Source organism: Lycium ferocissimum, chromosome 6 (genome assembly GCF_029784015.1).
Source record: "Lycium ferocissimum isolate CSIRO_LF1 chromosome 6, AGI_CSIRO_Lferr_CH_V1, whole genome shotgun sequence".
NCBI lineage: Eukaryota > Viridiplantae > Streptophyta > Magnoliopsida > Solanales > Solanaceae > Lycium > Lycium ferocissimum.
The window spans coordinates 15,517,078-15,589,166 of NC_081347.1; the positions used below are offsets into that span (position 1 = coordinate 15,517,078).

Sequence of the window (72,089 nt, forward strand, 5' to 3'; positions counted from 1 at the left end):
ATCCTAATTCTCACGGAGGGGTTATTTCAAGTTAGTTCTTAAATCTTTATCTTATTTCTTTCCATCCTAATTCTCACGGAGGGACAGTCTCAAATAAATTTATTGATTTGAGGGATCTCTATCTTATTTCTTTCAATTCTAATTCTCGCGGAGGGATTGTTTCAAATAAGTTTATTGATTTAAGGACTAATCGCAAGAGGTCTTTATTCCTCATAACACAATTCAAGTCTAGGAACTATTTCTCTCTTTTTTTGTGGAATTTACTAAAAAAAAAAAAAGGTTTTATTGTCATATATACACTAAGTGGATTCAACGACTCCCAACTCTTTCTTTTAAGATAATTTGTTGAAAGTTGTTTCTTTTGTTAAAGTAATTTACAAATTTAAGTCACTACTCTCCTTTCATCAATCTGATTCTCTCAAATAGCAGCAAAAAAATACTACAAGTCTGTAGCATAGATTTTTCAATCTCTGTGGGACGATATCTTAAACTATATTAGAATTTGACAGAGTACGAGCGAAATTTCCTATGCACTTTGGCCTCGTCGAGAAGACATAGACCAAATTGCTCATCTTGATGATGGGGGTTGGACTCTCGTAACTCGTCGCAAGCGCCGCAAAACAGGTTCACGAAAGGAGTCAATGAAACGACAAACTAAGGGAAAGATAGTGAGTAAATCCAAAACAAAAAATCCAGTTGAGCACTCAAAGAAGGAGAAAATAGAGGGGCGCTACTACCAAGAACCACGTCAGCCAATAACATTAGGAGAATACTTGCCAAGTTGGTTTCTCACCAAATTTGTCATTGATGATGTAAAAGCTTCATGTTGTACCGTTGATGAGAAGGAAGCAAAAAACGTGACCTCGTCATGTCCATCATCAGAAAACTCTGCAAAGTCATCTCCTGAAGTCGTAGATGCGTGCATGGCCAAAATCACATTCACCAATGATGACCTTCTACTCGGCGACACACCTCATAATCGCCCTTTATTAATGATTGGGTTTGCACGTGAGCAAAAGGTGAATAGAATTCTAATCGATGGTGGATCTGGAGTTAACATCCTTCCTATTCACACAATGAAGGAGCTTGGAATCGCAATGGAGGATCTTTCCGCAAGTCGTTTGATGATCCAAGGATTCAACCAAGGGGGACAAAGAGCTATAGGAGCTGTCAAAGTAGACCTCACTATCGGCGAGCTGCAATCCAGCGCGTGGTTACATGTGTTCGATGCAAGGACTTCGTAAATCATCTTGCTCGGTAGGCCTTGGGTACATGAGAACAAGGTGATCCACAGTGTTTGAAGTATTATGAGGACGGAGTTGAAAAGATTAGTCTTTTCAACTAATCATATACATACCCTAGCTCTCCCAGTCTTTTCAAATTTGTAACGATTGTAAGAATTAGTCTACTCTTTGTCCAAAGCCAAGAAAGCAAATTCAGATTTTGTGGCTGATTAAAAAAAAAAAAACCTGAGCGAATATAGAAGCAATTTGATTGTGGTTTTGTATATGACGTAGCTCTATGTGTCTTCTTTCCGACGCCACAAACCGTTCGTGATTGCAATGTTCCTAAGCCAAGATATAAGATTTTTCGTCAGGACGCGCAAAACTAATAAACCAGCGAACCAGAACTCAAAGTCTGATTCTCGATCAATATCTGAGCAAATATAGAAGCAATTTGGTCGTGGATTCTGCGTATGACGTAGCTCTACAATTCTAGTTTCCGAAACATCAAGCAGATCATGATTTCGACGTTCCTACATCGAGATATGAATTTTCTACCACAGACATGTAGAGCTGTGAAGAAAGTGACGAAAATTCATATTGTAGAAGAGAATTACCTGATAACGATGGGATCGAACCAGCCCGACAATGCAACAAATTGATGCCTAGCCACCATGAGAAGGCGGGATATTTATAGATGTCAAACACAAAGAAATCCTTGTTCTAGTTGGAACCAAATTATGGAAAGTTTAAGTTTATACATGGAAAGTTTAAACTTATGGAAAGTTCATATTTTCTCCTAATAAATCACAAAGAAATACCATGCAAATATGGAAAGTATAGGAGGGTCATAGATGTTGGTAATATGATTTGCTCGGGATTAAAAGCGTCTTCCTGATTGACGACGCCAAGTGAAAGAGAAGCATATCTCTATTCTTAAAGGTCTGAAAGGTGGCTATATAGCTAAAGTTGGAATGGACGGTGATTAACATTGTCCAAAATCAACTGGGTGTTCTGATTCCTTTAGGAGGAAAAAAACGCATCAGCTTTGGAAGTCTCCTAATCATATACAACTAGGAGGAACCATACACAAGTCGGGAAAATATATTACCAAGGGGTTAGTACATTGGCGTACAAGGAAAAGTCAAACCCCATTTGAAAAGTATGATTTAATATAGTATGGACTAAAATTTTCACGTGAACATTTAATTCAAAGTCCATCATGTCCTTACTTGGTGTGGCATAACATTGCAATTAGAGCATTAAGTTAATACTTCAAGCCTAGTCTACAAAAGTTTGGACACTCCGACAAGTCTTGAAGCAGGAGGCATTTGTAGATGACGAAATTTTATTAAAAGTAAATTCACAAGAAATTCGAAGTATATCAAATCCAAGATATATTAGTCCAAACAAATATTATAGGCTAATATAATTGGATTAATTGCTTAAGTCCAACTGGTATGGATTTAATTGAAAGACCAATTCAATTGGGCTAGCTAGTCTATCTTGTCGGACTTCACATGATGAGCCCACTCTATTAGCCCAAGGTCCATGCCACGTATCAAATGACGTGGAGCGCTAATTCAAGTCAAGAACCAATAAAATCATATCACTTGTATAAGTGATGCAGCATGCCAAGACAATAGAAGAACCAATCAAATGTCGCCAAGTTTTCAAATGACAAGGTTCAACCAATCATATACAAACCCTAGCTCTCCCCCAACTATAAATAGGTCTTCACAAAGCCAAAAGGATGAAGAAAAATACAGAGAAGCTCTCACCGCAAGTCTTCCGCATACTAAGAAGTCTTCGCTCAAGTGGTGAGCCGCAAGTTTCCATACCTCTACGTTTGTGATTAAAGATAGGCTCCGCATTCGTAGTGAAGTCTCAACAACAAAGTAATCCGTCCATTCAAGAACAAGCAAAGCCCTTGATTGGCGGCCGTATCGTGAGGAGAAGAATCAGAGGATTACATCTTTTTATTTAAGATTTCATAAAGATTGTAACCCCTACACAAATTCCTGAAATCAAATATTACTCTTTGTCGTTGTTTTTCTTGTCTTGATTATTATTTTCAAGAACGAAAGATTAGTCGTTACAGAATCTGATTTTGCTTTCTTGGCTTTGGACATGCTCTACGAAACGTACCTGTCCCTTTTTAATTTCTTTTCCAGGTTTTCGGGCGCATCTATACGGCTTTAACTTCCCACAAAGATGATGCACTTTCGTGACCGCAATACACCACGTCCTCATCTAGAGATAGTGAGCGACAAATGAAATTCGAACGCCAAAGTCCTTGCCTTGGAGGTTCAACCTACAATGATCGATGCCTTGTCACTTGACGGAGAGCTTTCTGCGCTTCATCTTGCTGAATGGTCTAAAAAGGAGACCAAAGACTTCATGAGAAACTTCTAGGGCAAGGCCAGTCACGTTATGGACGTCCCTCCGTTGAAGTCCGCACATCGAGAAATTGTGCCACCGAATCTTCTCATCCCAATGGATGTTTCAAAGAATTGGAGTGTCCCGCCTTTCGGTTTCGGCAAAGTTTGCTACACACGCCGCCGGACCGGGGAGTGGGTGAAAGATGTGTTTTCTCGCTATAAGGAAGTCTTGGAGCGTGTCAAAGTTTACGATGCCATCTACACTTATTTGTTTACATATGATTATGATGACAACGTACTACATGCTTTTTGTGAGCTTTGGCGTCCATCTACCAATACGCTTTCCACTTTCGTCGGGGAGATGTCTATCTCACTTTAGGACTTACGAACAATTGCAGGACTTCCTATTCACGGATCTTTTTATGATGAAGTTGTTCCTTCGGCGAAAGAATTGACGCAAATGGACAATCAGGGGAAATCGTGGCTCCCCAAAAGCTGCCTATACTTGTTTTCGGCCTTCTACAAACTTGCCGAAGGTGGCCTTCATGAGGTGTCCATCCATGATTGGGTGAAATTTTGGTTTAGAGGACCAAGCAGGTACGCGGAGCCTCCACAAAAGGCGTCAAAGGGCCGTGCAACAAAGCCAAGATTGAATCACAATCCTTCCGGGCATATTGACATGAATTACTTACCACGAACTGATGAGGAGCATGCCCCCTTCGTCGAGCTAGGAGTGGAAGAGTCACTAAGAGATGATACAAATTTTTCGACTTTCCTGACATGTTGGCTCTGCAAGTTTGTTCTTCCCCACAAGAAAATTGACTACGTGTGTGCTAGCCTTCTTAAAGTGGCTAGCTTGATGGCTCATGGAGAGAAATTCTCTTTGGCGGTTCCAGTCCTTGCGAGCATATATTGTGGCTTGAGAGAGATCTCTACTTCTCCAGACTTGAGGTAGGGGAATATATTTTTCCCCATACACTATGTATATGGATGGCTAGGAGAATATTTTAAGACCCATCATCGTGCCAATCACTCACATCGGAGTATACCTTTATGCAAGATTTCTGGCGAGAAGATGGCCAAATACTTCAATTTTTCTGACGCCCGAAAGTTATTTCAACAAGATGATGCCCGCCACCTCCATCATTTGGCGTTGCTACAAGGTAGGAATTATACTTCACCGATATCGGCGATCTCTCGTTCATGGAACGTTACTATCATAAGCCTTCGTTCGAGCTATGTTACACTTAGGCATGATGCAAATCTCATCGTGGAGTCCTATAGTCCTTATAGGTTTAGCAGACAATTTGGTTTATGTCAAGACATCCCTGGAGTCATGGAGCGACCATACGATGGCACATTGCTAACACTAGCGCAACTTTGGAATTCATCGATTCTCCTTGGAACCTCTTCAAAAGTCATAATTCTGGTGTGCCCATTAGAAGGTATTCACCTTTAATGACTCGCGAGTACATGGAATGGTGGCTAGCCAATCGAACAAATCCATCAGAAATGAGTCCTCAAATTATTTCACAAAAATCAAAGCAAGATCATACACCTATGTTGTCCAAAAGAGGTCCGACTCGAATGAAAGAAAAATCGCATCCTTCTTCCAAGTCCGAGGTGCAACTTAATGATACTCCGCAAGCTCTTGAAACTTCTTCTAAGTCCAAAACCTTGAAGGATGTTGAAATCCCTATGGACAAAGGAGTTAAACTCATTCGACTAGTCTCCAAGACAAGTGCTACGGCTCCTAATTAAGGTGACCAACAATACTTCCAAAAGAAAGGAGCCTTCGAGTTCATTGGACAAGGGCGCCAAAGAAACATCAAGTCTCGCACCACCTTGCAATAAAAAGTCTCGCCCTTCCACTCTGCCTATTGATGTTGGAAATACAATCACAGCCTCTAGTTCGAAGGAGAGTAATACAAGTGGAGATCGACATTGGAATCGTTTAGAAAGGAAGTCGAAGGAGTCCGACGATCACCATAACGAATTTGCTGATTTGGACACTATTAGCATTGGATCTGATATCCATCTGGATGGGGATCCAAACTCAATGATGGGCTTGGAAGAAGTAGCAGAACAAGTAATATTTCTTCTCTCCATATTTTCTGCATTTACACTTTTTTTTTAAAAAAAATCTGATGGTTTTTTTGTTTTGTTTTGTAGTTGGGTTTCCAGAAACTAGACGTGACAAATGCGGCTGAAGTTGTCGCTGATCAGATTACACATCCGAAGACGTTCAGACCTTCCTCACAGCCATTGCAACCTAGCGCTTCGAGCTTTGATCCACAAGGGACTATTTTCCGCTTCAAATCAACCTTCGTCTCTGAGATGTGGGGTGCATTGTGCGGATGGATTACACAATTTTCTTTAGGTTCCTTAGACAGCTTTACGGTGTTGGAGGCAAGTATTGCTTCGACTCTTGAGGAAGTTAGGAAAATCAATATTATCGATGTTTCTGCTTTGGAGGGTCTTGTCGAGAACTTCTTCAAGGCGTATGCGGAGTATGACTCTTTGAAATCGTCGAAGATGACTAAATAATTACACCAAGAATCACTTTTAGATGCACAACGGCACCTCCATGATGCTAAACAAGAACATGGAAAGCTAGATGAGTCCGTGGAGGAGCTTCAAGCAAATCTTGCGAATGTGGAGAAAGACTTAGCAGCCTTGAACTCTAAGAAGGAGAAAATTATCGCATTCCTTGATAAATACCAAGAGGAGTTGTCCAAAAATCAAGAGAAAATCACCATTACAGAGGGCGAGATTTATACTATTGAAGCTAATCATATGTTGTCTGATGAAGAAGCAGAGAGACTATCCAAACTTGAAGAGGCGGTCGAGAAGAGTCGTCAACAAATCCTATGCTTCAAGCCTTTTCCGTGACTTAGATTCTTGCTTAGGATTTTTACTTTTTAATTGCTTATTATGATGTAGTGACATTCCTTTCTTGGAGCAATAAAAGTAGTCGCCTTTATTTCAATATGAATCATTTCGTCTTGAGATTTGGATTAATTTTCTCTCCCCTTTTTTTTTGAAGATAACTGAAGAAATATTTTTTTTTTCTTGAAATTTAGCTCGAATTCTGCCTTGCTCAACTCTTCAGATTTGCGCTTCGGTGGCAGAAAATCATAACTCGAAGTAGGAGTGTTGAAATGACGAGATTCCAATTCCATTGGAAAGGAACTCATTCAACTACAATCTATATAAAAATCATGGCCAAATTCCTTCTAGATTTGTACGTATAATTCTCCAAAGTTAGCTTAGATTCTCTCTTGTTAGACTTTTCAGCTTTGCGCTTTAAGAGAAAATTCATAACTCGGAGTACGAGCGTTGGAATCACAAGATTCCATCTATGGAAAGAGGACTCATTGATATACAATATATATATAAAAATCATGGCCGAATTAGATTCTTTCTCCAAATTTAGCTGTATGTATAGATATTTTCATCCTTTCTTTCGGTGGGAGAAAATCATTGAGTACGTTGGAATCACAAGAGTCCAATTTCTATGGAAAGAGTACTCATTGATATACAATATATATATATATATATATATATATAATCTCACTTATTTGTACAGATAATTCTCCAAATTTAGCTCGATTTGCCTTGTTTATTCTTTAGCTTTGCGCTTTCCGGGAGAAAATTCATAACTCCACGAGTCCCGAAATGACGAGATTCTAGTTTTTTTGGAAAGAAGACTCATATACAATCTTATATATATATATATACTTTATACATCTGTACGTAATTCTCCAAGTTCGGGGCCGTAGAACTGAACTCTTCAATACTTTGCTATTTGTGGTAAAAAAAATCTCAACTCATCATAGGAGCGACATTCTAGCTTTGGCGGCATCTTGAAGCATCCATCAGATTTTTTAGTGGCATCATTCTTTGAAGAAATAACGCCAACTTGAAAAGGCGTTTAAAAAACCGCAATCATTTTTTAATAGCTTAGATTCTTTCTTATGTTAGGATGTTGTATGATATTTTCATCCTTTCTTTCGAATCATATGATGTATCATAATTCTTTCAAGCATGACCTAAAATATTCTCACTTGAATGAAGTCTTCCTACGTCTTGAAGAGAGGATCAAGTTTTCGTAGTCCAAAAAAATATAAAATATATATATATATATATGGTCCGAACTTAGAATTCCTAAGCGCCCTCTACGTACCTCGAAGAGGATTCAACTCATATCGTAGTTCAAAGAAAAAAAAAAGGATTTTTTTCGTCGAACTTAAATTTTAATCGCCTACGTAGATGATCAAGTCATTTCGTAGTTCGGTAAAAGAGTTTTTTTTTTTTTTTTTTTTTTTTGACCTAACTTTTTTTTTCGAGATTTTCAACCTGTAGGACTTTTTTGTTTGTCCTAAATTTTGCCTAGGCCGCCTTTTTGAGGTTTTCAACCTAGCGGACACTTTTTTTTTTTTTTTTTTGGCCGGCCACAAGCTTAAACTCTTACGCGGCCAGAGTATCATCTTGCTTCAAGGATAGTACATCTTCAAGAATTTCCGTTGATGGGACCGATCCGCGTTTCTATCCGCATCTATGAGCTTGCAAGCACCACTTGAATAGGCTTCTTGGACAACATATGGCCCATCCCACTTTGGCCGAACTTGCTTCTAGATTTATGAGATATATAATAGGTCTTCTACCGCCGTGACTTGATCACTAACCCGGAAGGACCTCGGGCGAACTTTTTTATTAAAAGCACGGGAAAGACGAGCTTGATAACATTTAAGGCTTTTCTTTGAGCTTCAACCTTTTCTCATCAAGGGCCTCTAACTCTTCAAGGCGTAGACGAGCATTTTCTTCTTCGGTGAGCCCTTCTTGTATAGCGAGCCGTAATAAAGGTATTTGGCGTTCAAGTGGAAGGACCGCTTCAGCTCCATAAACAAGAGAATAAGGAGTTGCTTGAGTCGGTGTGCGATGAGTCGTCTGGTATGCCCAAAGAGCTTCTTCCATTCTATCGTGCCAATCTCTTTTAGACTTGGAGACGACCTTCTTTAACAAGTTGCACAAGGTCTTGTTAAATGCTTCAGCTAGTCCATTTGCAGCAGCATAATACATAGACGAGTTTCGTTGCTTGAAGCCAAAAAGCTCGCAAATCTTAGTCATCAATTTGTTGGAGAACGGCTTGCCATTATCTGTTACGATATAACTAGGAATGCCAAAACGATAGATGATGTTTACTCGAATGAAGTTTGCCACATTCTGCTTTTTTTACTTCTTTTTGAGGGCGACAAATTTCAAATTTCATTTTGAGAAGTAATCCATTGCAGCTAAGATGTACAAGTGGCCACCAGAAGATTTCGGTAGCGGTCCAACCACGTCTAGCCCCCAAGCGTCAAATGGCCAAGATGCAACAGTTGGATGTAACACTTCAGGAGGTTGGTGTATAAAATTTGCATGAAATTGGCATGCTTTGCATCTTCGCGCATAGTCCAAACAATCTTTCACCATTGTTGGCCAATAATACCCCATCCTTTTTATATGAAAGTGCAGTTTTAGCCCGGATTGCTACAAACCCTAGAGTGTGCTTCTTGCATAGCTTGAGTTGCTTCTTCTTCCCCCAGATAACGCAAGAGAACTCCCTCGAACGATCTACGATACAAAGTATCTTTGTAGTAAAGGAAGCAAGGGGCACGACGACGACATTTTCGGTCTTTTCTTTTTGGATCTTCTCCGGAAGAATGCCATAACACAAGTAATCGATCATGGTTTGTCGCCAATCGATTTTCTCGAAATTTTCTCGTAAAACCGCCACAAGACACTCGAGTTTGCTTTCTTCATCCTCATCGTCCTCACGCGTACTATCCATTTTTGGCAGATAGTGATTTGCGCTTGGTCAGGCAAAGTCAATGTTGAAGCCAAAGTAGCTAAAGCATCAGCCTTATTATTTTCCTTCCTTGGCACGTGCTGGAGAGTTAGGTTGCCGAGCCACCCAATCAATTTTTGTGCATAGTCATGATATGGGCGCAATTCTGGCTTTTTGACCTCGTAGGTACCCAACAATTGATTGATCACCAATTCAGAATCTCCAAAGACTTGTAATTGTAACTGCTTCATATCAATAACCATTTCAAGCTCAAGTATGAGTGCTTGATACTCTGCAATATTGTTGGAGCAACATTGTGTTAAGGTGAAGGAACACTGTAAGACCTCCTCTTGAGAAGTGACGAATATCACACCAGTGCCAGCTCCTTCGCGATGTGCAAAAGACCATCAAAATACATCTTCCAAGGCGGTTGAATTTCAATGACCATTGCATCCTCATCGGGTTGTTCATCATTAACTCCCTGTATCATCGGTATAGGATGAATCTACGCAAGAAATCCGCCAATGCTTGCCCTTTCACAACTTTTGAGGAACGTACACAATCTCAAATTGTTGAAATTGGAGATACCACCTGCTAGTCGGTCACTAAGGACAATGTGTTTCGACATCACAAATTTGATGGGGTTTGCTTTGGAAATAAGACGAACAACATGAGCTTGAAAGTAGTGTTTCATCTTCTGAATTGAGAAGACTAAGGCCAAACACAACTTTTCAATCGGCGAATACTTCAACTCATTTGGTGTCATCATCCTACTCAAGTAGTAAAGGGCATTTTCCTTCCCTTCGCTATACTATCTAATTTCCATTAATTCCCTTGGTTGTCTTTACATTATAGGCATCTAAATAGTACTATCATGTCATCAATAACTATTTTTTTAGTTACCCATGATATACATATCACATATATATGTTATTTTCTTAATAATAAATAAATAAATATATCTTCTTATTCTATACTATACATATTATTCTTATATAAAATAAATGTCATACATATTTTTCTCACGCATATATTGGCGTTAACTATGCATTTACTCACATAGTTATAATTACTTTAAAACCCCCTCATTGTACAAATAGTCTTGAGAGAGTAATTTCTTTTATGCAATTCTTTGAATAGGTAATAATAAATAATTAAATAATCCCCCTTTAGTGTTAATTAAGCTAAGTTTAAAGATTGTCTTCGGATAGACTCTGAGGGATGCTTAACACCTTCGGGTAAATAAAACCCTTACCAATCTCACAGTTTCAAAGACTAAAAGTGGAGTTTTACATTTTTACAAATGGTTTCCTAATATTTCCTAAAATTAGGTGGCGACTGATGTTTTGTGAACTAGTTTTAATCAAAATTTGGCAAACACTAATAGGAAACATAGTCATAAGTTGTGAACTAGTTTTAATCCGTTAAAAATAGGGCATAACACTAATCACTAATAATTATACAGTTGCTTCCAAACAAGCCCTTAATGAAATCTTAATCTTCATTATTCATATCTCAGTCATTAAATTTGTTTATTTTTAGGTCAAAATTTTAATCATGCAAATCTTAATTAATAAGTGCGTTGTTTTTATTATTTTAAAATCATTCCATGGGTCTAGATAGATCTAAAATGAATTTTTAATACTGCTAAGGTGTCTTGTTCAAGGATTCTACAAATATGATTGTTCACCACTACTTCATTCACGTTCACCGTTAACCGCCGTCGGCGCAACCACCGCCTTCAACCAACACCGCCCTCAATCGGCATCTACAATCACCACCGCCCTCAATCGGCATTTACAATCACCTTCGCTTCATCACCGCCACTAATCGAGATACAATTTTAATTTTTTTTATTGATATAAAATTAGATTAATTTTGTATTTTATTTAAGTTTAATATTTATTAATTTAAAAAAAAAAAGACAAGAGAAAACAAAAAATCTAAATTATTTAGTATTCAGATCTTAATATAACATCGTAATATTCAGATGTGTATTCATATTGAGATATCTAAATCTTAATTAATACACATCTTAATATTCAAATATCTATTCAGATTTATGCATCTCAATCTTAATAAAAACAAATATAAAATTTAAGGCTCCATGATTTAATTAAAGGTTAAATATAAGAAGTCAAATAGTATTAGGTTCAAAAATTGAAAGTAGGCAATAATACAGGAATGAAACTGCTATTTCTCCAAAGAAAAAACTCTCTCAATTGATACTAGGATAAATAATTCTCGAATTATATTTGAAATGAATTTATCTCACATTAGGTTAGAATATAATGACGGTATAATTAATTTCTAGATTAGTTATACTGTGATTGTAATATTAGTTTACGTGTGTCGGAGGGTGGAATGTTTAGATATAACTAATATAAGTTGTCTCCAACCAAACGACTTAAGTCGCTAAAACGGGTCATAGGCGGTTAACCCGTATGTGTTGTATAAGTGGTGTTTGGCGATAACAAATCAATAAACTTCATCCAAACCTTTCTCCCCTTTCCAGAAACCCAACAAAAAAAGGGCAAAGGATTTTCCGTTATTTGTATAACTCTTCTTCAATATTGGGCTACAGGCAGACTCACGTTTTACTCTACTCCTATTGTGTATCTGAAAAAAGGTCTGGCCTTTTACTCTTCTTTTTTCAAAATCTTTTTCATGTTTTTTGTTTTTTTTTGTTGGATTTTCCTTTTATCTGCTTGTGAATTATCATTTGGGTTTACTTTTTTTTTTTTTTGTTTGAAAAGATTGGATATTGACATTGATATAGATGAAGTTTTCGGGGTTTTAATGGTATTGGTGTGTCTTACTTGTGTTGGGAGTAATTGCAACCTTAATTAGAGTTATTTAAGGAGGAAATTAGTTAAAAAGGCTCTTTACAATAATGAATAGAGGTATATGACCCCTCATATGAACATGGGCGATTATGATATAACACAGAGGCGATCTGTTCAATTTTGTAGAGGGTTATCTAATCAATATACCCTTATGTAAAGTATGTTTTAGTAATCTAAATAGAAAAAAAGGTGCAGTATATTGTAGTTTAGAGATCCTTGAAGGGCTTCTACTAATTTTTTTTCTTCGTTTTTGGGGTTTTTTTCTTTTTTATTATCAGTTGGTTTACTTTATTTTGTGTAAAGGTTGGATATTTCCAGTTATATAGGTGAAGTTTGTTGGTTGTTAATGGTATTGGTGTGTCTTGCTTTTGTTGGGGAAATAATTTAATTTTGTTTCGCGGAGAAATTATGTTAAGGTATGGTTTTTGTTAGTTTAAATTGGAATAGATGTAGCATGATGTAGCTTAGAGTTTTTTGGAGGACATGTATTATGGTAGTGCCTATGCCTTTGCAGGAAGTAATGATGGCATGTATAGTTACTTGATTTGTTCTGCTATATAAGGAGTGTTCTATGGTAGATGATGGAGCTTGTTCTCGACATACTATGGTTGTGAAATTTTTGGTGGTTTTATGGTATTGGTGTGTTTCTTACTTTTGTTGGGGGAAGATCTGAACTTTATTTAGCGGAGAAATTATATTAAGGTGTGTTTTTGTTATTTAAATTGGAAAAAGGGGTAGCATGATGTAGCTTACAATTTATTTGAGGACATGGTTTTTGGCGGTGCCTATGCCCTTGCAGGAAGTAATGATGATTGTGCGTTTTGAACACCCTTTTGTTGGCATGTATTGGTACTTGCTTTGTTCTGCTATTTTAGGAGTGTTCTAAGGTAAAAGATTGAGGTTGTTCTTGACATACTAGGGGGTGAAACCCTAGGGATATTTTAGCACAAACTAGAGTTTTATGGGGTGCTAAACCTATATACATGGATTTTGGTATGGCTATGTATCGATAGGGGTTTTAGTTAGTATTTGGTATGAGTACATTCAGTTTTAGCATGTTTTTACTGTATATATGTGTTTGTAAATATACAACATACCCAGTGAAATCCCACAAAGTGGGGTCTGAGAGGATAGATTATACGCAGACCTTACCCCCCTACCTTTATGGGGTAGAGCCAGTATATGTGTGTTTATAAATATATATTTTTAACAATATCATGTGTATTTACAATAAGCTGTCACCGCTTGGAAATAATACAAGGTAAATATCGATTTGAAACAGAAAGTAAAACCTGTAAAACCTACAAACCCTTAGACTCAAATTTACTTACAAGCGCGAATTATAGACACTGCTTATGTAAAATCCTGTATAAGCTGTTAATGTCTAAATTAGTTAACATAGTGCACTCTATGCTCAAATAGGAGCCATTGTGACCCTCCTTTTAAGAAGGAATACTTGGCTGGTTTCTATTTGGTTATGCGACAGAATAGATGTGACATCTGATCTAAGAGACGGTTGAATTTACAGTTTTATAAGATTATTATATAAAACTTGCAATTAAGTTTCTTATAAAAAAAACTTGCAATTAAGTTTGTTATTTTACTTTGACTTTAGTAGTACTATGTTTGACGATGACCTTGAAATACATAACTATTTCCTCCAGAGTTGGAGGCTTGGAGCTATAGAGCCCGCTAATGTCTGTATAGTAGTGTGTCTCATTGGAATGCACATCTCTCCTTGAGATTAACCCTTTCATGAATAGAAGGGATCTTCTATCTCAGGCTTTCAATTAGAACCTGATTTGTTTCCACACGAAGTTTAGAATTTAGGTTCAATTGTGGTTGTTTTTTTGGCCTAAGTTAGAGAAGGCCTAAAAAAGACAAGAAGTTTGCTAATTTTTCCCCTCATGCATATAGTTCTGCCTTGACGACTTTCTTGTAATGCCCAAGTTGAGATTTTTAATGTCTTATTGAGAGAGTGGGATGGATAGAGAAAGGAAAAGGTGAGAAACTGCGGTTTGTTGCCGTCAGCTGAGATGGAGTTGGCCCTCTATGTTCATTCCCTAATTTAGTGGTATTTTTTTTTTCCTTTGGAAAGAAAATGTGGAAATTGGTAATGGAGAAATTAGTTTCCTCGCTGAGCAGTAACTGTACCTTTCAAGAATAGCCGTTTGCCGTAAAAATATTGGCTGATTCTGTGTATATGCATAAGCTTCACTGAATTTTAAACACTCATGACTCACATAACTGAATGAAGTCATAGTCTGATAGTGGACACTACCATCCTTTCATTGGTTTCCATTTTGCCAATTGCAAACACTTATAATATGCCAAAGGTGAGGAAGGTTTTCCATTTCCGTAAAAGAGCAATTTCTTTCATGCTATTGTCTTGCATGTGCAATTATTATCCTGTATGAATTGCAAGTTGATTTATCTTCCTTTCAATTTCAGGATTCTAATAAGAGTTCAATCTCAGGGAGACTCAGAATTATTGCTAAGAGATGTCGTTGACCTCCAGCACCACCATGAGTGCAGCTACTTTGCCAATAGGTATGTGGGAGTGTAGCCCTGATTGGTTCCTTTTAATTGGTACCTCTGCATGTCTTCTGAAGGAAGGGTAGAATTACTGTTTTGAATTGGTAAGATGAAAAACGCCTTTTGTAATTGTAAATATTGGATACCGGTAGCAATTTGGTGGTGATGAATATACATGTTACCTTTCTGAAAAAAGAGGGATCTTAGAATTGCTGTTTTCCATGCTATTACAATCAGATGGTGAAAACTATCATATTCTTGATCCTGCTAAAATTTTAATAAATCAGTATCTGTTGCTGTTACCTCACTTATAAGCTTTTGCCACATTAGATTTTAGAGCATCTGGATTGCTGGGTAAGTGCTGTAGCCTGTAGGAGTTAAGACAGTCACATTAAGTTATGATCCTCTTGTTATATAGTAGTTGCTGTTCTGCATATACTAATTAGACTCTTTTAGTTTGCCTATGAAAATACCAATTGGCATTCACCCACTCACAGTCAAATATATACCTTACACCACAAAAACTACAACAACAACTATGCATTAAACCCAAACAAGTTGGGGTCAAGCGATCAGCTATTTGAATCCTCATTGCCATGTTGCTCCATTGAAGCTCATGTCAAATATATAAAACCTTCATGCTGCAGATCGGTAGAAGTGATAATATTGATTTATGATCTATCATCTGGCTTGCTTGAGTTTGGTGCTATTTTAACTCCTTGGGAAAAAATAAAAAGCTCTTCTCTTTGATTTTCTAGTTAACTTGATATGACAGTGTTTAGTTTTGAAGTAATCTAATTGAATATTTACATTTTTTAAAATCTAATGGAACCTTTACATTTAAGGTGTGACAACAATGTTCAAGACATTTGATAATTGATACTTTAATATCCAATGTTGGCAAATTCCTTTTGAAGATTTGCTGCTCATCGTGTAGCTCGTGTTATCTTAGTTGTTAATTATTGGAAATTGTTGTCATAGTGAGCGCAGGGGATCAATGCTGGAAGCAATTCAAGCCAATAGCAGCGGTTCCTGCTGGCTTACATCCGCTTGGCATGCAGTCTAAACTCATTAGCAATAGAAGTCACTTGATATGTCCTGTTCAACAAAAACGGGCTTCAATAATATGTTCTGCTGCTCTGGTATCATTCTCTAGAGTACTTTTCTTTTTATAATTGCTGCCAGTGCCTTGTTTAGCTAATTACATGCCTCTAGCGAACTTAGTGGGTGAATAGTACTTGTCTTGTCTTTTATATTAATCTTGGGCAATTTTGCTGTGAGAAGCTTCAGAGTTTCAGAATGCTACTGTAAGTAGCTGGTTATGGCATAAGTTATCACATTGGACTATGTCTTTGTATATGTAGTTCCCCATGCCAAGAAGGTTCTGCAGTCAGCATATCGAAATCAGCTGCATTTACTAAAACAAGTACCCCGAAATCAAGTCAATCAGCGTCTCTATTAACTAGTTAGTGTTTATGGATATAGGAATCTATGACATTTAGAGATTTTTTTTTTATTTTTTATTTAATGAGAAGGTAACATGTTTTTTTTTTTTTTTTTTAATGAGAAGGTAACATGTGGAGATATATGTTTATTTATTACTTGAAAGTGGTTAGACCTCCTAATATAAGACCCAATCCTGCAAAGGCTAAAAGAAAATCATGGATTTATCAATCATGTATTGTTCAGATAAATCCATTTTTATAAAAAAATAAAAACAAAGAATTCTAGATAAAGGATAATAAATAAACATGGTCTCTTTTTTTTTTTTTTTTGGAGGTAGGGGTAAGGTTTGCGTGCACCCTAGCCCTCCCCAAACCTTACCTGTAGGATTACACTGGGGATGTTGTTGGTTGCTTTTAGTTCTTTTATTTTAAACTTCTTGTGATCTTTAAATATAATTACCGGGAGTAAGCCCTATGAAATCCCCGTAGATGGTATTTTCCGTCGAAATAGCATTACAATACAGTCCGAAGTAAGGAACTGATTACTAATATGTTTGTTGTTGTTCTTGATGCTATTGCTACTACTACTACTTGCAATCGTGCATTCAGTATTTGGTTCTCTGTTTTCTGCATCATTCAAGTAAACTATATTGCTATCAGCCATTTCTGTTTGACTTTGTTCTTGCGTCAATGCAGAATGCTAGATGTGCTGAAGGCCAGACACAGACGGTTACGCGGGAATCATCAACCATTACAGTTGCACCAGTTCAAGGTAATCTTTTCTTGCTCTTTATACCAGCTGGTAGAACAATGAATGGAAATAAAACAATTTGTATTTAGCAACTTATTTGTTTTCACTGTTATACTTCTGGTTAGTATAGCATCTGCACCATCCTGCCGCTGTAAAAAGATCAGAGAATAAATCTAGCTCTAGTTAACCAATGATGTTCAGTAAGGTTAAACAACAAAAAATCAACAGCTATTTTTGTGCTTTGTAAAGATCCAATGTGAAGTATCATCTGAATGCTGATATGTCGGGGCTGAATGCAGGAAAGGAGAAATCTCCTGACCTAGATGATGGTGGGAGTGGGTTTCCCCCTCGTGATGATGATGGAGGCGGAGGTGGAGGTGGTGGTGGTGGAGGCAATTGGAAAGGTGGCTTCTTCTTTTTCGGGTTTCTTGCTTTCCTAGGCTTCTTGAAGGACCAGGAGGAGGAAGGACCCTATCGGGACCAACGAAGAAGATGAAGAAAACCAGAACACTGATGCATAGAAATCAAAAAATTTGGAAGTTTGGGATTTGTAACTGGTCTACCCTTGTTATTCTCCAGTGATGGCTTCGAGCCCCCCTGTAGTAGGACGATATTCTTCTATATGTATTCGGGTGTAGCATTACTTATAGCTCATAATGTTTCACAATAAAATACTCTATGCACTTAGAAATGGTCATTCTTTTCAACTCTTCCTATACCCTAGATGGTTGGATAAGTTGCTATCATAGCTTTAATTTGTTGTGTAATGTCTATTTTTCGTTCTGTTTTTTTTCTGTTTCTTTGGGGTGGAGAGCTTAGAATGTTGTGGAATGCAGTTATCAGGTAACATCTCCTCCAAAAAAAAAATCATTGTGAAAAAGATTTAAGAGAAATATAATTTTCAGAAATAATTATTGTAAGGGTAGGGGGTAAAGTTTGCGTTCATCCTATCCTGCCTAGACATCACTTGTGGGATTACTGGGTATATTGTTGTTGTAATTAGCGTGTTTATAGTGTATATTACTACTATATGAGGGACAATCAAAGGATTTTTGTCCTCACAAAAGTTTTCAAATTAATGTCAAACTTTTCAATTAATAACTTTTAGGTCCTTTTTATTTTATAAGATAATTTTTTAAGAATGTAATTTTATCCTAATAAAAAAGTTATGGACAATTTTATACGTCGTCTTTGAAATATCTATGATTTATTATAAATACAGAAAGTAAATTTTTTTAAATGATGCCATATAGTGTTGAAAATGAAGACAATGTCATCCATTGAGATCGGGTTATTTTTAAAATCTCTTGTTTGGTTAACTAAATTTAATTTTTTTTGAGTATAGAGAATACATGAAGAATTAAATTTTATTGAATTTTGTCTGAAATTAAGGTGAAAAATCACATTTAACTAGTATAAACTCTTGACGCAAGATAATGAATGAAAATTTAATAAATGTCAAAACAAATCGATTTTTGTCTATGAATAAAATCACACGCTCACAAATTCACAAAATGACGAAAATATTTTTTGATTTATCAGCTTTGCAAGTTGTAATTATCATACTTTATCATAATCAATGTTAGTATAAGATATCGAGTCATTGTGTCCCTTTGAGATTTGCTAATTTTTCTACTTAACTTTCTTTCTCATAAATAAAATTTTCATTAAAAATCATCTAATTGTGTGATGAAGAAACTTTAATAATTATAAAACTTATCAATAAGATATCATTAACCTGCAAATACATTAAATTAATTATGCGTTAGAAAATGTGTCACGTTATACGTATTTAATAAGAATTTCTATTTTTATATTTTGAGTTTGGAGCAATGGCCTTCCGTAACTAGTAGAGTTAGAAAAATAAGAACAAAATAGAGGTTCTTTTAAATATTGGGTGTTTGCACTCGAAGTTCTTGCCTAGCAGTCAACAAAGATTGAAGTCGGTGATGGCTTGAAAACAAGACAGTACGGAAAAAGGGTCTTCCATCTATAGGCCTTTGAGAATAGAATATAGATAAGAGGGCAATTTGCAGGATTGCCCTTCGCTGGGGATGGTCTTTAATTTTTATCCCTCAAAATGGTGATTTTTAGCTTTTGGCCTTCAGGCAAAATTTGTAGTGAAATTTTGTCTTACAATTTTTTTTTTTTAATTGAGTGAGGTTCGAACTCACAACCTCGATGTATTAAGTGAAGGGCACAACTTAACGACCATCAATTTGAAGGGAAAAAATTAAAGACCACCCCAAATGAAGGACAATCCGTGCAAAAAAAAAAAAAAGTAGATAAGATGGTTGTGATTGACAAGGCATTCGCGACTGTATTGCCATGTTTGGGGTGGTCTTTAAATTTTGCCCTCATATTTGAAATCTTTAAATTTTGCCCTTGGCGTAAACCCCGTAGGTTCCGGAGTTCGAACATGCGCAAAATTCTAAAAAAAAAAATTCGCAAAGCCGAGTTTAAATTTATTTATCTGCACTTTGGCGTACACTTGTGAAGGAATTACCAAATTATCTTACCGGCATACTTATGTCTTATGGGGCGGACTTGGCATAAGTATCTTACGTCCGCATAACTTTGATAATTCATTCAAAAGTTTATGCGGATCCCAGATAAAAGTTTACCGATTGAAGTATCACCCAAGCGTAACTTTGTGAAGAATTACCAAAGTTATGCGGGACCCTAAGATACTTATGCCTTATAGCGTGCGAACTTAGCATCAAATATCTTACGGTCCGCATAACTTTGATAATTCCTTCACAAAGTTATCTTGGCCAAGATAAAAGTTTGCCCATTAAAAGTATGCATACCGGCGTATAACTTTGTGAAGGAATTATCAAAGTTATCTTGGTCTCAATATTCACGAAACCCATATTTATTTCCTATTGAATTATGTTTTCTGCCAAAGATTTAGTTTCTAAGGGGTTTGTTTGTATCTTAAATGTGCATGTGCATTTAAGATTAAAAAAATTGATGTCTCGGGTTATTTCAAAGCAGGAGATATGGAGTTGCTCAGCTACTGTTTAATAAGATAAGAAGCTGGTTTCATGAACGATTATGACATTACAACAAGAAGGGCTATGTTTTGGTATTTGCTGCCTTCCCTGCTTGATGGCTGATGATTGCTAGTGAACTATTTGCAATCTTTATTTCTCCTGAAGTCTTCAAGTACTGAAAATTTCAGTCAGCCAATTCTGAATTACTATTTCTCCTTCAGTTAAGGGATATGTAGAGGATTCTTGCTTACCTATATCTTTGAGCACCCAGCATAACATTTACTTTATGTGACTCTGAATGTTCCAAGATTCTTATTAAATAGTATCTTGGATCCCGGACAATTTTCATGAAGGAATTATCGAAGTTATGCGGGCCGGCATACTTATGCCAAGTCTGCCCACAAGGCATAAGTATCGGTCCCATAAATAGCTTTTGGTAATTCCTTCACAAGTGTATGCGTTGGCGGCATAGCGAAATTTAAGCTGCCATGCAATTTTTTTTTTAAAATTTCGTTATAGCGCGTGGGTTGAACCTGGGACTTTATGGGTGTTAGCGAAGAGGGAATTAAAACATTTTAAATATGAGCGAAATTTAAAAATTTAAAACGAAAAAGAAGGGCACTCCGCTCAAAAAAATGGGCAGGGGAGGTGAGTCGTGTTTCCTTTCCCTTTGTATTATTTGGAGAGTGGTGACCCGAAAATACATATATGAATGCTAAATTGGATTTGTACAATGCAACCCTTCATCAATTTGAATCCATGACTTCATAATGAGGACTTATGCCTTAACATGATGTCACTCTACCGAATTAAAAGGAGATCTTTTATTTAATTCCGAGAGATCAAGAATTTAAATTCCAACGAGACAAAATGTCAACGGATTTCTTTTATTCTGCTTAGATTTTGGTGAATTAAAGTTATTTGATGCATATGGTAGTAACAAATATCTGGTAAAACAATTAAAGTAAAGGCAAGTGAAGTCGAGATTACCGCTATTGATATTGTAAATAAGTATTAGGGTTTAACATCAATTGAGACTGGAAATGGGAGTATTACTATGGGACCCAACTTTGGAATTCTTCATAATCAATGGTCAACAACATCATTCAACTTCAACGAAGCTAAGAAGCAAACCTCAACAACCACCAAAAATGTCACCTACCCATTATGTCAACTGTGAAGTTGCCAGTTGGTAAGGAAAATGGCACTGCAAATTTAATAGAAACATCGGGAAAAAAGCAAGTGGAATTGATTATTTTAAGTTAAGCCGATAGTACTCTTGTGTATAGAAATATTAGGGGTTTGCTAATTAAGAACTACAATAGCTGAAAAACAAAAAGAAGAAAATACAACTCCAATTTTTTTTTTTTTTTTTTTTTTTTTTAAAGAGAGGATACCCCTCTTACATGTAAAAAGGGAGTCATGGCGTAGCCCTCCTCTCATGTATATTTTGATAAGTCTATTAACAAGGTAGGGGTCAATGCCAAACCCCCCAATGACCACAGACAATGCAGTCTGTGGAATTGGTTTAATTAAAAAAAAAAAAAACGGAGAAGGGCCAAAAATACCTCAACTATTGAAAATGGTGCGAAAATACGCATAATCCACCTTTCACTTTCAAACAATTCACCATTAACCTATCGGCCTAAATACCCTTATTCCTAACGAATATTCTCATTAGACACGTGGCATTTTTCTATTGGTTGGCTTATAAAATTAATTAAACTAATTGACCGTAACCCAAGTGCTCCCCTTTGACACCGACCTCCCCCCGCCTCCCACCCCGCGTGAATTTTTTTTTTTTTTTGAAAAAAAGTTGACTTGTTTTTGCACCCCTCCACTTGCGCACCCTACCCTCCCTTTCCCCCCCCGTCGCAAAAAAAAATTAATATTTTTGAAAAAAAAGTTTGACGTTTTTTGGGTTTTTTTTTAAATTTTTATAGGGAGGGGAGGGGAGAGGGGCGCGTAGGGTGCGGGGGTTGGGGGGGGGAGGGGAGGGTGCGGGGAAAAAAAAAAGTCAACTTTTTTTTTTTCGGTGGGAGGGAAAGGCGTGGTGCGGGGGTTTGAGGGGGTGCAAAACCCCAAAAAAACGTCAAAACTTTTTTTTTTCAAAAATATTAATTTTTTTTTACGTCGGGGGAGGGGGTAGGGGTGCGGGGAGGTGTAGGGTGCGGGTGGGGGTGTTAAAAAATTGTAGTCTACACTTGTGCCTTTTAGATTTTTGGTTGAAAATATACCATGTTTTTTAGGTGAGATATATTTTTTTTTTTGTAACTCAATTACATTATACATTTTAATTTATCAAGACATTTTACGATTTGTCCTTTTTACTAGGAAGTTGAGAAGCGTAACAATATTTTTTTTGCACCCCACCCCGCACCCCACACCTCCCCCCACCCCCGACGCAAAAAAAATTAATATTTTTGAAAAACAAAGTTTTGACGTTTTTTTTGGGTTTTTTGCACCCCCCCCGTCAAAACCCCACACCCACGCCCCCTCCCCGCTCCACCGAAAAAAAAAAAAGTTGACTTTTTTTCCACCCCGCACCCTACGCCCCCCGTCCCCTCCCACGAAAAAAAAAACCCAAAAAAAAAACGTCAAAACTTTTTTTTTTTTTTTTTTTTCAAAATATTTTTTTTGCATTGGGGGGGGAGGGGGTAGGGGTGTGGGGGATGGGTAGGTGCGTGGTGCAAAAAAAGTCAACTTTTTTTTCAAAAAAAATATTTTTTTCACGGGGGGGGGGGGTGGGGGCACTATCACAATCAATATTGCAAAAATTAATTAGTTTAATTAATTTTATAAGCCAACCAATAGAAAAATGACACGTGTTTAATGAAAAGATTCTCGTTAGTGATAAGGGTATTTTAGACCCAATAGGTGGTGATAAGGGTATTTTAGACCCAATAGGTGGATGATAAGGGTATTTGGGGGTAAAGGTGGATGGAGGGTATTTTTGCACCATTTTCAATAGTTTGAGGGTATTTTTGGCCCTTTTCCGAAAAAAAAAAAAAAAAAAAGTTGGAGTTACCTAATATGCATTGGGTATTTGAAAGTTCAAAACTCCTTGATGTTAAACAATATGTTGGTTCCACTTGAAACACATATCTCAAAAGATTTCTATTTTGGTCTTCAGTCATTCTTATTTATGTGTTATTGATACATATATTATTATTTCATATTTCAAACCTCATAAAATAATATATATATCTTCTCATAACTTATGCATGTACTAGTAATGCGAAACATAATGAGCCAACCGAACGTTTCATTAAGTTATACAATGATAACTTTTTTTATACGACGAACCAAACATTGTAAAATTTATGCGAAATTATTAAATTGTTAATACAGTAAGCTAGACAACCATGTATATAATCTTCCTAAATTCTTTGGCTCAATGCTTAAAAAGATGTAGCCAAACACACCTATAACCTACAAGACTTCTCTGTTATTACAGTATCTTTCTCGCTTGCTGTTAAGGGTACTAAATATTTTGCTTTTATTAATTATAATTGAATCCGAAAACTATTTTATAATTTGACTCTTACCTACCAATTCGAGTTGACATGGTAAATTTCATGCAAATGCTCAAATGCAACAACCAAATTATAGTTAAATTTAACCAAAAGAGAAAATGCCAAATCCAAATCAATGATATTTTATTAAACAAAGCTTAATTCTTCTTTTCTCCTCGTGCTAAATACTCCATCTGTCTCAATTTATGTGATACATTTTTTTTTTTAGTCTATCTAAAAAAAAAAAATGATGCATTTCTATTTTTAAAAATAACTTAACTTAAAAATTCTGCTTTTACCCTTAATGAAATGATATACGGCCACACGAATATCTATGACTTTTTTTATACCACAAGTTTTAAAAGTCTTGATTTCTTTCTTAAACTCCCTACCTAATATATCACATAAATTGGGACATAAAGAGTATTATGTCTTTAATGAAATCTAAAGTTTTGTTCCTTTTTAGTGATATACTCCCTCCGTCTCAATTTAAGTGTCTTACTTTCCTTTTTTGTCTATAAAAAAAAGTGTTTCTTTTTATATTTAATAAGTTTTGACAAGTTTTAGACCACAAGATGTACACTCATTTAATAAGTTTTGGCAAGTTTTTAGACCACAAGATTTAAAGTACTACACTCATCTTTAATTTAAGCCATAATATTCAAAAGTCTCCTTTTGTTTCTTAAAATCCGTGCTTAATTAAACTAAGACACTTAAATTGAGACAATATATATATTTTTTTCTGGTAACAAATTATCGACCTCACCTAACACATGACACCTTTCCGCCACACAGTCGGTATATATATAAATTCATTTCAAAACACAGCCACACCTACCTAACTCTCAAATCTCACAAAAAATTTCCAATTTTTTTTTCTCATCTTCTTGATTCATACATATTTTAATTAACTGTTCCAATTTTCCTAATTCTGCTCAATAAAAGGTTTGTGTTTCTTGATCCTTCAATTACTTTATGATTTAATTGCTATTTGTTTTAATCTGTACTTTATTTTGGGTTGTAGAAGACATTAATTTTCAAGAAAATAGTGAGGGGTTTTGTTAATTCGATTATTTATTTTGATTTTAAGAAGTAAAATTATATCTGGTTTTGTTTTCTTTTAGGATATAGTAAGCTCAATTGGTTGTTAAAAAAAGGTTGAATTAGGAAAATTAGTGCAAGTTTTATTCTTTCAATTAACTCCTTTTCTGTTTAAGAAGACAATTTTCAGTATATTATATTTTTTAATAATAAGTAAACAAATTTTCTCAATTTTAAATGCATCTTTGGCAAAGATTGAGTTTTTCCTATCGATTTAGACTGCTTTGTCATGCTTTATTTAGCATTTTTGCCTTGGCTTCGTTACTCCTGTAATTTTTTTCCCAGACTATTTTGCTTTGCTTTTCTTTAAACCGAGAGTCTATCGGAAACCACATCTCTCAGGTCTGCGTATACTCTATTTTTTTCAAATTTGTGATATTACACTGCATATGTTGTAAAAGTTCCTTTTTAGTGATATTTCTTTTTTTGTTTGTTCTTCTCTTCACCAATTTATCCACCTCACCTCACCTCACCTAACACATGATACCTTTCCGCCACTATATATATAAATTCATTTCAAAACACACATTTTTATAAGTAACTCACCTACCTAACTCACAAATCTCACAAAAGCTTTCCTACTTTTTAAGTTTTACAACTTAACCGATTTTTCTTAATTTTTCATTTTCTTCATTCAATACATATTATAATTTACGTTCCAATTTTCCTAATTCTGCTCAATAAGGTATGCATTTTTCAATCCTTCAATTCACTTATTGATTTAATTGATTTTTTTTTCTTTTTCTGTGCTTTGTTTCGGGTTGTAATAGAGATTAATTTTTCAAGAAAATAGTGTGGGGTTTTCTTAATTCGATTATATATTTTTCTTTTAAGAAGTAAAATTTTATCTGTTTTTTTTTTAGGATATAGTAAGCTCAATTAGTTGTTAAAAAAAGGTTGAATTAGGGAAATTGGTGCAGGTTCTATTCTTTCAATTAAGTTTTTTTCTGTTTAAGAAGACAATTTTCAGTATATTATATTTTTTTGATAAGTCAATAAATTTTCTCAATTTCATAGTATGCATTTTTTGCAAAGATTGGTTTTTTTTTTTTTTTCCTTCTGTGGATCTGTATGTTATCTTTATAGTGTTGAGCTGTTCAGTTGTTTAATCAAACATTTTTTTTTTGGGAAAAATTACGCTCTATGTCTACTAGGAGAAAATATTTACACCATGTAGCCCATATTTTGAGTTTGTTACCCGGTTTAGCCCATATTTGTGTAAAATACACTATTATACACTTTTATACAAGGTTGATACATTATGTATAATGCTTTCCCCCAGGTGTAATGTTGTATAATATTGTATACTGGGATAAGTGGCGTAATATTTTATGTTGGGCTGTGTATTTTTTACAATCTTCCCTTCTTTTGGCTTCATATTTTCCATTTTTTGTCTGTTATTTGTACTCCTTTCTTATTTACGTGTTAGAAATTGGGTGAACAAAATCTTGACTTTTTTTTTTTTTTCCTTTTAAAAGTTTTAATATTGATATTTTTGGGTAGATTTTGAGGTAATTAATTGGGGGTTTCTGGAACTTTCTTGATTTAGCAGGCAACAGGAGATTGGTGACAATATAGAGTATATTGTTCATCTCTTTCTGATTTGAAAAGGATACATTTCTTGATTATGGAGGCTAGAGTTTCGCAAAGTCTTCAGTTATCCTCATGGATCAATTCAGATAAGGTTGTAAGGAAATCGAGTGGTTCCTTGTGTTTCTCGGAGAAATGGAATGAAAAACGAAGGAATCGGATAGTCGTATCATGCCATTTACAGCCTAGAAAAGCTGCACGTTCTGATAAGCGAGTAGAGTTGAAAGTTTCATGTTCTTCTCACAATGTTCAAGGTATTTGCTAGTTTTTGCAGTCTCATATTCTGTAAATATTCATGATTCAATTCAGTGCAATACGTTGTAGTTATGCAAACATGTGACTGATGCAGAGCTTGAATAGAAATATGTATATATGTGCGCATATATAAAATACGCACACACATACACATATTCAATTGAATGAAGTGGCACCAAATGGAGTGAAATGGAAGTAGAGGATTCATATAACCAACTATCACCTATGTTACTCGGACTCTTCACTTTCGGTGCCGCACCCTTGTCGACACGACATGGGTGTGGGTGTGGGATCCGTACCCGATCTGGTCAACCGATTTTGGATACTTTGATCAAAATCGACGGAGAAATTGGGGACAGGTTCAATGATTTCTTTAATCAAAACAAAAGCTAAGGTGAAATTGAAGAAAATGGATACCTTGTATCTAGAAATTTCTATGTCACTCCTTTTCCTTTTATCTCCTTGATCAATATTTTTTCCTCCAGTTTTCAACATAATATCTCATAATTTAGGTTTTATAATTCTATTTTTAGATATTTGAATTTGTTTTAGCCGAATCGCCGCACCCGTATCCATAACTGGATCCATATCCCCGAATCTTAAAATTTAGATCATGAAGGATCCGACCTCTAGATCCTCACCCGTATCGGACACCCGCACCCGAGTCCGAGCAACTTAGACTATAACTAGCTTCAGACTAAGGCATAGTAGTAGTACCATTAGTTGTTGTTGTTTTAGTTATGTGTGGAATGCTTGAAACATGCAATTGATTGTTGCAGACTTTGAGTAGTTTGCATTCTTGGGGATAACGTGTTGGTGAGCCTATGCCCCGTTGTACCTATAGGTTTGAATTTCGCTTGAAATATTTGAGAACACTACTTTACTGGGTGTCAAAATTTCTGGTGAAATCCTAAACTCCCATCTCCCTTTGTTTCTTTTCTTTTATTTATATACTTATTCTTTGGACGAGCATGATGGTTGATCTGCTAACTAAGATAACCTTTCACTGCAACTAGGATATCCCTTGAAGAGGCTAAGTTCCATTCCATTGAACATCTAGCTCTTTGTTAGTGATGATATTCCCCTTTCTGCAACCATGTGCAACTCATTTGTATATATAATTGACCTTTTCTTCCTTTCATGCCTCAAAAATGTAGACACACGAGAAGATGGCATGGTCAACCTATTTCGTTTGGTTATTTTGTAGTGCAAAGAAAACGAGGGAAATGTAAAGCTGACTTCATGTGGGAAAATGTTGAACTTATCTATCATTCCTTCTTTTGTTTAAAATTTAAATGCCTCCTATTAGAATTTTGGAGGGGGTAATAATGCAAATGTCTTTTCTTCTCATTTCCTGTTCCTTTTAATATTCCTAACTGAACCTTGCATCCTAAGGACCTTCAGGCAAGTTGCCTGGATTAATCAATAATTTAAATCTTTCAGCAACTAATTAGGCTTAGAAGGTGACAAATTAAAATTACATTTGTTACTGTTAAAAACCATTGCTGTAAAAAGGTATTGGGGTGCGCTCCCAATTGCTAATCATGTTGACTATTTACATGCAAGTACAACAAAAAGCATCAACTGATTTTACTTGAAAACTTTCTCCTACAATTGGATGATAACTTTTTAATGTAGCCTGACTTTAGTGGATTTCCTTTTTCTGCTGTAAATTGCTTTGAGTTCATTTTCTTCTTTGGTCTCATGTGCTGCCACCTCCTTGACGCTCTGATTTGGTGGTGGTTGCCATCTCTGTCTGGACACTTAATCATAATCCACATAAAGTTCTTTAAAACTCCAAAAACTTATTAAGCGCCTTGACCTTAATTTTACTGACATCTGAATGAATGAAACATTGCTTTGCACAAATTCTACTAATGCCTAACTCAGAGGAATAAATTAACACCCAGTTAAGTCTACGTCAGTTGTGATGAGATGTTAATCTGTTAGAAAATTAGAGCACAGAAGTTTTCAATAAAAGTTTGTCGGCAAGTTTTCACGAACCCAAAGCTTAAAACTTTAGATTAGAGGCGGAAGTGCGAGAGAGAATTAAAGCTATTGGAGTTTGGTGTTAAATTTAAGCGTGAATCCAGTGGTTGGGGGGGGGGGATAAGGAGGGCATTGTCTACTTCTTAATGAAAATGAAAATTATTTGTTGGAATGTTAGGGGAATGGATGATAGAAGGAAAAGAAGTTTAATTGATTCGTTATTAAGGAGATGTAATGTAGATGTGGTTTGTCTGACTGAAACAAATATAGGAGGCCGGAAACAGGAAGACGTCAAGCAAGTAGGGGGGTCTAGGTGGAGTGATTGGGTGGAATTAGAGGCGCATGGCAACAGTGGGGGTATCGTGGTGTATTGGGATAAAAGGAGATGGAGTTGTAAGGATAAACATGTAGGACAACACTCAGTCACTGTATCCATGGAAGAAGAAAATTCTGGCTTTTTTTGTACATTCACTGGAGTTTATGCACCTTGCGATGGGAGGATGAGAAGAGGGTTGTGGCAGGAATTGGCCATAATCCATGATTTGAATTTACATCCATGGGTGATTGGTGGAGACTTTAATGTTGTCAGGTTTGCAGAAGAGAAGAATGGAATTGCCAGAAATAGAAGAGCCATGAGGGATTTTTCTAGATTCATTAATGATTTATCATTGCTGGATCCACCACTCCATGGAGGTTCTTTCACATGGTTCAGAGGGGTGAATAACCAATGTGCTTCCAGATTAGATAGATTTTGTTCTCAGAAAGTTGGGATGAGCAATTTAAACTTATAAAACAACGAGTATTGCCTAGAGTCACGTCAGATCATTGTCCTATTCTGTTCGAGTGTGGTGACTTCAGTAAGGGGAAAGGTTATTTTAAATTTGAAGACATGAGGATGGAGCATAAGGATTTTTTTGACTTCAGCTTTTTAGCCAAGATTACATCAGCTCTACCTTGTACATCAACGAGTATTGCCTAGAGTCACGTCAGATCATTGTCCTATTCTGTTCGAGTGTGGTGACTTCAGTAAGGGGAAAGGTTATTTTAAATTTGAAGACATGAGGATGGAGCATAAGGATTTTTTTGACTTCAGCTTTTTAGCCAAGATTACATAAATAACAGTGGTTATTTATGTGAAGTGGAGCGGGAATCAGTCAATCATCTCTTTATCCATTGTAAGTTGCTAAACAGGAGGTACTACAATTGTGTTAATATGTTGGAGTCCTTTTTATAGGCGTTGTTTTCAGTCTAGTAACATGACCGTCAGTACAGATTGAACTGTTGGAAATCAATAAAACTCTCAAGTATGACGTGTTTTGAATATGTGAATTGGAAGTGAAACTTTGACCAGATTGAACTAAGTGATGAATGAGCTGCCATCTTTGACATGTCAGGTGAAATTGCACATGTAAACTCTCATAGTAGCTTTCTTGGCAAATAAGTGCAATAAATGCAAACATAATTGGTGAAATATCCAGTAAATTGCAAGTTGCCATACTTTTCGGTGTGTGATTGGTGGAGCATAAGGATTTTTTTGACTTGGTGTGTGATTGGTGGAACTCATATGATGTACAAGGTAGAGCTGATGTAATCTTGGCTAAAAAGCTGAAGCTACTGAAGGAAGATTTAAAAAAATGGAACAGAGAGAGCTTTGGAAATTTGGAAGATAGGAAGGCTAAAGCCATGTCAAGACTGGAAGCTTTGGATCATGGTGTTCTATTGAATCAAAATGCTGATCATAATGAAATTGAAAGGTGTAACATCAGAAAAGAGTTAGGGGATGAACATATTCTGGAATTCTACAAAGGTTTGTTTACAGAAGCTGAACCTTGAGGCCTAAATGGTTAGATGAGAATTTAGTCAAACTATCAGAGGAGGATAAAGAGTGGATACAAATACCTGTTACAATGGAAGAACTAGAAGAGGTGGTTAAACTGTTTAATGGAGACAAGGCACCAGGTCCAGATGGTTTTAATCTTCATTTTTTTCAGTAATGCTGGAATATTGTCAGGAGTGATGTATGGGACACTGTGAATTTGTTTTTTGTTAGGTCAATCTGTCTTTTGGGGAGTGTCTATAAAATTATTGCCAAGTTGTTGGCAGAACGACTCAAACTGATTATTGGGAAGCTAATTTCTGATAATCATAATGCATTCATAAGGGGAAGACAAATAGTTGATGCTTCTTTAGTTGCAAATGAGTGTGTGGAGTATATGTTGAGAAACAAGAGGGAAGGGGTACTTTGTAAATTAGACCTGGAAAAGGCTTATGATCCTGTTAACTGGGCATGTTTGTTAGATTTAATGAGACAAATGAACTTTGGTGAAAAATGGCTGAAATAGATTGAATTTTGCATATCCACAGTGAGATTCTCAGTCCTCATTAATGGTAGTCCTCAAGGCTTTTTCAAATCTTCTTGAGGGTTGAGGCAGGGGGATCCTTTATCCCCATATTTGTTTGTGTTGGTTATGGAGATACTTAGCAGGATGTTAAAGAAAGCTGAACATCTGGGATGGATTAAGGGGCTACAGGTTGGGAGAAGAGGAGGTGGAGACTGTTTCATTTCTCATATTCCTATATGCAGATGACACTTTGTTAATTTGTGAGGCAAATAGAGAACAATTCTTGTATCTTAGAGGAATTCTTTTAGTCTTTGAGGCGGTCACAGGTTTGAAAGTGAATCTGGCTAAGAGTAGCCTGTTTAGCATAAATGCAGACCATTGCATAGAGGAGCTGGCTGAGATTTTGGGCTGTAAGGTGGAACAGATACCTACAACTTATCTGGGGCTTCCTTTGGGCGTGAAAAGAAATGAAACACGAATCTGGCAGGGGGTGCTGGAAAGATGTTCTAGTAAGTTATCTCCGTGGAGAAAGCAATATTTATCTTTCGGAGGCAGACTCACTTTGGTAAGTAGTGTTTTGGATGGAATTCCAACCTACTTAATGTCTTTGTTTCAGCTACCTGTATGTGTTGAGAAGAAATTGAATACCTTAAGAAGCAATTTTTTGTGGGAAGGTAAGGGAGACAAGAGAAAGTTACATTTGGTGAAATGGCAAAAGGTAATTACTAGTAAGAAAGGTGGAGGTTTGGGGGTGAGAAATTTAAAATTTCATAATAAGAGTTTAATGCATAAATGGTTGTGGAAGTATAATGAATGTGATGATAGATTGTGGAAGACTTTGATAGATGCTAAATATGCAAGAAAGGATACATGGAGCCCTCGTTTTGTTCATAATGTTTCTAGAGGCAGTATCTGGAGCAACATTAGCAAATTGTGGAATAAGTCTCAACAACATACTAAGCTGAAGCTGGGGAATGGTGCTAAGATTAAATTCTGGTCTGATGTTTGGGTGGGAGAGGAATGCTTGAAAAAACAGATTTCCAACTCTGTATAATTGCTCTGTTAACAAAGTAGGTAGTGTTTCAGAATTTTACTCCTCCAGTGGGTGGCAATTACGTTTTAGGAGAGGCTTTAATGATTGGGAAGTGGAAGAGGTCGGGCAGTTTCTACAGCTTTTGGATACGACGGTGGTAGAGGAAGATGAAGAGGATGCTTTGTTATGGACAGCGAGCAATGATATGAAATACTTTGTTAAAAGCGGATATAACCTGCTGCAGGAATGTTCTGATGATTTTGAACCAAATTGGCCATGGAGAATGCTATGGAAAACAAGAGCACCGGTCAAAGTAGCTTGCTTTGGCTGGGTTGCTATTAGAAATGCATGTTTGACTCAAGATAATTTGCAAAGAAGAGGATACAATTTAAGCAACAGTGGTTATTTATGTGAAGTGGAGTGGGAATCAGTCAATCATCTCTTTATCCATTGTAAGTTGCTAAACAGTGCTGGGAACTTATAGTAGCTTTGGCTGGGTTGCTATTAGAAATGCATGTTTGACTCAAGATAATTTGCAAAGAAGTGGTTATTTATGTGAAGTGGAGCGGGAATCAGTCAATCATCTCTTTATCCATTGTAAGTTGCCAAACAGTGCTGGGAACTTATATTGAGCCTGTGTCGTGTAGCTTCCTTCAGATGTTAGAAGTCTATTGGAGAGCTGGCAAGGGCAGAAAGTAACAAAGAGTCAGAAGCAACTTTGGAGGACCATTCCCTTGTGTATTTTCTGGACTATTTGGAGAGAAAGGAACAGTTCTTGCTTTGAGAATAAAAAGAATCATATTTCTAGAACTAAGAACCTCTGTTTGCTCAATCTGTTCGTATGGTGTAAGAAGAATACTTTAGAGAACATGGATCAGTATATGGATTTTTTGGATTCTCTTGGAAACTTGTAATCTGTTACTCTTGTAGGGTCTGTTTGTTTCTGATGTAATTTGGTGTACCTTCTTGGTACCTTTCTTTTAATAATACTTTTACCTTATCAAAAAAAAAAAAACTTTAGATTAGAAGTCAACCTCCGGACATTCTTGGGAGAATATTGAATAACTTAATTTACAATACTCCATGTTGTGAGCTCTTCATTCCTTCTGGAATCACAGCGAAACAATAACATAAAAGTAAGTACTTCTTTTGAAATCGACGCACCTAGAATGGATGTTTAGGAATTTCACTTGAAATTTGATCCATTTGAAAACAGAACGCTGCATGAAGTTTACATATATGAAAAGGAAGCCAAGCATGTTTGCCAGTATCAAAATCTGATTTTTGGGAGCATCATATTACCTTTCAAGTTTTGTCAGCTATAAATTTCAGACTTGGATTAGCACCTGAATTAGGATCTAATCTCACAATTAGTTTTTTTTTCTTTTTCTTTTTCCCCTGGTCAGTAAAACATGAGTTAGTTTTTCTTTTTTATTTTTATTTTTTTATAATTTTATCTGTGAAGTTCCAGTCTCTAGTAGCAAATATTTTAACAAGGATGATTTTATTTCTACAACCATGCTTGTAAGTAAGGGCCATGAATTTGGATCTCATACTTTCGATGGGTGTCTGAACTTAAATTGTACTATATGGTTCCAAGAAGAGTTGAGTAGACTTCCAGATACCTACCATTACATACTTAAATCTGTTCTGTTTTTCCTGTATAGTTAGTTAGCAAAATGCAGCATTACCCTGTCTACCGAAGCAGTCAGCATCTTTTACGTTTTGTTTTCTTCCACGCAAAATCTTGACAACCGAGAGAGAGATCCGGGTTGTGGGGGAATATATTTGCATTTTCTAAGTTTGTATGACCATTATTATACCTTTCATGCATGTGTGTTTTCTGGAAGCGCCTAAAACTATATCCACCTAATAGCTGGCAAGTGACATTATGATTCTGTAATAAGGCCGCCACATATACAGAGTGTTACTAACGATGTGCATGGTTAGTATGAGACCAGAATGGATTCCAGCGACCACCCCCCCCCCCCACACACACACACACACCCACCCACACACACACACAAAAAAAAGTAAGGAGCAGGATAGGAAAATTTTACATTAAAGCATAATATGCTAATCCATTTCTTATTGAACTGTGATGTTTGGTTTATAGCTTCAGTTCTGGAGTCTGGATGTCTTTCTGCATCAATTGATGAAATCGAGACATTGAAGGTATAGTAATATGTCCTTTTGCCTCCTTACCTTTTCACTCAGAATAATCTAATCTGTATCGGACTGTCATGTCTGTTCATAATTTTTTGTGTTGCCTATCTGTTCAATGTCTCTTCCAGTAGGAAATCTACCTTGGCTGGAAACTTGCAAAAACAAAAAGAAATGAAAAAAATAAGGGAAATCTATATACAGAGAACACTAAGTGACAGTTGGAGAAAACTTATCATTTAGTTTCTATAGAGAATAGAACAAGTTGCTGAGTGCACTTATCTCTATTTCCTTTTCTTTCCCCTTAGGCTTTAACCAAAGAAGCAAAGGAAAGAATATACCCTTCTGTTTTCAAAGAAAACTGTAAATACGAGGTTGCTTTGTGTATTGGATGGCTTCTGATAGCTTCAGTTTTCATTTTGATTTCAGAATAAAGCAGAAGAGGTTGAAGAATATCTAGATGGACGATGTGTATACCTCGTCGGTCAGTTCACTTATGACTTTTCTGCTTAAGTAGTTACCTATGAATTTTCTTTTAAATAGATCATGGCTCATGTAAATCCTGTTAGATCTTGTTTATTTACAAGCCTTTTCTTTAAATGCTTATCCACTTTTGGTGTCCTGTTAGTTAACACAACACTTTTTCCTAAATATAGGAATGATGGGCTCCGGCAAAACAACTGTGGGCCGGATTTTGGCAGAAACACTGGGATATTCCTTTTTCGACTGGTTAGCTTAAGTAGCATATATTTTTTGGATTCTGTTCTCCGTAAATTGTAGATTCATGAGAAATGTCATTTCAAGTTTTCAATAGTTTGTTAGGGCTATCTAAGTAAATGGCATGCCTAGTGAAGCTCGAGTCATCTTGTCATTAACTATCGTTTGAGTCATTCTCTTTTGTCCATCCTTCAGTGACAGGCTGATAGAGCAGGCTGTTGGTGGAACTACTGTAGCTGAAATCTTTAAGCTTCGTGGAGAGAACTTCTTCAGGAACAATGAGGTTAGGAGCTGCACAACTTCCTTCTTGTGCTTTTTTCTTGTTCTTGCTGCCGCATATCTAAGCAACATATCTAAGCAACCGTGTTGTGTTATACAAAGTGCTTAATTAATGGAAGGAGGTACTACAATTGTGTTAATATGTTGGAGTCCTTTTTATAGGCGTTGTTTTCAGTCTAGTAACATGACCGTTCAGTACAGATTGAACTGTTGGAAATCAATAGCTTAAACTCTCAAGTATGACGTGTTTTGAATATGTGAATTGGAAGTGAAACTTTGACCAGATTGAACTAAGTGATGAATGAGCTGCCATCTTTGACATGTCAGGTGAAATTGCACATGTAAACTCTCATAGTAGCTTTCTTGGCAAATAAGTGCGGCTTTTTTTTTTCTTTTTTTTTTTTTTTTTTTTTTTTTTTTTTTTGTGGTGCTTGTATAAATGCAAACATAATTGGTGAAATATCCAGTAAATTGCAAGTTGCCATACTTTTCGGTTTTGAAGTGAGAAAATGAAAATTGCTCACAAAACCAAGTTTTCTTCCTCATTTTGGAAAATGGATATTGAGCATGTTGGTTGGATGGGAAAAGTGGGGGAATAGTGAACTGTGTCATATTTGTGTGGAAAATGAGGGAGTGGGCAAACCCATTGAATTTAAAATTAGCTGGTGAATATCAGATTTATCAAAATTAAATCTAAAGCTTTTATAAATTCAGAGGGCATGTCGGGCGATGTTTCATCTGGATTTCTGAACTACCAGTTGTCAGTGCGAAGAAGATTTTTTTCTATTTTAGATTTGTACCTAAATTGTGTTCAATTGTCGTTGATTAGATCTTGTGCTTTATACTACAAAGAGGCAAATTTGACGAGAATAACTGCAATTGGTTATTGTCTAGTTCCCCTGACAATTAGTTGCACGGAGTATGGAGTGCACTTCAGGTCTTCATTGAATGATAAGTTACAGGACAAATTAGTATCAGCCATATGAATCTACTGATAGTCATGATTTCTGCAGTTTAGATTTTATTGATCTGATGCACCTAAGTACAGTCAGACCTTTCTATAACAACCACCTCTATAACAAAATTTCACTGTAACAGGCAATTTTTCATTGGAATAGACTTTGTATGTTATATTTTTCTTCTCTGTAACATCTTTTACTTATAAAAAGCAACATCCATCATTATAATGGTACACTCTTTGTAAATTTACTCTGTAATAACCTTACTTAAATACCTATGTATTTATAATAACCAAAAAGAAAAGACTATTAATTATATTTTATTGGAACATAACTTTAATAAATTTTGTAAATTCCAACAAGGAATCTAGAACGTTAAAACTCTTGTAACTTGGAGTATCAGAAATTAAAAGATAAAGTTGGGGACTTTTTGTATTTTGCCATTTTCGACACATTCCATATTACATTCCTTCCCCCATTCTGCCCTTTCTTCATTGTCATTCATGTCCTCTTTTGGGTAAGTTTTGTTTATAATAGCAATAAAATCCAAATGTCTAATGCTGTTATAGGTGTATACAAGCAATCGCTATAATAGGCATAAAAAAGTCCGGAGACACGAGGTTGTTATAGAAAGGTTTAGTTGTATATACACAAGCTTTAGATTGTCTCAGTTGCACGTGAGATACAATACATCTTAGTTACTATACTTCTACATCTACTTTACCAAGTCTAGATGATATTAGCACTCTGCTACTCCACGTGAACAATTTTAATTGGTCTTACCATTGAGTTGATTGTTTCTTTCCTTTCATTCCTGATATTAAATGGTTTTTCATTCTATATCTTCTATTTAGACGGAGGTATTGCACAAGCTATCTTTGATGCATCGGCTTGTTGTTTCAACGGGTGGAGGTGCAGTCGTTCGACCCATTAATTGGTATTTGAATCAGATTACATTAATTAAAGATTACATTAATTAACTTTTTGTGACTACTGGATCTTATATTGTGGCTTTCTGGCGACATGCTTATTTGGCTCCTATTAACACTATTCTCAGGAGACATATGCACAAGGGTATTAGTGTTTGGTTAGATGTTCCTTTAGAAGCTTTGGCCAAGAGAATTACTGCTGAAGGAACTAAGTCTCGTCCCCTTTTACATGAAGAATCAGGAGACATTTATGATAAGGTAGTTTTCCTTCCAGTAGGCAGTTGGAATTTCCTGTTTTGATTTGTATGTCTTGCACCAAAGCTGATATGTCATGTTCTTCCTGTTGATACCCTCTTTGGCTTTGGTTAGACTTTGAAACGGTTAACTACTTTAATGGAGACGAGGGGTGACAATTATGCCAATGCCAGTGCCAGGGTTTCACTAGAAAGTATGAATTCCTCATCCTTTGTTTCCTCTTGTCCATAAGTAGTACTTTTTGAGAATTAGTTTTTTCCGAACGAAGCATCACACATTTTTCTTCAGAACTCTACTTTTTGTGGTCTGTATGCTGAAGTTTAGATGTTCCTTCTTTGCAGATATTGCAGTGAAACGGGAAAAAGATGTGTGCCATATTACTCCTACTGAAATCGCTTTAGAGGTCCCTACTATCTCTTGGCTCTCGGCCTCTGTGCCTCTTTGCATGCACGTGTGTTAGTGCTCATACATATTTCTTGACATCCTGAAAACGATTATCTTCTCATACTTCTGAATTCCATTTGCATGTGCACGTGCATTTGTGCATTTCTTCACCTTCTTTGTGTCGGGCCAAATTCAATATGCTTCTCACTAAACTACATCCACTGTGTGCATGTGTGCAGGTTCTTATACAAATTGAGAACTTCTTAAAGCACCAAGAGAGCGTTGTTGTGCTATAAGAGTTTTCGCTTCCAATAGCGGGGAGGAGGGTGGTTTGGTGCTCGACTTGATCTTTGCTCGCTTGACAAGGGCATGATTTTAGGTGTTCGAGACACTTGGAAGTTTTGATAATGTTTTTCTTTTGTTTGTTATTATTATGCACTGGATATGTAATTGTATATAATCAACCCCATTTGTTGGATCTGTAGTCTGTCCTAAATGTCCAATTGTTGTATACTAAGAACGCAAACTCAATAATTATGTGGTTATTTCACCATTTGTGACAGAATTAAATATTTAAATTTCTCGAGATAAAGAGTATCAGATTTCAAGCTCTCACTTAGATCACACACAGAACAACTGTTATTCATTATAGTTTAAGCCATGGCACTTGAATATTTTAATGAAGTGGATGCCAATTACCTACTTTTTGCACTTCCAAAATTCATTAAGCTGACCCTCTATAAATAAGGTGAAAATTCCGTTTGGAGCCAAAAGAGTATCTTAAAGTGTTTGGTACAGCAACATTACTATGTTGGGATACTACCAACCAAATGGATTTCATCAACTAACTACTGCAGTCCATTTTGAATTTGAGCTTAACTTTTATTCTACAAAAGAAGGCGATGGTGGAAATAACATGGTGGGGGAAAAAGGAAGTGGAACTTACATGGGGACTATTGAATTTTCCAAATCTGAAATAAAATAGGATGAGTTATGACTACTATGTTAATATTGCTTAACATCATTTATCTGATGAAATAAGAACACTTGGAAACTATTCCATTTCTAGACGACATTTATGTTACTCTGTATTCTTGTCCTTTTTCCAAAATGATTTGTCTTGCTTTCTATATTATCTTGCATGGTTTCTTCACTTCCGTTATTTGCTTTTCTAACCTAATTTGCATTCTCTTGAGCCGAGAGTCTATCAGGAACATCCTCTCTACCTCTTAAGGTAGGGAAATGGTCTGCGTACGCTCTGCCTTTCCCAAACCCCACTTGTGAGATTACTTTTTGTTGTTGTAATAAAAATCACACAAAATAAATACGGTATTGGGAAAGGGGAAGGGGGAAGTTGGTCCACCAAATCGTACAAGCTATGCATTTTTGGAGGATCGCCAACACAACTAGTGATATTTTTTTATAAGTCTGAGCAACATAGAGCTCCTTTATACTGCAAAAAATTATCCAAGTAAAAAATGGAAAACTCAAATGGCAGGAACCCTTTATCGGAATTACAATGACAAAGTGAACTACCAAAGTAGACCTTGATGTCTGCATTAATCCTAGGCAAGCATGCTTTTCTAAAGTTTTGTTCCTTGACATTATAATACAGGAAACTTGTAAAATTCAGATCCAGTAGTATTTTCCCATTTTGAACACAACAGGCTATTTTGGACAGAGATGGAAAAAATGAAACGACGACATGGACACTGAGGAATCATATAGTTAATCGACCCCAAATAACTTGGGATTGATGTCTACTAGTTGTTGAGGACAACTGATTATTTCAAACATGTCTGAATCCATCGTCATTAGAGAAATGACAGCTTGGAAGTCCACAATATTCAACAGTATTGCGGTTACAAATATATCGAGTAGCGAACTGTCAAGTCGAGCACTGTTTGAAATGCACTTGAATAGTTGAATCTGCAAAGAATCTGGCTGGAATTCTGACAAGCAGAAAACCTAGGCTTGTTTTTTATAACCTCAGCTGAATAGCAGAGTTGAAATATTTGAGCAGTGTCAGAAAAATTTGTTGATCCTTTTCTCCTTGACAATTACAAACTATTGCTCATTGCCTTTGTTACGCTAGAATTTGTCCAAGAATTTATGTAGCAGCTTTCCACAAATGTATTTGAAACACAACTCACATCTACGACTCCCCCAGTCTGGCACTGAAAGTTGAACCAGAAGCACTTACCTTTATCTGGAAATGGCCTTTGGGAACATTCAACAACTTGAAAATATTGATTCTTGAGGGTTTACACTTGAGGTTCCTTGCCGGTATCTGAATTTGTGCAGTCATATATAGAACTCTCAAAGACGAAACTGCAGCATTATGATGCGAACCAAACAAGCAACATGTGAAAAGACAGGTCATCTCATGCATTGATCAGCACCTTCAATCTGTGCATAGAAACACATCAGCCTTCCATTCAAAGATATTCAGCATATAATGAAGGCCAACAAACTCACATCAACTCAACAACAGTAAATCCAAGAATAGCGTTCCTTTGTAAAAGCGTGAGCACAAGATGGTACGTAGGCCCATGATTTTTCTAAAAATAGTTTATACACTAATAAATTAAGCATAAATTACTGTAAAGAAATGGGCTTGGGTCTAATTCAACCCCAAAAGCTAGCTCATACAGTGAGGATTGTCCAAGTCCCTTTTTTTTTTTTTTTTTTTTTTTTTTTTTTGAACAGGTAACAACTTTGTATTATAGACTAGTACTTAGGTAGTACTGAAAACCCTTTACAAAAGAAAAAAGAAAACTAAGAAGCTAAGAAAGTAAAATCCTAACATGAGTCAAGAACTTCTAGGATTGATTCTGCAAGTCCAAGTCCCTTTTTTTTTTTTTGAACAGGTAACAACTTTGTATTATAGACCAGTACTTGGGTAGTACTGAAAACCCCTTTACAAAAGAAAAAGAAAACTAAGAAGCTAAGAAAGTAAAATCCTAACATGAGTCAAGAACTTCTAGGATTGATTCTGCATCTACAGAGGGATTCTTTGTACACCAAAAACAAAATAGCAACATACAGTCTTGCTTGATCTTCTGTAGAGTGCTACTTCTATCCTCAAAACATCTGGAGTTCCTTTCTTTCCAGATTGTCCACCATATGCAAGCTGGAATGATCCTCCAGTAGCTTCTATTCCTGGCCCCAATCCCAATCCCAGCCTCCTCCCAGCTAGAAAGAGTGTCAACAATCTTGCCAGGCATTGTCCAAGATATGCCTCTGAGATTGATAAAAATCTTCCATAACTGATCAGTAATTCTGCAATGCAAAAACAGATGCCCTACTGTCTCGGCTGCTTCCCCACATAAGCAACAATTTGAAACTAATATAATCCTTCTCTTTCTCAGGTTTTCATGTGTCAAAACAGCTTCTTTGGCTAGCAACCATGTAAAGCATGCAACCTTAAGAGGTATCTTAACTTTCCAGATTTGTCTCCATGGCCACTTAGAGTTTTGTGGCTCAATCATGTTCATGATCTTATAGCCTGAATTCACTTTGTAGTGCCCCTTTGTAGTGCCCATTTCTCAATCATGTTCATGTCCAAGTCCATTTAAGGAGACCAATTACCCATCCCATATCCGATGTGGGACTCTTAACAGTTCCCAGTATGCCCAGACCCCATTAAATGGAGCGTGGACAATAATATGGGGGCCAGCATTGATGAACAAAGGATTGGGATGAGTCTAGTTCTAATACCATGATAAAGAAATGGGCCTTGGGTCTAACTTAACCCCAAAAGCTAGCTCATGGGGTAAGGATTCTCCAAGTCCATATAACGAGATCAATTACCCATCCCATATGCGATGTGGGGCTCAACACTCTCCACACACCCAAACCTCGTTAACAGGAGCGTGGACAATATAATATGGGGCCTAATATCAGTGAACAAAGAATTGGGATGGGTCTGACTCTGAACTCTTAACAACTAGAAACGAGGATTGTGAAAAGTACATTAAGATAAATAGTCCATGAAGAAAGATTTTTGAAACTTGTGGTTTGAACAAACCATAAACATTTGTGTGACTATAAATCATCTCATTAAGGGCAAAATGAGAATTTAAAATGAAATTGTTTCTAAATATATAAAGGTATCCTTCAATTATCAGTTTATCAAAGCATTTAATAGAAACATTTCATTTATCACGACAGTGAATAAAATCATGTTGATTAATAAAACAATATATAAAAGCATCAATTGTGTCTCAAAGCATTTATAGAACTATTTTTAGTGTGGCAAGTACAGCTTCGCTTAATTCGCATTCTCAATATCCACAACTCAAGATTTTCACAACAGGGATGGTGTATGCATTGGGATCCCATCCACGATATCTGCGTCAGATGCCATCCACGATGTCTGGCATGCTCATCCCCGCCAAATAGGTTCTATGTATGCATCAAGGATCCAAGAGGACCGATCAACCACCCCGACCGGTTAGGCAAAATGCATTTCACATTATCTTTTTTAAAATCACGGTGTTGGCTGAATTTCATTTTATGTGCATCAAAGATCCAACAGATCCAATCTGCACACCCGACTGGAAAGACACACACAATTATCATTTTTATGGTTCATATCAAGTCATGACATTTTAGCCGAAATCGTTCACTTATGGCCAGTGTTATCAAAAGCGAAAAGCGTAAAAAAGCTCTAAGGTCAGCTGGGGCTTTAAGCGAAAAGCGCAAATCAACTGTGGGCTTTAATGAAAAAAGGCGCAATGGTGCAAAACTACAAATATATATATATATATGTTTAATCCAAGACAAATAATAATAAGCATGAATTACAAATATATGGACAAAGAAACTATAAAAACATTACAATAAAGTGAAATATCAATTTTCTAGTGTCATCTTTTCAAGAAAGGCTCATTTGCAAGGAAAAGTATGTCTTAGAGCCTTGATGATGACACTGAATCGCACATAAAGCGAGGCGAAGCACTCAACATGTTTTGAGCCTCGCTTCAGGGCTTAAGCGCGCCTTTGGCAACACTGCTTATAGCACCAAAAACTCATTTTATTTTTTAATAAAAATTACGTGATAAGAGTTACTATTTTATCATTTGAAAACATGTCATGAATTCCACAATCAACAAGTCACGAGAGACATTTAGATAACGTGGAGTTTCATTGCACAACCATCACAAGGATTATATAAGTCATATATTTATAAAATTCAAGACTTATGTTACCATTGTCAAAAAAAATAAAAAAAATATCAAGACTTAGCCATTTAGTGAATTTCATCTTTTTTAAATCAAACAATGCAAGCTTGTCTTGCAAGACATTGGAATCCCATTCAATTCGCTAGTTCGAAAGCATGAAGTAGTATGAAAGCTCACAAGATAATTTAAAGCTTGACATACCTCAGTGCAACACTTTAATAATCATTCGTTAGCTCTACATGTTAAAGAACGAGTCAATCGATTTTAATTTACATAAACGAACTCATATTCATCAACCAAATATCACAATGGTACTAATTTAATCCACTAAGCGTCCAACACTTAGGCATAATTCTTAAGGTTCCCAAAAAATCTATATTCTTCCATTGAAGGTAGATTCTTGATTTTAACTCCAATTCATTTATTAAATGAGTTATGGAGTCTTGTAGCTTCATTAGAAACCCCAAAAAACATCGTTCATACAAACCCGACACTATTCATCTTCATCCTCAATTTAGCCTAGCTTAATAATAAGCCATTCAAGACTTTGCATAGAACTTCAATAAAATGGTACTTTCTACTTCACCACACCTCCCAAATACTCAATCCATGATTATATTCAAGAATGGAGTGGAGAAATTACCTCTTTCAAACCAAGCCCTAACTTGAATTCTTGTAGTATCTTGAAAGCCTTGTTGGAGTCTAGCTAATCCAAGTGTGTAGTAGTGCTAATTAACTCCAACTAATACAAAAATTTGGACAAAACTTACCTTAGATGGCCTAACAGTTGTCTTATTGAGAGCTGTTTTTTTATCAAGCTAATTGTTTGTAAAAGATGTAATCCCATTACATTGAAGCACAACTGTATATTCAGTTAGGAAAAGGCTTAAGCAGAATCTTGAACGAGAGCTTCTTGAGGAACCACACTAAGCATGTTTTTGCTTTTGCTCCGTAAAAACTCAGCTACAACCATACAGGGGAGTTTATTTCAATGCTCCTTGTACCTCACTTAGCGGGGGAGAATCTTATCATTTTTCTCATTAAATGACAAGGAATAAATATATGCATATACTCAGATGATACTTCTACCATTATTAATTTGCTAGATTCAATATGCATATACATGCTGCAAAATTTTCAGCAAAAGACTAATGCTTCCCACCTCAAAGTCATTAAAATTTCCTCCAAAATGAAGTTTCCAAACAGACTTGATTTACAGGATTCAAATTTATGCCAAAATTACAACTAAGATGTCTATCTCTTGTCCAGAACCACTGATTGGTATAGGTTAGTACGTAGACTTTTTTGTTTTAATAAGTAGGTCAGTACAACTTCAATTTCAGTTATTTGACTTATTTCCAATCCACGCCCTCTAGTTTTGCTACAAACACCATAAGCACATCTACCACGCAAATCAATAAAATGCTTAACAAAAGCTTGAGAATGACCGCACCTTGTTTGTAGTAATCATCACAAGTCAACTGCCAAGCAATGCACAATCGAGGCACCATTAGGAACAACAAGAATCATATCCGACCACAAAATTTTCCCACTCAACCCTCCGTCTTCATTCTTCCATACTTCAATCTCCGCGCACATAATATCAACCTCCTTGCCACTCCCCTTACCTTCCCACACAACACACAACTTATCATCAAAATTCACCATCGTCGCACCACACAAAAACTTAGGCAACCCTTTCTCCACCCCTTTCAATTCCTTCCACACATTTTCCTTCACATCATACCCTCTAATCTTACCCAAATAATCATAACAGTACAACACCTCCCCCACCACCGCGGCCCGCCCCCTCCAACCAAGATCGAGCCTTTTCGACACGCTTCCCCACGCACACCCCTCCGCATCATACACAACTCCTCCCCTATCCGCCATCGCATACATTCTACCACCCACGACCGCGCTAGCATGCATCCACTTATCCCTAACCTCAATCGGACTCGGCAACGCGGTCCACAACCCCGTTTTCGGATCAAAAACCTCAGCCCAATTCATCGACCTAGCCCAATTATCAACAACACAACCACCCAACACATAAATCTTCTCATCCACAACACCAGCAGCAGCAAACTCTCTACAAACCCTCATTCTTGGACCCATTTCCCAACAATTAAACCTACAATCAAAAACCCACACATTATTCGACGGTATATCACCAATAGACCCACCAATCACATAAATTTTCGACCCCAAAACCGCGAAAGCCGGTCCAATTGTCCTAGTTGGCATTGAAGAAAGTTGACAAACCTTAATGGGTTTTTCTTGGGTTCTTGAAAAGAGAGTGTACCAATGGAAAGTGGAGTTTATCCTTAGATTAAGGTAAAGGAAAGTTTCAGTAGTATGGATTCTTGATCTAGTGGTGTAGAGTGCAGTAGAGCTTATGGTGGAGCGCCAAGATTTGGAAACAAGAGAAAGAATTGGGTGATGGTAACGTGGAACTCTGGCTAAGCATTGTAAAGCTATGTCATTTGGTAGGTTTGGGATGAGCTGAGATTGTGTGTAAAGATCAGACATTTTTTATGTAAGATTGAAAAGAGAAGAATGGTATATGAGTTACAGGTCGAGAATGGCAGCACGAGATTGAGTATTTATGAGCAAAGGATTAGAATAAGTCAGCCACAGACTTATAGAATGACTTACTATTTGTTTTCTAAAGATTGAATCAGTTCGGGTGGCTATTCATGATATTCAAAGAATTGTGCATTTTTACACCGGGTGAAGTTGTGGATCTAGGAGGTGAATCTCAATTTTGGGAAGGTTTTGTTGATGAGGATTGGGGGAAGAAGAGGGAAATTGTTAAATCTAGAGAAATGTACAAGCATGGAAGCAAAAGATACAACAAAAGTACACAACAACAATAATGAAGTTTGTTTCTAAAATTGACATGTTATTATGTTTTAATTCACGTGTGTTACTTTACGGGAAAAGGTTCCAAAATATCCCTAAACTATTTGAAAGGGTCAATTACAACCTCCACTGGCTCAAAAATGCCTTCATCTAGCCAAATCACTCAAAAACACCTTCATAAGAACGGTTACCACAAAACAAGAAAAAATGGGCCAATTTGCTTTAAACTATTCGAAATGGGGCAGCTTTGCTGTCCATACAAAGTTGGGGACAAGTGTTCTTTGTAAAGAGTTGAGCAAAAATTTGTGGAGATTATATGATATGGGAAAAAGACACACAATGGCCATTAGAAATTTGTTCGACACACATTTGGGCTTAATAACCAAAGTTGACCGTTCGGCCCAAAGTAGTGTCAAGGCTACAAGTCACTAAAAAAAAAAAAAAAAAAAAAAAAAAGCAGATTTTTGGGGCGAAAGATCGAAAAGACGTCACTAAAGGATTCGCTACAAAAGAACAAGACTATTTGTGGCGACTAAAGTCGCAACAAAAGATCGAAAAGTCGCCACTAAAAATCAACAAAAAAAATTCATATTGAGCCTTCAAAAAAAATAATCCCAAAACATGTATAATATGTGTATAATTAGTAAATATACGTTAATTGAGGATTCAAGAAATATCTCAAAACATGTATAGCATGTGTATAATTAGTAAGTATACATTCATTATAACATTTGAAACTCTCTCTCTCTCTCTCTCTAAGAAAACCAAACCAAACCTAGCAGTGCTTCTTCCCGTCCCTCATCCCCATACCCCCTCGCCCGACTAAGGGCGAAAGAACCTCTCGGTGGCCTCCTGAGTAAGTTGTCTATCTCATAGGGTTTGTGACGACCCCCCATACCCACCTCCACCCCACTCTTCTTCTTCTCCTATCTTCTTTCTCTTCTCTTCCTGTCTTTCTCTTCTTCTCTCATCTCCTTCTTCTCTCCTTCTCTCTGGGTCCAGACGATTCGAGTTTCACCGGCGTGAGCGGTGTTTAGGATGTAAGCAGTGTTCTCGCTTGGAGTTGGAACCTCGGTTTTTTTAATTCTCTCGTAACATCTTGCGCCTAATTTGCATTCTTGCATTACTTGTTTCGTTCTTGGCGTAGTAGCTACACTTTCATCTAGATTATTGCTAACTTGTGTTTTAGTATTGATTCTGCTGGTCGAGTAGTTTATATTTCTTGCTTTGGTAGACGATGGTGGACTAGGATCGTACTCTTGGACGGAGGTGAGGGTTAGAGGGTAGGTGGGTTAGGGAGTCTACGAGTACGCGAGTAGGGTCTTGGAATATTGGGACTCTAACGTGGAAGTCCATCGAACTAGTTAAGATTCTTAAGAAGAGAAGGATTAATATAAACTTGTATCCGGAGACTAAATGGGTAGGATCCGGGCTAAAGATGTCACACCCCACCCTCGATAAGGCGTGATTGGCACCGGCGCACTTACGGAAACCGAGCGAACCAACTTATAGCTTACATCGTTCGTGTCTCAAATGGAAACAATAGGATCGAGGCTAAATACGGACATAATATCATGCATAAGTATATGTACATTAGACCCGTGATGCACCAGGCACGACATTACTATCGTCACACTACGACTAAGCTATACACGAGAAGTATCGCAAAGCCTCATGAACATGGCTCGAAGCATACAAGTCGGGACGGCCCCAGGCATACACGAACAAAAATCATATATATATATATATATATATATATATATATATATATAGACTCGACGATCTCCGGGGAAGAAGTGGAGCTCGCCAATGATCGGGCGGGTACACGAAGCGATCTGCTATGGAAGATCTCGTCTCGTCTATCTACGAACGCGGGCATGAGCGCGGCGTCCACAAGAAGGGACGTCGCACAAACAATGTCCGAGTATGTAAGGCATGAATAGTAACATAGTAAGAGATACCGAACATGGAAAATAACATAATGAACGTATGAAGATAAAGTAATATAAAAGGGATCAACTTTGTGTACCTCTTAACGCCCTTTTAAGGCGAATGTCGTGCGTACTTAGCTTTTTAAAAAAAACTTTTCCATACATATCCATATATAATATCTCGTCCGGCCGTTAGGCGCGGTAATACATATATATACACGCGCGTCTTACACATGGTGTTATCTTACCCGGCCATGTAGGCTCGGTGTCATCTTACCCTACTTCTTTTAGGACTCGATGTTATCTTATTCGGCCACTAGGGACCGTGTTATCTTACTCGGCTCTTTCGGGACTCAATGTTATCTTACTCGGCCCTTTCGGGACTCGATGTTATCTTACTCGACCATATAGGCTCGATATTATCTTACTGATATATAGGCTCGATATTATCCCCAAACGGACAAGTAGGATGCAATGCGTACATACATACGTACACACACATAAAAAAAAAATGCATACATGAAATCAACATCATCGTTTTACCATTATCATCATATCATTCCTGAAGGATTAACCATCGTAGATGAAATTGATCATTACGACCCAACCCCGTGGAAATGTGACTAGTGTCCGAATTGGACACTCATACGCCCTTGTCACTCGGAATTAACATACTAACTTGCATAAATATAAATAATCACATATGATCTCTCGGATTAGCGCATAATAGCTATGATTATCACAAAATAGTCAACGTATGTCGAGAGCCGCCCGGGGTTTGCCGTAATGTACATATCATATCGAATAGCCGACAAGGCTACCACGGCGAGTAAGATCGCCCAAACATGTATCACACATATACATAAGTACGGATATAGCTACACCCGCGACATGTCCACGGACCTCCTAAACGGAGTAACAAAATCATATGACGGGACGGGGCCCGTCGTACCCCCGAATAAATATATACATATGCATCGAAAAGTATATATATATATACCAAAATATCGGCTCCGGACGAAGGAAAGCACTCCCCGAGAGAAACGAATAGGTGTCCTAAGCGGGTGGATCACCAAGGCGGCGTACTGTGCTGCGGGCATGAACGCGACCCCCAAAGAAAGGGGGGTCGATGCGAATATGTGCGAGTATGTAAAGCAGAAATACAGAGCCACAATAACAGAATACGGAAAATAGATATGACATGCAAAATGTCAAAATATGTAATTAAAATATAAGTCATGCATAGGCTCTTAGAACGATGGTCGCCCGCCTGTCGATGGCGCCATACCACGACGTCACACCGAAAGTTTCATATCTCCGTAACCCGACATATCCCCGTAACACATCATAGCCAACCATAACACCATACACAAGATAACACCAAATATAAACGGGACCGGCTCTCTAGCGAGGAGCTCGGCGAACCGTAACACGGCATCACCGGAATATATCATAATGCGCACGAAATATAACCGGCCGGGATCGGTGAACGAGGCAATAACCATAAGCACGAGCGGAGTCGTGAGTAACCAAATGCGTGTAAACACATAAGTAAACAAGTCATCTTTCAAAATTTGATGGCCAAGTATGCTTGTCGACACTCAAAAATACATGAACGAGTTTCGGGTCAATCGGAATTAGTATACAACGATTACGAGCTTTTGAAGTCATTTTCGGTGTCTAAACATGTTATGAGAGTCACTAGGAAAGTCAAAATATCTATCGTTTAGTAATCATAATGATAACGAAGAGTTCCCTTAGGCGACATACTATGTCCAATAGGGTAACGTAGTAAGACCTCGAAATTCGTAGGCCCACCTCGGACGGCGAGAGCGGCGCACCCGGATTATGATTACTAGACCTTGGGACTACCTATGGAAGTTTTAGCGTTATGCGGTTTCATTTGGCAAGTTATAGATGTTTGAACGTTTGTTTCAACAAAACAAGGACTAGATAATTCAATTTTTGCTTTTAATGAAAAAAGGGTCAACTTTAGGCTCGGATTAGAGAGGTAGAGTCGTCCCCAAGGCTCGTATCTTAGCCTAACATACCTAGGACATGCCAAGAGAATAAAAGCAAAGCTTTACATACCTTATTTACTCCTTATGCTTGACCAAATTCAATTTCCGTTTCGTCAAAAACCTACAAATGGTCACATTTACCAATTTACTATTCATAAAGCTTAAAATTCCAATCTTAACCAATTCTTGTCTATAAAAATTTGGGCAGCATCTCCCCTATATATACAACATCTCCGAGATTCAAACTCGGCCAAAATAACAACAACCATACCAACAATGAGATCAACAACATCAACAATCGACTAGAAACGCATTCTAGCGTAAATAGTCTTCTTTTTCAAATGATGCAACAACTCCAAATCCAACTTTGCACTTATAAATCAATATCAATACTTTCATGTTTACATACTAATTTAAGATCATTCAAACATAAGCCAAGAATATTTCAAGCCTTATATCCAATATTCAACAATTCCATATTTCATCCAAAATTTCTATATGTGCAACAAAACCATCCCAACACATTTTCTTCTTACTAATTCATCACCAACAACAATAATCTACACTTTAGCAACTTCATTATCTTAATATCATAAAATCACATTAATATGACATAATTTCCTACAATCCCTTTTCACGCCAACTTAACCCATATAACCTTCATTTACATTGTAAAAATCACAACAACACAACTAACATGTTAAACAAAATAAATCCATCATTATTCCATCACAACATAACCCACGGCCAACATGCCATTTTCCAACTTCATCCAATTTTCATTCAACTTTCATTTCCAATACAATTTCCACAATACCTACAACTAGAATACAACATAAAATTCAATTCATCTCAACTATACAACATAGGACACACACGGCCACATGCACACATGCACACCCACTTTGCAAACTTCCATATTTCCATAAATTCTACTCATTCCCATATACTACAACACAAACAAACCTTCATAACATAATAAAAAGGGATTAATTCTTACCTTTTCTCCTTGGTTCTTCACTTGACCAAAGGGTGAGATTGATGAAACAAAGGCTCAATCTTCCAAAACAACTACACCAAGTTGTAGAGGAGCCTTGAATTAGTAGGAATACCACAAGAAAATAATTTTTGGAATAATTTTTCAAAGGGGTAAAATGGAAGGGGTCTGTGGCCGAATGGCCTTCCCTTTGCTCTTCTTGTTTCTTTTGTTTTTCTCCTTCTCACTTCTCTTGAAACTTCTATGGATTTATGAAGAATTAAGTGGCCTTTTATTCATTGACCACATGACTAAATTCCATGGGCTTGGACTTTTCTTCTCTTTTTTTTTATTTTATTTGCAAGCCATGGCCGGCCTCCCTATGGGTTGGGCCATGCTTGCTTCTTTTTTTTTTGTTAATTTTTCCAAGCCCAATTACTTAGTCCACATTTTTGGTAATTCATGAAACCAATTTTTAAAATTCTGATTTTGCCCTTAGTCTTTTCCAATATTTTCACATCTAGATTTTCCATAACCAACTTATGTACCAAACAAGATCAATACATTACATTGTCCTTAACTTGTCTCAATAATCCCAAGATTTCCAAAGGTGAAAAATACGGGTTATAACATTGACGATGTCACGGGAATCTTGACAATCATGAACTTAGATAACATTGGAAATAGAATCATTATCTTCGCTATATCTCACCTCGAAGGAACGAATAACATGAGGTGAGACCATCAACAATAAGTAAGATCTAGGGATTCATGGAATGGCTCAGTAATCTCATAATGCCCTCAAATCATAGCTTCAGAGTTTCTAGAAGAGGATCATCATCATCGTCACAACCATCATAGAGCAATATTCTCGTCTTTGACATCATCATTATCATTGCGAAAATGTGTTCATCGTTGTTATCATAAGAGCATACGAAGTCATAAATCGTTGGTTTGGAAAATACGAACAATTTGGAAAACGTTTATGAATTATTAGGAAAGGAATTATGCCTTTGAATCGTAAACTTCTAACCTTGAAAACAAGGAGGCTATGAAAACATTTATGGAATTATAATCATAGGAATCATGCCTTTGAAAGAAAAGGGACGAGCCTTAACATACCTGTTCAGCCTCCAATTATCTACACTTATTCGTCCGAGCTCGCAAGTCTACATTTAAGAGGATTTACACAATCGTTAGACTCATCGTTATATGATTGTCTTAGTCCTTCAAATAAATCCATTTATAATCTGCCGAAATTCGGGCAACACCTCCCCTGTTTATATGCCTAGCCCGAAGTCACAATCCAACAACCAACAACAACAACAAAAATACCAACATCAATAACATCATTTTCAACACCAATATATACCATAAAACAGCCCACACGCTGTTTTCCAACTTCCATAACTAACCAACTTACTACACAATTATTTAACGACTTTATCTCCGTAAATAAGCCTTAAATAATACCAAAAGAGAAAGATTCATACATTTTTTCTTGTTAAGACAGCAATATCCTCAATATCCACGCTAAAATCCACCGCAAAACAATACTAGAATCACAACCAAGCGTTACTCGGACATAAACCACTACTCCGCGACTTAAAAATTGCTCACTTTTTGTTTCCCTCTCTCTATTCAATTTCTGGAATTTTCCAGGAAAATCTGATGAAAAAAGGTGTTATTACCCTTTATATAAGGGCCAAATTCGGCGGTACTGTGGCGGCAACTTGAGTGTAGCAAGTCGGTCCTGCATCGTAGCACTCCACGAGCACGCGTTTCTGCTCTGTCAGCTGAACTTGTAATGTCCATAATTCTCTACTCCGATGTCCTATCGATGAGCAGTTTGTTGCGTTGGAAACTAAACTCGACGAACTTCATTTTAGGCTTTTGTTTCACCTTAAAACACTTCATATGCTAAGAGATATTCGTCCCCCAATTTGGACAAAAATTTTCACACAAAACATTACCCATCCTTTTGCAAAAGTCGTACTACTCCATTTCTTCCACTCATTTCCTTATAAAACCTTCCGGTATACCTTATATACATCCTTCACTTATTAAATATACTTAATAATTCTTGCTTATACTTCGAAGTGGTTTTACTTAACCATAACTCAATGTACTTACGTTTCAAACTTAATAAATGCTTCTTCGAAGATACGGGGTGTAACAAAAGATGTGGATGAGTATAAGTTATGTTCTCAGGTAGGTCGAGGGATAGGAATGGGGTAGGCAGGAGGTATACCGCCCACTGAGAAGCTATTTATCGGAGGAGATTTCAATGGGCACATTGGGTCATTTTCGAGGGGATATGACTGTCACACCCCGACCTTACTAGGGTGTGATGGGCACCCGACCCCATATCTGGGCCGAGCGAACCTTACTAATTCTTATTACATATATAAACTCTTGAATCAATTAAGAATAAAATATATATTACGCTCAATTTTTTTTTTCATAAGTAAAAATGTCATCATATGGGGCTCGTGACATGAAACATAGTAACATATCGGCCGCGAAGCCGTCTACAAAACGACACTCTATACCCACGACTGTCCGCAAAGTCTCTAACATCAATCCGGAACTCCTAGCATGCAAGCTCGACTCGGCAACACTTTCCGGAATCCAATGGAGCTCGCCAACTTCGGCCGGAACATCTTCTATAATAGCTTGAACTCATCCGAGTGTACTCCGCGGCATGAGGCACCCCCCCGAAGAAAAAGGGGTCAAGTTTAACAATATACCGAGTATGTAAGGCAAGAGTAACAACATAAGATCATGATATAAAGCTTAAAGCACAATACGAGTAAGAAAATAACACCGTACCTCTCGTTTGCCTCTTTAGGTAGATATCCCGTAATAACTTTACCTTTCGAAACGACATATGGGTATTTACAAGTAAAGGCGCGACCATATAGGTACGGTGCGGTGTCTTTGCCGTCCATATAGGTACGGTGTAACGCTATCCGAGCATATCATGGAGTAAAGTAATCAGACATTCGAGTGCCCTTAGGCGGATACCATGCATGCTAGCTTTCTTTAAAAAAAAAACATATAAATATACGTAAGTAACCGCCCAACCACATAGGATCGGTGTGTAAACTGCCCGTCCATATAGGAACGGTGTATAAGCCCGCGTCCAGGCCTCCCGCGTCCGGGGTATAATCTGCCCACTATAGTGGTGTGTCTGCCCGGCCATGTAGGCACGGTGTTATAAAAAAAACATACTTAATTATAAAGCATGCATGAGAGCCCAAGTGAAAGCTACAACTCTATCGGAGTGACGTAAGGTCGGTAACCTCCGATCGCATTATGGAATAATCATAGTCATCATGTCTCGCCTTGAAGAAATAGTATTATGAGGCGAGGAAGTAACGAAGAATAACATTAAAAGAAAACAGGGAATGAAATCATGGACATCATAGATGTCGGTTCATGTGCTTTGAAATCCTTAGAAAATAGAGTCATAACCAAGGAATAGAATTAGAGATCAAGATCTAGTTTGATACTTTCATACTCATATTCAATCCTTAACTTGAAACTCTTAGTCATGGAATCATTCTTGTCATACTCATCATAGACATATTCTCTTCCTTAACATCATCGTTACCATTGTTATCATAGAATCACTCTCATTAGATTGGTTACAACACTTATCGTTGATAAACGGAACAATAAAGAAAATCCGGGAACAATGGGCCCACCTCGGGTCTGATGAGGCGGCGTACACAACTTACGTACGTTACATTTTATGACATCACTTGTGAGAGTTTTAAGGTAGTCGGGTCCTATTTGTGCAAGTTCTAAATGTTTATACAATTTTTTCCAACTATTCATAGAACATTTAATTCAATTCTATTGAATGAAAAAGGATCAAATTCAATCTTAGATTTCTAGGAATAGATCGTCCCCGAGGGCCCATATCCAAACCTAATACGTCTAAGACATGTCAATGAAGGAAGGCGAAGGCCTTACATACCTTTTCCGTCTTATGCGACTCCAAATTCAAGTTCCAAATCCGCCAAAATCTACAAAATGGTCACATTTACCAAATCTTAATTAGTAGCATTTTTAAGTTGAATCTAAGGTAACATTTGTCTACCGAAATTTCGCAAAGACTTCCCCCATACATATAACATCCCCGAGATTTAACTCGGCTCCAAATATCCACAACCAAACCAACAACAATACCAATAACATCAACGATCGATGTGAAACACATTCTAACATAAATTGTTTTCTTTTCTACATAACATATCAACTTCTATTCCAACTTCCACCCTTTCAAACCAATATCAATGTTTTCATATTTATTTACTAATTCAAGGTCATTCAAATATAATCCGAAAGCATTTCATATCATTCTACCAAATATGCAAAAATTCCACCGAAACCATAATTCACCCAAAACTCCCAACTTTCGCATAAGCATTCACAACACATTTTTATCTTCCAACTTCATTAACAACAATCACAATTAACATGTTAACTACATTATTTCTATGAATACAAGAAACGATACCATAGTCACATTGGCTTCCAAATCAGCCCGCAACAACTCCAACATCAATTTAAATTATCAATTTCTCATTTCCATCACAAAATACATAACCACATCAACTAACACACTACATAGAAATTGCTCCACCATCTCCACACAACACACACACACACGGCCCATGTCCAACATTCACGACTTCAACCAAAATCATCAAACTTCCATTTCCAATATAAATTCCATAACAACAACAACTAGAATTCTACATAAAAATTAGTTAACCTTGCCTACACACCACATGCATACACACGGCCACACCATGCAAACTTCCATAATTTCATGAATTCTATCCATTTCTACATACTACCACGTAAACAAACCCTTAATAACATATAAAAAGGATTAAACCTTACCTTTTCTCCTTAGCTTCTTCACTTGACTAAGATGCGGAAACGATGAAACGATGACCTATCGCCCCAAACAACTATACCACGTTGTAGAGAACCCTTGAATTAGTAGGAATACATGAAGAGAATAATTTTTAGAACAAGATTTCCCATGGTTCATTTTTTTTTCTCCATATGGCCGAACCTCCCTTGCTCTTGTTCTCCAAGTCTTTTCTTCTTTTTTTTTCTTTCTTTTCTTTCTTGTTTCTTGAATTAAAATGATGACTTCTCTTATATATATATATATGATTCCACCACTTCCATATATTTATGCTTTTAGCCCTCAAATATAATCACATGTCCCCCTTCTTTCTTTTTTCTAGAATTTTCTTCTTTTTTTTAAATTTCTCAAAATTCATCAAAGATGACTAAGTGTCTTCTTGGGCAAACTTTAGTCCATATGTTTTCTTCTAATTTATGATTGGCCCCCCATTAAATATGAAATGGCCACATGCCTCCTTTCTTTCCTTTCCAAGAGTTTTCTTCTCTTTTTCTTACAAAATAAAAGATGACTCATTGTCTTAACATGCACACTTTGTCCATATATTTCCATCACATGGCCAATATGCCCCTTTTAACCTTCATGAACTCCTTTTGTAAAATTCCCATTTTGCCCTCGACTTTCCTCATTATTACCATTTTGCCCCTAGCCTTCCACATTATTTTCATTGGCCATTTTGCAAAATTCTCTTTTACCCTTAACCTTTCTCAATATTTCCATACCACCAATGTTCATAAATAATATTCATAACCACTGCATTAAAATAACTCTTTGAAAATAATCCGTCCTTAACTTGCCACGACCTTCGAATTACCCGAATGTATAAAGTACTATAACATCCTCCTCTTTAGAACATTCGTCCTCGAATGTTCAACTGATCTTAACTCTTATAAAGACTTCGGGGAGTCCCGTTTATAGTTGTCTTTTCCTTTCGAGCCATTCTTTATCTTTCATCCTAGTTCCTTTATAATTGCACTTCTCACTTTCTATGTGAATCCTCATTCCATGTCATAGATTTCCTAGTCCCCCGCACCAACTCGTTTCTACCTTTTCATGCATCCTCTCGATAGGCCGATATGCTTGAGCCCCGGTTTTCTCCCTAAGCTCTCCTTCCTTCGGAACATGTAGCCTTCAATATGTTCTCCCCCGGGGTTCCTTGTGCCATCACTTTTTCATGAGGTCTTCGCTTATGCCTTATTCCTCACCTTCTTTCCAACTTTGCACCTATCATATCGAAAACTTCTTACCCTAAATTTTTTTCTTTTACCTTCCGTCTATGTCGTCCTTTCACTTGTTTGGCCCACCTGCTCATGATTCTCCCTCAACTACGTGTTTGTATTATAGCCATGCGTCCATATCTCTCAAGCGTCCGCTACTTTTGTCCTTCATACCGTAGCTTCAATTGCTAGGACTCGCACGCCCACCGATACATTCATTTTTTTTTATTTTTTTTTGGAATATCCTACATCTTCACATATATATATATGTATATAATTACTATCAGCTAGCCCACAAAATACGTCCAAAGGTTGTTCAAGCCTATATATATATATATATATATATAATTACCAACTACAAGCCGTAATGCACTTTCTGTCTCTTCACCCAGTCTACCTCGTGTTACGCGTCCTCTTAAGGTTCCCAGCCATCCCACATACTCTAGTTTCCCTTAGGCTATTCTAACTACTCATTTGCCTCTTATGTCCGACTATGTAGAATTTCTTGTAACCTTCCCAGGGGGTCACCCATCATGAAATTGCTCCCACCTGAGCACGCTTAACCTAGAAACTTCGACAGAATCTGGTACCTTAATGCTAATATTTTTGCGTCCGCTTCCTCACATGACCTTTATTACATCATCGGGAGCGAGTCGAGGTCTTACAGGTCCCGAGACATTTTTGTAGCACGTCCTTTATTTTATAATTACTATTTTACCCTTTTCGATTCCCAGTGCTCACTTTTCACCTGTGCGTATGACTACTGTCCGTCCTGGTCTTCCAGATTCCCGATGGTAGCGATCACACCTTCGCCGCCACGCCAAATCCATAACCTTTCCGAAACAACACGTCTCACGTTTTACTTATTCGCAGTATTCCCTTTTTCCCGCTTCTTCCGTCGTACGTAAGGCTTATGTAAGGAATCTCTTTTTCCTATGACTTGGCTCTATCGCACGATCTAAGACAGAAAGAAGGTCAACAATCCCTAGATGCCCCGCAGCCTCCTGTTTATAAATGTGGCCGGCTTCACACTCATAAACATGTGACTCTACCGGACACGACTTGCAGACAACCCTAGACCGACCTCGGCTCGATACCACTTTGTCACACCCCGACCTTACTAGGGTGTGATGGGCACCCGACCCCACATCCGGAGCCGAGCGAACCCGCCGACTCTTATTACATATATAAACTCTTGAATCAATTAAGAATAAAATATATATTACGCTCTCAATTTTTTTTTTCATAAGTAAAATTGGCATCATACGGGGCCCGTGACACGAAACATAGTAACATATCGACCGGCGAAGCCGTCTACAAAGCCGACACTCTATACCCACGACTCGTCCGCAAAGTCTCTAACATCAATCCAGAACTCCTAGCATGCAAGCTCGACTCCTAAGAACACTCAGAATCAAACGGAGCTCGCCAACTTCGCCGAACATCTTCTATAATAGCTTCAACTCATCCGAGTGTACCGCGCGCATGAGACGCAGCCCCCGAAGAAAAGGGGTCAGTACGAACAATATACTGAGTATGTAAGGCAAGAGTAACAACATAAGATCATGATATAAAGCTTAAAGCACAATATAGAGTAAGAAAATAACCTGTACCTCTGTTTGCCTCTTTAGGTAGATATCCGTAAGCCAACTTTTACCTTTCGAAACGACATACGGGTATTTACAAGTAAATCGCCCGACCATATAGGTACGGTGGTAACGTCGCCGTCCATATAGGTGCGGTGTAACGCTATCCGAGCATATCATGGTCATAACCGTACATCCGAGTGCCCCTTAGGGCGTATACCATGCATGCTAGCTTTCTTAAAAAACATATAAATATCCGTAAGTAAACCGCCCAACCACATATCGGATGTGTAAACCCGCCCGTCCATATAGGAACGGTGTATAAGCCCGCGTCCGGTGCCTCCCGCGTCCGGGTATAACCGCCCACTATAGTGGCCGTGGTGTATGCGTTCCCCATGTAGGCACGGTGTTAAAAAAAAACATACTTAATTATAAAGCATGCATGAGAGCCCAAGTGAAAGCTACAACTCTATCGGAGTGACGTAAGGTCGGTAACCTCCGATTGCATTATGGAATAATCATAGTCATCATGTCTCACCTTGAAGGAAATAGTATGAGGCGAGATCGTCAACGAAGAATAACATTAAAAGAAAACATAGAATGAAATCATGGACATCATAGATGCTGTTCATGTGCTTTGAAATCCTTAGAAAATAGAGTCATAACCAAGAATAGAATTAGAGATCAAGATCTAGTTTGATACTTTCATACTCATATTCAATCCTTAACTTGAAACTCTTAGTCATGGAATCATTCTTGTCATACTCATCATAGACATATTCTCTTCCTTAACATCATCGTTACCATTGTTATCATTAGAATCACTCTCTCATTAGATTGGTTACAACACTTATCGTTGATAAACGGAACAATAAAGAAAATCCGGAACAATGGGCCCACCCTCGTCCGATGAGGCGGCGTACACAACTTACGTACGTTACATTTTATGACATCACTTGTGAGAGTTTTAAGGTAGTCGGTCCTATTTGTGCAAGTTCTAAATGTTTATACAATTTTTTCCAACTATTCATAGAACATTTAATTCAATTCTACTGAATGAAAAAGGATCAAATTCAATCTTAGATTTCTAGGAATAGATCGTCCCGAGGCCCATATCCAAACCTAATACGTCTAAGACATGTCAAAGAAGGAAGGTGAAGGCCTTACATACCTTTTTCTCGCTTCTTATGCGACTCCAAATCCAAGCTCCAAATCCGCCAAAATCTACAAATTGGTCACATTTACCAAATCTCCATTAGAGCATTTAGAAGTTGGATCTTAAGGTAACATTTGTCTACCGAAATTTCGTCTTGACTTCCCCTATACATATAACATCCCCGAGATTTAACTCGGCTCCAAATATCCACAACCAAACCAACAACAATACCAATAACATCAACGATCGATGTGAAACACATTCTAACATAAATTGTTTTCTTTTTTCTACATAACATATCAACTTCTATTCCAACTTCACCCTTTCAAACCAATATCAATGTTTTCATATTTATTTACTAATTCAAGGTCATTCAAATATAATCCGAAAGCATTTCATATCATTCTACCAAATATGCAAAAATTCCACCGAAACCATAATTCACCCAAAACTCCCAACTTTCGGCATAAGCATTCACAACACATTTTTATCTTCCAACTTCATTAACAACAATCACAATTAACATGTTAACTACATTATTTCTATGAATACAAGAAACGATACCATAGTCACATTGGCTTCCAAATCAGCCCGCAACAACTCCAACATCAATTTAAATTATCAATTTCTCATTTCCATCACAAAATACATAACCACATCAACTAACACACTACATAGAAATTGCTCCACCATCTCCACACACACACACACACACGGCCCATGTCCAACATTCACGACTTCAACCAAAATCATCAAACTTCCATTTCCAATATAAATTCCATAACAACAACAACTAGAATTCTACATAAAAATTAGTTAACCTTGCCTACACACCACATGCATACACACGCACACCATGCAAACTTCCATAATTTCATGAATTCTATCCATTTCTACATACTACCACGTAAACAAACCCTTAATAACATATAAAAAGGATTAAACCTTACCTTTTCTCCTTAGCTTCTTCACTTGACTAAGATGCGGAAACGATGAAAAACGATGACCTATCGCCCCAAACAACTATACCACGTTGTAGAGAACCCTTGAATTAGTAGGAATACATGAAGAGAATAATTTTTGGAACAAGATTTCCCATGGTTCATTTTTTTCTCCATATGGCCGAACCTCCCTTGCTCTTGTTCTCCAAGTCTTTTTTTTTTCTTTCTTTCTTTCTTGTTTCTTGAATTAAAATGATGACTTCTCTTATATATATATATACCTTCCACCACTTCCATATATTTATGCTTAAGCCCCTCAAATATAATCACATGTCCCCCTTCTTTCTTTTTTCTAGAATTTTCTTCTTTTTTCTTGAAATTTCTCAAAATTCATCAAAGATGACTAAGTGTCTTCTTGGGAAAACTTTAGTCCATATGTTTTCTTCTAATTTATGATTGGCCCCCCCATTAAATATGAAATGGCCACATGCCTCCCTTTCTTTCCTTTCCTAGAGTTTTCTTCTCTTTTTCTTACAAAATAAAAGATGACTCATTGTCTTACCATGCACACTTTGGTCCATATATTTCCATCACATGGCCAATATGCCCTTTTGGAACCTTCATGAACTCCTTTTGTAAAATTCCCGCTTTGCCCTCGACTTTCCTCATTATTACCATTTTGCCCCTAGCCTTCCACATTATTTTCATTGGCCATTTTGCAAAATTCTCTTTTACCCTTAACCTTTCTCAATATTTTCATACCACCAATGTTCATAAATAATATTCATAACCACTCGTGCATTAAAATAACTCTTTGAAAATAATCTTGTCCTTAACTTGCCACGACCTTCTCGAATTACCCGAATGTATAAAGTACGGGATATAACAATGACGATGTGTATGGAGGTTGTGGTTTCGGGGACAGGAACGGAGGAGGAGTTGCACTGTTGGATTTCGCAAAAGCCTTTGGGCTGGTGGTAGCCACCCGAGTTTCCCGAAGAAGGAGGAGCACTTGGTAACCTTTCGTAGTTCGGTGGCTAAGACGCAGATAGACTTTTTACTCCTTAGAAAGGACGATAAATGTCTTTGTAAAGACTGCAAGGTGATTCCGAGTGAGAATCTAACAACCCAAAGATAAGCTCTTGGTGATGGATTTGGAAATCAAGATGAGAAAAAGAAAGAGGGTCGTGGATGACAGGCCTAGGATCAAATGGGGGAGTTTAACCATGATGGGTGCCCTGGAGATGGGGAAGAAGTTGAGGGCTATGGGAGCCTGGGAGAGTAGTAGGGAGGTGACCGACATGTGGGATAGGACGGCCGATTCGTGAGGGAGAAGCGACTAGAGAGTCTTTGGGGGGTTTAGAAGGTAGCCGTGGTCAGCACTGAGGGGACTGGTGGTGGAATGGAGAAGTTCAAGAGAAGGTGGAAGCAAAAAAGGTAGTGTATGCGAAGTTAGTAAACAACAAGGATGATGAGGAGAAGCGAACAAATAGAGAGTTGTATAAGATGGCAAGGAAGGAGGCAAAGTTAGCGGTTACGATTTGAAAAGACGGTAGCCTTTTGAACGCCCGTATGTAGAATCCAGAGGACAAAGGCGGGGATAAGAAGTTGTACCGACTAGCCAAGGCGAGGAAGAGGAGGGCGCGTGACTTGGATCAGGTGAAATGCATCAAGGACGAGGATGGCAAGGTACTAGTGGAGGACGCTCTCATTAGATGGAGATGACAGTCATACTTCCACAAACTCTTGAACGACGAAGGGGATAGAGATATTGTGTTGGGAGATGTAGAGTACTCCGAGAAGTGTCGTGATTTTAGATATTGTAGGAGTATAAAGGTTGAGGAAGTTAAGGGTGTTGTTCGTAGGATGAGTAGGGGAAGAGCGACCGAGCCCAATGAGATTCCTGGGGAATTTTGGAAGCGAGGGCGGGCGCGGTTTGGAGTGGTTGACTCGACTCTTTAATGTCATCTTTAAGACGGCTAAGATGCCCGAAGAATGGCGATATAGTACAATGATTCCATTGTATAAGAACAAGAGCGACATTCAAAGTTGCAACAACTGCAGAGGGATCAAGCTGCTAAGCCACACTATGAAAGTGTGGGAAAGGGGTGGTGGAGATGAGGTGAGGAGAGGCGTGTCTATCTCGTAGAACTAGTTAGGATTCATGCCGGGGCGCTCAACTACAGAAGCTATTCATCTTGTATGGAGACTGGTGGAGCAGTATAGGGAGAGGAAGAGGGACTTGCACATGGTATTCATCGACCTAGAAAAGGCATACGACAAAGTGCCGAGAGAGGTTCTATGGAGATGCTTGGAGGCTAGAGGTGTACCTGTGACGTACATTAGGGCCATCAAGGACATGTATGTGGGCCAAGACCCGGGTAAGGACTATGGGGGAGACTCGAGCACTTCCTGGTGGTGATGGGGTTGCACAAATCTTAACCCCCATTTTTATTCTCCTTGGTGATGGATGGATTGACGCGGCAAATTCGAGGTGAGGTGCCATGGTGTATGTTATTGCGGATGACATAGTCCCGATTGACTAGTCTCGCAATAGGGGTTAACGCTAAGTTGGGAGGTTTGGAGACAAACCCTGGAGTCCAAAGGATTCGAGTTGAGCAGAACCAAGACAGAATACTTGGAGTGCAAGAGTCGTGAGGCCGACGTGGAAGTCAAGAAGCTTGGGATACTGTGTCATACAAAAGAAAAATAGTTTCAAGTATCTTGGGTCTATTATACAAGGAGATGGAGAGAGATTGATGATGACGTCACACACCGTATTGGTGCGGGGTGGATGAAATGGAAGCTTGCCTCCGAGTGTTGTGTGACAAGATGTGCCACCAAAACTTAAAGGCAAGTTCTACAAAGTGGGTTAGACCAACTATGTTGTATGTCGGCGGAGTGTGTTGGCCGCTCAAGAAATCTCATGTGTCGAGAAGATGAAAGTGGCGGAAATGAGAATGCGATGGATGTGGGCACACTAGGAGCGATAGGATTAGGAATGAGTCATCCGAGACAAGGTTGGAGTAGCCTCGGGGAAGACAAGATGCGGGAAGCGAGGCCGAGATGGTTTGGACACGTGATGCGGAGAGATGCAAATGCCACGGTCTGGAGGTGCGAGAGGTTAGCTTTGGTTTCGGAAGAGGTGAGGTAGGCCGAAGAAGTATTGGGGGGAAGTGATTAGACAAGACATGGCGCATTTCCTTCTTACCGAGGACATGACCTTAGATAGGAGGGTATGGAGGACTGATATTAGGGTAGAAGGCTAGTAGGTAGTCGCGTTTATCCTTTCTTACGAGTAGTTATATTGCTCTATAGTTTCTTGTCTTTTGATTTACGATGTCCGTTGGTTTATAATGGCTTATTTACTTTCATTATTTTCATTTTCATAATTGCTTTGATTTGTTTGCCCGTATCTGACCTTTCTTATGCTTTTTCTTGAGCCGAGGGTCTTCCGGAAATAGCCTCCCTACCTAAGGTGGGGGTAAGGTCTGCGTACACTCTACCCTCCCCAGACCCCACGCTGTGGGATTCACTGGGTATGTTGTTGTTGTTGTTGTACATTCATTATAACATTTATTAAAAATAAATTATACATCAATGATACATTTTCTAATTATACGTTGATTATATATTTATTATACAACAATGATATATTTTCTATACATATACTTTAGGGATACATATTCTATACGATAATGATACAGTTTCTATACGTATGATACATTTTTTCTACACATATACAGTAGTGATACATATTCTATACAATAATGATACAGTTTCTTTACGTATGATACATTCCTATACATGTACAGTAGTGATACATATACAACAATGGTACAAGTTATATACATATGCTTGAATTAGTTGAAAAATGGTTAGAAATTGAAATTATTTTGAAAAGGCTAAAAAATGACTTTTAAGATTCTTGGGCCATCGGGTGTTAATAATTTCACCCGGATAACCATTTGTGTCCTTTTCCCTTATGATATTACTTTGACTATTTTAAATTATAATTTGTATAGAATGCCAATTTTATGTTTCATATAAAGTTTAATTACCAATTCCGTATACGAAAGAGTAACTAGTCCGGCTACGAAAATTTGGATTTTTAGTCCATCAAATATTAACAAATTTTAATTTTGGTCTTTGTGATTTATGGTTAAGCAAGTTAACCTTCACTTAATTGATATGCACACTTCTAATCCGCCTGAGTGTGAATCTCACAAACTTAACATACTATTAAATGCTAAACTATTTAATTATCAACGTTCTACGTTAAATTTTATACTGTTAAGTGTTAACGCATACTTGAAGGTAATATTGTTTTAAAAATAGTTTAAATATAATTTTAGTTGATAAAAAGTCAAATATGCGTAACCAAAATTAATAACTGAAGGATCAAAAGTGCAAATATCCCAACTGATTAAATCTAAGGTTTTATAAATTCATGTTGCACGTCTCCTTTAAACTGCTGGTATCTCAAGTTGGGACTTTTGTTTAGTCATAATTATTTATAGATTTAGTTTTCTGTACAATTAAGTTGTAGTCCTTCATGGAGGCTAAACAAGCGTGCAAGTTATCTTACTGACTCATATCATTAATTTTCTATTTAATGTTACGTCAGCTTGCAGGTACATTTATTGGTCTTATTGATTTTTACCCTCCAACTTTGCCTTAAAATCAAATTCTTCCCTCAACTTTGAAAAATAGACATTCTCTCATCTTTACCCTGTGCAATATCTATTTCACCCTTATTATTTCAATCCTTCATTTATGTTATATATATATGTGTGTGCGTGTGTGTGTATATGTGTGTGTGTGTGTGTATATAAGTTCATTAATATTATAAGAATAGTACTTTTATGAATTTGTCACATAATCTAATGCTATTTTTTAAGATTGTTATTTTAATATTATATGCATTATGTATATACATATGTACATGCATGTGCGTAAATTTAAGTTTCACTTCTCTCTTATTCTTTATTGTCTATATAAATAAAAAAGTTTGGGTAATCATTAAAGGAATATTTTCTAAAATTATAATTTAAAATTCATTTACAATATATACAAAATATTTTTAAAGATTTGACTCTATTTTTTGTTGTTGTTGTTGTTGTTGTTGTATTACCTGCACTGGAATATATTTATAAAGTTATTAATATTTGTTATTTTTACTTGTATAAATAGATATTAGAGTTTGATTATTATTCTTATTATTATTAAAATTAATTTTTTAATTCTGCTAATTTATTTCATTGTAGAACAAAGATTAACCTATATACTCAATCAGTATTTCTCACTTTTTTCTTTGCCCAAAAGATAACATTTATTTATTTTACAGGAAATTTGATACATAGATTAAAAAAAAATCATGATTTTAAAGAAGCAAAAAAAAGAAGACAAAAGTTAATAATGTAAGGCTAAATAGGCATTTCTAAAGTCAATTAGGATAAAGGGGGGAGATTGTCTATTGTTCAAAGTTGAGGGGGGAGCTTGATTTTTAAAGCAAAGTTGGGGGTGTAAATGATTTTCACCCTATAGATAATGTAAGATTGAAAATAAAATGAACGGAAAAATAATATATGAGAGAAAAGGGAGAACTGAAGAATTATCAATTTCTTTCCGTTATTTTGTTTGAATGAGATTAAAAAAAAATTATTCTCATAATTGAATTTTTCGTGTGTTCAAGGGCAAAATTGACCTATTTTTCCTTATTTTGCAATAAAAGTTAGGAAGGGCATTTTTGAGCAACAAATGTAACAACGATGTTATTTTTGAGCAAAACAATCCAACAGAGGCATAATTGACCCATTTTGAATAGTTCAGGGGGTATTTTAGGGGAAAACTCACACAAATACAACTTTTTAAAATGGTAATTAAAAAGATTACAACTACTTTATAAAAATTACATAAATACAACTTATTCAAAAATTTAACTTTTTAATTACAAAAATACAACTTCTTACATTCCTAAAATATCAATAATACTCAATTTTAAGAGTTACTACCATTAATGCATATATTCACTTTTTACTTTCTCTTTCTTTCAAACAGCTTTAATTTTTTTTCTTTCGTTTCCTCCTCTTTATTTTTCTTTTTTTATTTTCACTTGATGAATGCAATTTTTTTTTTGTGACTTATATAAATTTATTTAAATATATTAATATTAAGAAAAGTACATGAAAAGATATGATATGTGGTATATGGTATATGGTATAAGAAAGTACATGAAAATATACCTGATATAGTATATGGTATATGGTATAAGAAAAGTACATGAAAATATGGTATATGGAGATATAGTAGATGGTATAAGAAAAGTACATGAAAATACACCCGGATATGGTATATGGTATATGGAGATATGGTATATACTATATGGATGCACTCATGCACATATATGCATAAATATAGTATGTAGTATATTATTTTTAATATATGTTATATTAACACTATCTATGTTTGAAGGCTAAGTTCAAGGGGAAAGTGGAAAAACCGACTTAAAGGTACATGTTTAGTATATATGGTATATGTATATTGTTTATGTCAAGTATGCTTAATATTATTGCCTTCATCATATTATTAATGATAAGTAGGAAAGGGGAATTTGTAGGGACAAATAAAGGAAAAATATAACACATATAAATTGGTTACCATATTTATACTAAATTGACCATATCTAGAGATTTATGTATATTATTTATGTCAATTATACTTAATATTATTGTCTTCATCATATTATTAATTCTATTATTAATGATAGGTAGGAAAGGAGAATTTGTAGGGACAAATAAAGGAAAAAAATATAACCTATATAAATTGGTTACCATATATATACTAAATTGACCATATGTAAAAATTTATGTATATTATTTTTGTCACTTATACTTAATATTATTGTCTTCATCATATTATTAATTATATTATTAATGATAGGTAGGAAAGGAGAATTTGTAGGGACAAATTAAGGAAAAAATATAACCTGTATAAATTTGTTACCATATTTATACTAAATTGACCATATCTAAAGATTTTTTCCTTTTATCATTTATAGGGTATATTTTGTAGATTTTTTAAATTAAAAAATAGTTGTATATTTACTACTTTACTTTTTATATGTTTTTAGTAAAATGTAATTTTCTATATTCAGTATTATAATTATTCAACTTTAACATTTCACATGAAGTGATATTTAAGATTACAAAATTTAAGAATTTTTTTGATATATTACATACATTTTTTATTTACAATCACAAAATTTAAAAAAATCTTTTGTTATTTTTAAATTTCATGGGGCAATTTGCATGATTGTCCTTCTTTGGGGGTGGTCTTTAATTTTTACCCCTCAAATTGCTAGTCTTTAATTTTTGCCGTTCGCCTAAGATACCCCAAGGTTTTGGGTTCGAAACTCGTTTTAGTCATAAAAATAAAATAAAAATCGCAAGGCAAGGCTTCACGAAAAGTCTGCCTTATGCGGCAAACTTTATCTTATAAGGTAGACTTTTGGTTATGCCTTAAGGCAACGTTCCCCGCATAAGGACTTTACTTTAGCCGCATAAGATGGACTAGTTATGCTTAAGACAAACCGCGCATAAGACAGACTTTTTGCAAAGCCTTGCCTTTCGATTTTTTTTTAATTATTGAGCGGGGGTTTGAATTCAGAACCTCAAGGTATTTTCGGCCACCTTTTTAAGCGAAAAGCAAAAATTAAAGCCCAAAGAATTTGAGGAATAGTGCCTTTGAAGGGCAATCTGTGCAAAGAATTGAATTTCATGTCCAATCACACTAATAAATACTCCTTCCGGATAAAAAAGAGTGTTCACTTACCAAATCAAGAAACAATTAATATTATTCTTCTAAAATTGCCCTTATTAAGTGTTAAGTGATTAAATCTCAATATCTATTTAATTAGGGGTAGTTTAGTCAAATTACCTATTTTTGCCTAGGAATTAATATTTTCTTAAGGGGTGTGTAAATGGCTAAGTCGATACATTTTTTAATCCGGAGGAAGTATAAATTAAAATGGAAGGAGTCATAGATATGTTACCCTGAAACGGACCAATGATCAAGAAGTCACCGTTAAGGGGTTGTTTTGGTTTATAAACATCTCGATTGTATCCTATTCAAAGATTTCAACCTTTTCTATTATATCAAAATTTCTATTTAAAGTTAAGAAAATCTTCCTTGCATATGATTTCCATAACAATATTTTTAAAAGTGGTGATAGAATATAAAAGTCCACCAAACAGTATGGAGAATCAGGTTCTTTATTCGTTCCCTTGAGTACGACAGAAGGTAAATAACACAGGATATTTACGTGGAAAACTACTTGCTTAAGAGATTTAAAACCACGACCCACTGCAGTAGATTTGCTCAAACTTCACTATAACGAGAAACTTCATATTACAACCTAGGAATTGAACTCTTAATCCCTCCCCCTTACAATAACTCTATTGTAAAGAAAACACCTTGACTAACTCTAGCCAAGTGAACAAACTCAGAATGGTTGATAATTTGTCATACTATTACACTTCTTGAAAGCCGTGTAGGAATACAAGATAAAGAACAAATGACAAAGACTCAACAAATCTAAGGACTTAAGACATCTTCAGTGATTGGGAACTGGTCCTTCTGTTTGTTGCAGCTTTGTTCTTGAGAGCACTTAGAGATGCGGCGGCTTCACTTGAGAGGAGAGTGATTTTCAGATTTGAAGTGATAGGGTTTCGCTCGTAACATGTTGTTTGTGTAGGACATCACGTGGGATGATATAAAAAGGACATTTCATCTTGTTTTGGCTACTAGATACCGTGTACTGTGAAATTGCTGCCGGATAGCAATGTGACAGAAGAAACTTTTATTGTAGAGTCGACCGCAACCACTGAGAACCCATTCCATCTGGTCCCTCTAAAAGCATATCCGGTTCCTCGGATCAGTTTGTCAAATCATCATTTTTGATGATGACAAACCCATAACTTGATATTCCTCCTGACAATCAGATCCCCACTTGTTCCCCCTGAGAATCTAGCTTATCTTTCAACATAACAACATATCAACAACATTTAAGCATCGTATCAACCTCAAGTGACCCCCTGAATTACTTCCCCTTTTTGGCATCATTGAAAAGAGTAAGAGTAGCATGAGAATATAAAAGCAGTAACATTAACGCATGACCACTGAGGCAATACTAACATGAGCAATAACACAAACAAAACAGGTTAGATACCATTGCATAAATCAAATAAAGTGCCCAACATACTTATAGCAAAAACAACCTAGCAGTTCAAAAGTACAAAATATGATTCAAAATAGCCAAAGAGTACCACAGTCATTAAAAAAACAAACTAAAAAAGGATGGTTAAGGCAAATGGAGATCAGGAAATTTAGGAGGAGGTCATAGGAAAGGAGGGGGGAAACTGGTCGGCTAAGAGGACATCATCTTAAGAAGCTTATCGATCCTATCATTGGTAGCTCGCTGGTCCTGGACTAATTTCCTGGTCAGTTCCTCCACTTTTGTCTTCAGGATTTCAACTTCGGCCTTTAGCTGAGTATTTTCCTCTTTTAGTGACCCAACGACACCAGGTTCCTCTCCTCCCATAGCACACTTCTGAATCTCAATCTTGAGGATTGCATTTTCAGCCTTTAGCTTGGTAATCTCCTCAGTTGCCTTTTCCTGGGCCTCAATCAGACTTGAGATAGTTAAGCTACTCCTAAGTCCTCCTTTCTTGGGCACACATTCACACTCTTCAAGAGTGCCCTGAGTGAACATCTACTTCCTAGTCCCTACTGTCACTTTGCCAGTCTTGATTTTAAAATGCTCAAACACCTTGGAGAGGAAGAAACCATAAGCCAGTCCATGCCTACCATCCTTAACATTGTCCGCCTTTGTTATGTGCTCGATCATTAGAGCAGGCAAACTAATTAGGGTGAAAGTGGCCAAGGCTTCAATGTGATATAGGTCGGAGATGGTAGCCATAGACCTTCTTTCAGAGCGGGGTAACAACACTTTATTGACCAGTTCGAAAAGGAGCTGGTAATTAGGCTTCAGCTGCTTCGTATAGACCCGTTCCCCTAAGATTGTTCCCTTCTGCTTGGCAATGAGATTCAAGAATTCCACTGAGGCGAATTGTTGCTTGACTGTCTTCAAGCCTTCAGTGGGAACCGCAAGGATTTCTCCAAATTTTTCTTCATCCAAACTAAAGTCAATCCCATTCACACTTATAAATAAGGAATCATCAGTGGCAAGCAAGTTGGTGTAGAATTAAACAACTTCGTCCTTGAATAAACTAGGGACTGGAGGTTGAAACAAATGACTCCATTTTTGGAATTCTACTATTTTCAGAAGTTCCTCATCCCTGCTTTCTCAGCTATCTCTGGATCAAAGACCCTGCCATTTAGAACTTTTTGCCTTTTCAACACTTCTCTTCTTTCCCATTCACTCATTTCTATTTTCTGTTTCATAGTGGAGGAACCAAGTTTCTCACCCTCAGTACTTTCCTTCCTCTTCTTAAGAGGGTAGGACTTTTTTTTCTTTGCAATACTTTCTTCAACAAGACATTCGCTTCCTCAAGACCCACCGCCGCCTTTACCTTTCTTCAACCTTTCTTTATTAGAGGTCCTTATTTTAAGTGGAGTGTCCTCCTCTTCCTCTTCCTTCTTCATCTAATTCAACCACAGGAACTGAGGGCTCCTCATACTCATCTACCAATGCTTGTTTGACCAAGCATCTACTTTTTGTTAAGCTTCTCTCCATATTTGCCTTTAGTGCAGAATCCAATTGGGCCTTTAATTTTTGCCTAGTGGTAGGCCCTTTCTCGACAACATCCTTTTTGGAAACTTGTTTTTGCTTAGCCATTCTAACCTTTGGTGATGACGCAACCATTTTCTTGAACACAGAACCCAAAGCTAACTCGTCATCTTCATCGACGTCCTCAAAAAGAATAACAGAATAAGGGCACAGTAATAGTCGAGACACGTTGGGGGTCGGTATCTCTCAGGGAACCTGGTGCCCCATCCCACAGAGGAGCAGTTTTAAAAACAGGGGATTCAAATTCCCCTTGAGTTGAGGGACCCGTTCCCTCAGCTGTTTCTCCCAAAGGTTAATCTACCAACAGATTCGCCCTGAGTGGAGGGACCTGTTCCCTCAGCAGTTTCCCCATTATTCAATTTTTTCATGGCTTCCATGAACCCAGACGCAACTTCAACGGCTTCACTTTCTAGAATATTAGACCCCCCTTTTCACCCTCATTGAGATTCCCGTAAAAAAGATAGTCGACAGAGGACTCATAATGTCCTTTCTCTGACACATCACCCTTTTTACTATCTATAGGAGCACTGTTACCTGGTGCATGAGTAGTTTCCTCAGTGGCTCCCTTTTCCTCACCCGTTGTTGATTCCTTCGCGACATTACCAGAGGAATTTTGACCTGCAGCCTTTTCACGTGTTTGTACCATTTCAACACCCACAACAGCTTCCACTAATTGTTGACTTAATACTTCAAGATCTCCTTCTGTTCCCTTAAGTTTTTCGGTATTTCCCAGTAGTTTTGACATTAAATCGTCTTGTCACTGTCATGCGACAGGTGTGTTCCTCAGGAGTGGCGGTTAAGGGTTCAAACACAAATTTCTTGGGAGTTGGATTTTTCCAGTTTTGTGATCGATTAGAGGGAGTAGGTTTTGTCGGTGAGGCTAAGATTAGGGTCAAAAGGAATTGCCGATTTTAGGGGTGACATTTTAAGA

The 72,089-nt window shown here is 36.9% G+C and overlaps 3 protein-coding genes across 8 annotated transcripts; 2 read left to right on the top strand and 1 right to left on the bottom strand.

Moving 5' to 3' along the window:
• Nucleotides 1–11,913: 11,913 nt before the first annotated feature.
• On the top strand, nucleotides 11,914–17,795 carry LOC132059415 (protein YELLOW LEAF 1, choloroplastic). The gene is made up of 5 exons (XM_059452028.1): nucleotides 11,914–12,063; nucleotides 14,732–14,830; nucleotides 15,797–15,957; nucleotides 16,957–17,032; nucleotides 17,311–17,795. The coding sequence occupies exons 2-5, from the start codon at nucleotides 14,782–14,784 to the stop codon at nucleotides 17,505–17,507; spliced, it is 483 nt and encodes a 160-aa protein (XP_059308011.1). The 5' UTR covers nucleotides 11,914–12,063; nucleotides 14,732–14,781; the 3' UTR covers nucleotides 17,508–17,795.
• Nucleotides 17,796–24,320: 6,525 nt separating this feature from the next.
• LOC132059416 (shikimate kinase, chloroplastic) lies at nucleotides 24,321–38,110 on the top strand. Of its 4 annotated transcripts, none has more exons than XM_059452029.1 (11): nucleotides 24,321–24,467; nucleotides 26,176–26,467; nucleotides 33,949–34,007; nucleotides 34,425–34,479; nucleotides 34,652–34,724; nucleotides 34,908–34,995; nucleotides 36,805–36,887; nucleotides 37,008–37,137; nucleotides 37,249–37,327; nucleotides 37,476–37,537; nucleotides 37,758–38,110. In XM_059452029.1, the coding sequence occupies exons 2-11, from the start codon at nucleotides 26,251–26,253 to the stop codon at nucleotides 37,812–37,814; spliced, it is 903 nt and encodes a 300-aa protein (XP_059308012.1). In that variant the 5' UTR covers nucleotides 24,321–24,467; nucleotides 26,176–26,250; the 3' UTR covers nucleotides 37,815–38,110. The 4 variants fall into 4 exon arrangements, with proteins under 4 accessions (XP_059308012.1, XP_059308014.1, XP_059308016.1 ...); XM_059452031.1 differs by having other exon boundaries at nucleotides 24,359–24,467; nucleotides 26,173–26,467; XM_059452033.1 differs by lacking the exon at nucleotides 24,321–24,467 and adding an exon at nucleotides 25,068–25,308 and having other exon boundaries at nucleotides 26,173–26,467.
• Nucleotides 38,111–39,502: 1,392 nt separating this feature from the next.
• Nucleotides 39,503–45,272, bottom strand: LOC132059417 (F-box/kelch-repeat protein SKIP6-like). 3 transcript variants are annotated; one of them, XR_009415555.1, is made up of 3 exons: nucleotides 44,158–45,272; nucleotides 41,784–42,077; nucleotides 39,503–39,927 (listed from the first exon to the last, which is right to left on the bottom strand). XR_009415555.1 is itself a non-coding variant. In XM_059452034.1 (2 exons), the coding sequence occupies exon 1, from the start codon at nucleotides 45,234–45,236 to the stop codon at nucleotides 44,175–44,177; it is 1,062 nt and encodes a 353-aa protein (XP_059308017.1). In that variant the 5' UTR covers nucleotides 45,237–45,272; the 3' UTR covers nucleotides 39,503–39,927; nucleotides 44,158–44,174. The 3 variants fall into 3 exon arrangements, 1 of the variants encoding a protein (XP_059308017.1); XR_009415556.1 differs by lacking the exon at nucleotides 41,784–42,077 and adding an exon at nucleotides 43,348–43,446; XM_059452034.1 differs by lacking the exon at nucleotides 41,784–42,077.
• Between the last annotated feature and the right edge of the window lie 26,817 nt (nucleotides 45,273–72,089).

Coding starts and splice junctions, on each gene's coding strand:
- LOC132059415 (XM_059452028.1), top strand. CDS start 14,782: ATGTCGTTGACCTCCAGCACCACCATGAGTGCAGCTACTTTGCCAATA. Junction 15,958..16,956: donor TAATATGTTCTGCTGCTCTG/GTATCATTCTCT, acceptor GCGTCAATGCAG/AATGCTAGATGTGCTGAAGG. Junction 17,033..17,310: donor TACAGTTGCACCAGTTCAAG/GTAATCTTTTCT, acceptor GGCTGAATGCAG/GAAAGGAGAAATCTCCTGAC.
- LOC132059416 (XM_059452029.1), top strand. CDS start 26,251: ATGGAGGCTAGAGTTTCGCAAAGTCTTCAGTTATCCTCATGGATCAAT. Junction 26,468..33,948: donor TTCTTCTCACAATGTTCAAG/GTATTTGCTAGT, acceptor TTTGGTTTATAG/CTTCAGTTCTGGAGTCTGGA. Junction 34,008..34,424: donor ATGAAATCGAGACATTGAAG/GTATAGTAATAT, acceptor TTTTGATTTCAG/AATAAAGCAGAAGAGGTTGA.
- LOC132059417 (XM_059452034.1), bottom strand. CDS start 45,236: ATGTCTGATCTTTACACACAATCTCAGCTCATCCCAAACCTACCAAAT.